The sequence below is a fragment of the Nomascus leucogenys genome, chromosome 10, assembly GCF_006542625.1.
Source record: "Nomascus leucogenys isolate Asia chromosome 10, Asia_NLE_v1, whole genome shotgun sequence".
NCBI classification, from domain to species: Eukaryota; Metazoa; Chordata; class Mammalia; order Primates; family Hylobatidae; genus Nomascus; species Nomascus leucogenys.
This window is the reverse complement of record NC_044390.1, coordinates 37,052,619-37,124,707: the sequence shown is the minus strand read 5'-3', so window position 1 is coordinate 37,124,707 and position 72,089 is coordinate 37,052,619. Positions and strand designations below refer to the sequence as shown.

Here is a 72,089-nt window from a genome sequence, read left to right as displayed (position 1 = left end):
CTCAGCACTTTGGGAGGCCAAAGCAGGTGCATCACCTGAGGTCAGGAATTTGAGACCAGCCTGACCAACATGATGAAACCCCGTCTCCACAAAAAATACAAAATTAGCCAGGCCTGGTGGTGCATGCCTGTAATCCCAGCCACTTGGGAGGCTGAGGCAGGAGAATCACTTGAACCCAAGAGGCAGAGGTTACAGTGAGCCAAGGTCGCATCATTGTACTCCAGCCTGGGCAACAAGAGCAAAACTCCATCTCAAAAAAAAAAAAAAACGACAACCAAACATATGTCTTCTCACATTTAGGAAAAAGCTTTAGTGATATTTGAAGGCCTTTTTAAAAAGTCAAAAGTTATAGAAGTGTTTTACTTTAATACCACTAGTAATTGGTTTAGTGGATTCAAGAATTGCTAAATTTCCACTATCTGGGAAGCAGCAAGTGCAGATGAAGGAACTTTTCCTCCTTTATAAAATCAATGATTAATGAAAATGGCTGTACCTCAGGTGGAATTTTTAATTGGAATCAAAATGTTCTCTACCAGAAACACATGTCCTCGGGCCCTACATCTCAAAAGAGGAAGCAGCAGCCCAAATCACCAGGCTGTAAAGGTTGGATTCACTGTGATAATTGGTGGAAATTTCCAAGAGATTTTTAAATGCCTGGTTTTGGTTAGGACTTTTGTTGCTTTTGTTAATGCTCTGATTATAAAGTTTGAGAAGTATTGAATGGAATGTCCCAACTCTAGTTGTCTCCGTAGGCCTTGTTATTTTCAGTCTTAGGTTTTGCAGAACCTATATGCTATAATTTCCCAAATTAGGAAAGGCCATCATTAGTCAAGCAATATCTAAACTGAAGACCCTAACCTTAGTGTAAAGACTGCAAAAGTCAAAAAAAAAATTTAATAAATCTGGATTTGACTCCAGTAAGACAGAGCTTGGGACTAAGTGTTTGTGCAGCTAAAGATTTCTGTCCGTAAAAATAATGGTGCCTCATAGTAACTAACAGCTGCCACAGTGCTTTATATGCACCATCTCATTTAATTATGACAACCATCTAAAGAAGATAAATTTATTTTTGTTTTATAGAGGAGAAAAATGAGGCTCAGAAAATAAGCAACGTATCCAAAGTCACTGGCCTGGCAAGTGACAAAGCTGGGTGTGGCTAAGTTCACTGTTTATGCTCTTAACCACTCGGCTGCAACCAACCTAGCTACTGCTCTCTAATTTGCTCCTGAAAGCTTAACGTGCCTAATATTATATCATTAAAATTCTTTGTGCACATATATGAAAAAACAACTCTGACTAATTTTAGCTGAAAGGTAACGTTTAATGAAGGCATATGGAGGAGCTCATGGATGGAAGACATAGTTGAGAAACTGTGTTCAATACAGACAATCTACCAGGCAATCCCAGAAGGTCTCTGCCCCAGAAACTACTCAGCCCTTCTGCAGAGCACCATGCAGGAACAAATTGGTAAATTCCAATGCTTTTATTCTTATCTTTGGACCACTCTGCTCCAGAATCAAACCCTAGAAAGTGAGTCTAGTGAACATGGATGAGTTGACCGCCTGCTGGCATTAATCCTACAGTGCTGAGTAAATAAAAACTGGTAGAAGGACCCTCTAGGTATCCTTTGGATTTCATGATGGGATATAGGCAACCCCATGTCCCAGATTTACCAATCCAACCTGACCAAACATATTGAAGGTAATGAGATTCAAAAAAAAAAAAGAACAAAACAAAACAAAAAAACTAGATTGTCATTAAAATGAGGGCAGATGTTTTGTTGGCAAAACAGAGAAAAAAATGACCTCAACAGGGACGTTCAGAAGCACTCTTGAAATGACAAAACCCTCAGTGGAATTTATAGCATAACTTTCTTTTTAATATTCCATTTCTGGGTCAATCCTTGATCCTGTTAACACTCTAATAAGCAGCAACAAAGAGAGGCATCACTGCAGAGACTGTGCAGATACTAAATCAGCTTATGTACATTCTGCCTAGGAAGACTTTGGGGACAGAGACTGGCTTGCTGTTCATCAAATTTATTTCTGAGTTCTAGCCCATGGAATGTGAGTGGAAGTGATGTGTGCCATCCTCCATGGCCCATCTTCCATGTTTCTTCTCTGTTGACCAACTTGATACGAACATGCACGGTGACCTCACAGTCCAAGTATTGAAGATGGTGAAGATGGTGGAGCCACAGGATGAAAGGATCCTGGTCCTGCTTAGAGAAGAGATATCTCCTGTTCTATCTATTTTTGACTTTACATGAGCAAAAACTAAACTTCTATTAGGTTTAAGCCATTTTACATTTTAATATAGCTACTGAAACCTCGCATCTTGACTACAGCTTTTATGTAAATAAGAAATATGGCCTGGAATCCCAGCTGTTTGGGAAGCTGAGGAAGGAGGATCACTTGAGGCCAGAAGTTAAAGGCTGCAGTGTACTATGGTCAGACCACTACACTCCAGCTTGGATGACAGAGACCTTGTCTTTAAAAGAAAAATGTGTATTTCATATTTTAAAATAAATTTTTGGCTGGGCACAGTGGTTCATGCCTGTAATCCCAGCGCTTCGGAAGGCCGAGGCAGGAAGATCTTTTGAGGCCAGGAGTTCAAGACCAACCTAGGCAACATATTGAGACCTTGTATCAAAAAAAATATTTTTTTTAATTAGCTGGTCATGGTGCGTTGTGCCTGTAGTCCCAACTACTCAAGAAACCAAGATGGGAAGATCGCTTGAGCCCAAGAATTCAAGGCTGCACTGAGCTATGATCACGTCATTGCGCTCCAGCCTGGGCAACGGCCTGAGCAACTCTGTCTCTAAAATATATACATGTATTACATATAAAGTAAATTCTTGGCTGGGCGCAGTGCCTCACGCCTGTAATCCCAGCACTTTGGGAGGCCAAGGCAGGCGAATCACGAGGTCAGGAGTCCGAGACCAGCCTGGCCAACATAGTGAAACCCCGTCTCTACTAAAAGTACAAAAACTTAGCTGGACGTGGTGGCAGGCACCTGTAATCCCAACTACTCAGGAGGCTGAGGCAAGAGAATCACTTGAACCCAGGAGGCAGAGGTTGCAGTGAGCTGAGATCACGGCACTGCACTCCAGCCCAGGTGACAGTGCGAGACTCCGTCTCAAAAAAAAAAAACAAAGTAAATTCTGAAATTTACTTTAATGGCTTTAGAGCAAACACTGTCACTGCCTACTCAGACTTATATTGCCCTAAAACCTATTCCTTTCATGTTTATAATACTTCCTTGTTGGGATTGCCTTCTTAAGACTTTTTAAATTTGAAAAGCCTATAAAGCCACTGTTTATTTGCTATTTATCAAACTTTAATTTGGGTTTTTTGTTTTGTTTTGTTTTATTTTTTGCATTCTGATGTGATTTTTTCTTTTTTGTTTTAATTTATTTGCTTGCTTGATTATTTTAGCTATAATTTTAGCTATCATTTCCCTAATTCCACAAAGAATTTGTGGTAACTGGCATTTAAAGGTTTTTTTCCTAATCTTTTAACTTAGAAAGGCAATGGGTATCATAAAGCTAAGTAAGAAAGCTAAAGTTCTTATCTATTTTCTTCAAAGAGGGTAGCTTCTTTTAGATTGCAGCACAGAATTTTTTTTTTTACTTCAGGCAACTCTAAACGTGTCAGTTTCTTTAATTAAGATTTGGCATCCCCAACCATCTCACCTGGACAAGAAAAAGCAAGGGGGAACATATTCCCTATTTAATAAATGGTTCTGGGAGAATAGGCTAGCCATATGCAGAAAATTGAAACTGGACCCCTTCCTTACACCGTATACAAAAATTAACTCGATAGATAAAAGACTTAAATGTGAAACCCAAAACTATAAAAACCCTACAAGAAAATCCAGGCAATGCCATTCAGAAGATAGGCATGGACAAAGATTTTATGACAAAAACACAAAAGCAATTGCAATATAAGCAAAAATTGACAAATGGGATCTAATTAAAATAAAGAGCTTCTGCACAGCAAAAGAAACTATCATCAGAGTGAACAGACATCCTTTAGAATGAGAGAAAATTTTTGCAATCTAGCCATCGGATAAAGGTCTGATATCCAGAGTCTACAAAGAAGTTAAACAAATTTACATTAAAAAAAACTCAACCCCATTAAAAAATGGGCAAAGGATATGAACAGACACTTCTCAAAAGAAGACATGCATGCAGCCAACAAACATGAAGAAAAGCTCAACATTACTGGTCATTAGAGAAATGTAAATCAAAATAACAATGAGATACCATCTCATACCGGTCAGAATGGTGATTATTAAAAAGTCAAGAAAAAATGATGCTGGCGAGGTTGCAGAGAAAAAGGAATGCTTTTAGATAGTTAGTGGGAATGTAAATTAGTTCAACCATTGTGGAAGACAGTGTAGCAATTCCTCAAAGATCTAGAAACAGAAATATCATTTGAACCAGCAATCCCATTATTGGGTGTATACCCAAAGGAATATAAATTGTTCTGTTATAAAAACACATGCACACGTATGTTCATTGTAGCACTATTCAAAATAGCAAAGACATGGAATCAACCCACATGCCCATCAATGATAGACTGGATAAAGAAAATGTGGTACAAATATACACCATGGAATACTATGCAGCCATAAAAAGGAATGAGATCATGTCCTTTGCAGGAACATGGATGGAACTGTAAGCTGTTATCCTCAGCAAACTAACACAGGAACAGAAAACCAAACACCACATGTTCTCGCTCACAAGTGGAAGATGAACGATGAGATCACATGGACACATGGGGGGAACAATACGCACTGAGGCCTGTTGGGGAAGTGGGGTGAGGAAGAGCATCAGGAAGAATAGCTAATGGATGCTGGGCTTAATATCTAGGTGATGGGTTGATCTGTGCAGCAAATCACCATAGCACACATTTACCTGTGTAACAAACCTGTACATCCTGTGCGTGTACCCCAGGACTTAAAATAAAAATTGATGGAATAAAAAAGATTAGGCATCCCAAAACTTAATGATATATAACTTGTCCTATTTGAAAATTAGAAACATCATTTGCTAATTAGAATCATAGATCATGACTTATATGCTGGTCATATTTATGGTTGCATTAGGAATCCTATCAACCACAAAAAAAGTATGCCCTGCACTCTGTCTTTTTTTCCTAAAAAGAAAAAATAAAGCCAATCACAAGAGGGAAAATCTAAATGACATATCACAAAGTGTTCAAGCTATGCTTCCATTAGGAAAGTGAAAGAACCCAAGAATGGGAAATATTTCTTGTCACCCCAGGTGAATTTGAAGTATTTTTCTGGTTGGCTTTTTCAGCAAGACTAACAACATTCTGTTCTATTGGCCTGTGGTCAGGGGTTTCCCCCAAGATGCCTTCCATCTCTCAGTAAAGAGCAGCAATTTGGTGGGTTATGTTTTCTTCTTAGTCACCTGATAGGATTTCCCAGGACAGAGGTGTCAAGCCAATTCTGACCTAACTTCCCATGTCCTTCCTGTGGGTCACCCTGAGAAAAAAGGAAATCGCTCTTCTCCCCCACCTGGTGCTGATGTCATTCCTCTCTTCAGCCCGGAGTCCCAATGCACTCAGGGACGCTTCTGCCTCTGCAAAAGGCAAAGGCTTCAAGTGATGGCCTTGCATGGTAGCGTTCTCTATCACAGAGTCAGGAAGCTCTTAGACTTCCTTTTATTTGAAGAACTGCAAGGAAACCACCTGCAGAGCTCCGAGGGCCTCAAGAGTTTGTTTTGCACCTTCGCTCTTCTGAGGTAATCACACCTGCTGCCACAGCTTCAATAGCTGAAGCCAAGGAGTAAAATTCGCACCAACATCTATAAATCCACATGAAGCTGAGTGCTCTGAATAACCTTACCAGATGTTTTTCTCATAGAAGAAAAAAAGTCCAAGTTATCCTCATGTGCTTGTCTTCCTCACTAGGTTTTAAGGTCCTAGAGAGTATACACTGCCTCTTAGTCTTCTTCGTCTATCTCAAAGTGCCTGGCTGAGTGCTTTGCATGAAGTATCCAATAATTATTGACCATCAGGCCTGGGGGGTGGAACCAGCAGGGCCACTTAGCCAGGGCTGCAAGCCCAAAGAGATCTCTATTCTTTAGCTGCAAGTTAGTGCCCAAGCCACATAGGGAATAGGATGATACCTCATTACGCATGCTGATGTTAGCTTTAAACTATGCCTGCCCTCTGTTTTCCTAAAAGCGGTGTTGCTGCCAATCTCAAAAGCTGCTGTTCATTGTCATTCACTGTTGCACATTAATGACAAATCATTTTCGTGAACTGACATCCATTTAAAGGGATTTTTAAAAAATGTGTTTATCTCATAACTGCTCCTGTTTATATGAGGATCCTCTCTGAGATTATAATGACATCAAATGTTATTCGTTTTCTGCACTATTCATATAAACAATGTAACTGTGCATAATACTTTCATGATGTCATGTCATCGCTAATAAATCACCTTTTTAAAACATCTCTATGATAGTATCATGGTTAACAAACAGCACAGACAAAGGAGCAAGACTGAGTTTGAATCCAGGCTCATCTTTTACCAGCTGTGTAAACTGTGTGACTCTAGGCAAGCTCCTTAAAGTCTCTGGACTCTACTTCACAGGTTTTTTGTGGGATTCAAATGAGTTATGTGTGCAGCTCTTGGAATAATACTTGGCATATAGCAAGCACAATGTGTGCTCATCATTTTTATTTCCATTTCATGGGTTTTTTCCCTTGTAACCTGATTTAGAAGTTGTATTTGCACATTTCTTCATGTTTAACGTATTTGTTCAGGTTAAATTGAAATATTTTACATATAGAAACTGAGGTTGGGTTACCTCAGAAACAGAGCTTGAGACAAGGATTTTTTTTTTTTTTTTTTTGGTGGTGATTCTAGGAAGCACCAGTAGAAAAGAGGAAAAGAGATTCAGGGAAGGGAAGGAAGTCAGTTCAGGGTGGTTCCCAAAGGGAGCTACTGTAGTCAACTGAGACTCAGCCCACTATAGACCTCTGGGTGATGGTGTAGCCCATACCCCAAAGTTATCCTGCCCAAGGGACAAAGAAGTTGGGGTATCTATCCTGCAACTATCTTTAGCACCGTCTGAGCGCTGCTCCCAGGGCATTAAACCCCTAGCTCTTCCAGTCTTCCTCATGTGCAAATAGAAAGAAGCCCTTAGGCCGAGAATAGTGAACTGTTACAGTCACAGGCAGAGGGTAAGAAGAGAGAGGGAGGCTGCTGAAAGGATGTTGGCAAGGCAGGTAGTATCTGCTATGAGAAGTTATTAATTATTCCCTCATATTTTTTCAATTTTTATTACATCCTATATTTTTCAGCGTTAGTGTCAGTAAACCAACAAGTTGCATTTGCCAGGACTTTTGTGGTAACAAGTGATGAAAATTCCAGTCACACTATTTTGATCAAAGAAAGGATCTCAGAAACAGGTACTCAAGTGTTGACAGGATTTGTCTCTCTAGCTGTCACTTCTGCTTCTCTTGGTGAGACAGCGTCAATCCTGCCTCCCACAGAGCAGCATTCACCAGCTGGAAGGGAAGTTAGCCATTAAAGCATTTAATTTGAAGCACTGCACTAATTCATCAAATACTTGCTGAGCTACATATTTATGTCATCAGGGAAATGCAAATTAAAACAACAAGATACCCCACACACCAATTATGAAATGGCAAAAATCTGGAACACTGACAACACCAAATGCTGGTTGAGACGTGGAGCAACAGGAACTCTGATTGAAGGTACAGCCACTTTGGAAGACAGTTTTGCGGTTTCTTATAAAACTAACCTTACTCTCACTATACCAGCCACCAATCACAACACTCCTCTGTATTTACCCAAAGGAGTTGAAGTCTTATGTCCACACAAAAATCTGCACACAGATGTTTATAGTAGTTTTATTCATTGTTACCAAAACTTGGAAGTAACCATGATATCCTTCAGCAGATGAATGGATTCATAACTGTGGTGTATCCATACAGTGAAATGTTATTCAGCACTAAAAAGAAGTGAGCTGTCAAGCAATAAAAAGACATGGAGGAACCTTCAATACATATCACTAGGTGAGAGAAACCAATCTGATGAGGCTACACACTGCATGATTCAACCATATGACATTCTGAAAAAGAAAGATCAGTGGTTGCCAGAGGTTGGCAAGAGGAATGAAAAGGTGGACACAGAGCATTCTTAGGACATGCAAACACTTGGTGTGGGACTCGGAATGAGAGATACACGTTCTGCCTTTGTTCAAACCCATAGAAGTTTCAACACTGAGAGTGTAAACCATGGACTTTGGGTGATGATGATGCCATTGTAGGCTCATCAGTTGTAACAAATGTACCTCTCTCATGGGAGATGTTGATTATGGGGAGAGGCTGTATATATGTAGGGGACAGGGGGCATACGGAACATCTCTGTACCCTCCTTTTAATTTTGCTGTGAACCTAAAAGTCCTCAAAAAAATAAAGCCTGTTAAAAAATACTTGTTGATGTGCAAGACATTCTTCTAGGCACTGAAGAAAGAGCAACAACTAACAAAAAAGGGACAAAACTCCTGTCCCCATGGGCCTTACATTCTAGTGGAGAAGATTAACATAAACAAACACATAACTGTGTAATACAATGTCCGGTTGTGATTATGATTTGAAAAAGGAAAGCAGGAGAATGGAATAGTGCTATTTTAGATAGGGGGGTTGGGGAAGGCTTTTCTGAGGAAAGTACATTTGAGCAGAGACCTGACTGAAGGTGGTGAGGGAGTCACGGACACGACTGGGAACCACGTCCCAGGCAAAGAAGAGCCAAATGGAAAAAGCCAAGACAGGCGCCCCTTCAGCGAGGGCTGAGTCATAGCAGGGGTCATGTGTCTGGACCTGAGGAGTAGGCAGTGGGGTTGGAAAGATAAGCAGGGGCCAGATCCTGCCCCCAGAAAGCACTTTGGGTTTTATTCTAGAGGAAATGGGGTACTCTTTACTGGGTTTTGAACATGAGAGTGACATGATCTGAGATATATTTTAATGGGATCACTGTGGCCAGCAAATGGAAATTTGGCTCTAATGGGACAAGGGCAGAAACTGAGAGGCCAATTTAGGAGGCTTCTGTACTCATCCAGGAAAATCCAACTGAGGGGCTCCAACAGCTCAAATGAATTCCCACCCAAAGAGTCAGAAAAAATATGGCAACATGCCCCCTCACAAATCATGTGTACCATATAAGCCAGCTTCTATAGACGAAGGAAAGGTAGTGGATGGACAAATAACAGGGCCCATCACATAGTTGTAATTTACAAATTACCTCACAAAAAGTGGTTATTTAAAATTTAGACACACTCTATCAGGATTATATGTCATCATTCATGTATAAATGAAACATGTCATTAGAGCTTTGAAATTTCTATTTTTAAACATAGGAATGTAACTTTGTCCCAAAATAAAAATAAAATGAAAATATTGCTTTGATGAAAGCTTTATTATCATCTAAATGCACATGCTAAAATTTAATATAACCCAGTAAATAAAAATGTATAGCAATCCTCAGAACCCAACAAAAACTGAGCTTACAGTTATTATTAGTCATACTGAAAAAGAAGCTCAAAATTAGAGTTTTTTCATTGATACCCAACCAGCATGCCAAAATTCAAAGAGTTAAAAAGCACTCCTGCAGGTAAATATACCCTTCTACAACCTTTATCAAATAAGACATAATTGTGTATATATTTGTCCATCTTATTCATCCTTCCAACTTCATTTTACACTCCAATTCTATTTGTTTGTAGAACACTAATTGTCTTTTTTTTGTTACCAGCCCTAACATATTGTAAAGATCCATTTGTAACTACTTTAATATCCACATTATCATGCATCTTTCAGTAAAGTAAAAATTGTCCAAGTTTCTCCATTCTCACAGTTTATTTATTTATTTTTTTTTTTTTTGAGACAGAGTCTCACTCTGTTGCCCAGGCTGGAGTGCAGTGGCACAATCTCGGCTCACTGCAAGCTCTGCCTCCCGGGTTCACACCATTCTCCTGCGTCAGCCTCCCGAGTAGCTGGGACCACAGGCGCCTGCCACCACGCCCGGCTAATTTTTTGTATTTTTAGTAGAGACGGGGTTTCACCGTGTTAGCCAGGATGGTCTCGATCTCCTGACCTCATGATCTGCCCACCTCGGCCTCCCAAAGTGCTGGGATTACAGGCGTGAGCCACCGCGCCCGGCCCATTCTCACACTTTTACTGCTTCTGTATGCTGACAGCCTGTCCATCTCTACCTCTAGGACAGACCTCTCTCCAGCCCACTGCGGTGTAGACGGCCTAGAGCAGGTGTTACCTTGCTTAAGACTCCTTTGTTTAGAAGAATTACAAACCAACTTAAGCTATCTTAAGAAAAAAAATTAAGAACCCAGGTTTTGCTCAGAGAATCCAGAGCAGGAAGTTCAGCCATGGTTCAAGACCTTTCCCTGTCTCTCTGGTTGTGTGCTACATAGTTGATCATCTCCACTTTCTGTGCACATTTGCCTCATTCTTTCTCCTCCTGCACCTTCCTCTGCTTCTCCTCTCTCAGCCGTGGAGTTTTTACTTGTCCTACGGTTTCAACTATCTAAATCATAAATTAGAATTTCCAGTAGGAGCTGATTGATTTATCTCCGTTGCCTGTTGTCAGCCTTAAAGAACCCACAAGCCATTTTAAGATCTTCCCTGTGATGTGTGAAGCCAGAAACTACATTTCCCAGAATCTTCTTCCTTGTGTATTTCCTGGTTAGAGTTGGGCAATTAACCAATTGCAAGAGATTTAGAAGGCGAGATCATTATTCTCTAGAGGCAGGAGCATGAACAGGTGTGAGGTTCAAAGCAGCTTCCTGGCAAGCTTTTGATAATTTTCCACCTCAGTGCTACAGACTGACAGGGTGCATAGGAGCCTTGCACACAGCTCAGTGCTGTAGGCTGACACTGTTGGTGGTGGCCTGACCACAGCTCCCTACAATGGTTGAATCAAGCTCTCAAGCTCTAAATCCCTACATTAAAACCTCGCACAACCTTGCAAGTGAAATAAAATACCTAAAGCAGCTTCTGTTTTCCTGGTCAAACCTTGACTGTTACACCTGAAAAAGCCAACAAACAAGGCTGCCAGGTGTGAGATGGCTCTCAAAGCAGCTGTCTTACAGTCACCCTAAACATAATCTAGCCACCCTAAGCCTCCTCCTCTTGTGTTTTCTCTCCATGGTGGTGACATCAACTCTATCCAGTCCCCCGAGAGGAAACCTCTCCCACATCAGCTCAGTCTCCTCAGTTCTGCCAATTTTATCTCCTAATCTGTCTAATGTTTTTAGTTTTCCGTCCATCCTTGGCAACAGCCTTATTATCTTTCCTGAACCCTGATAGCTGCCTAACCAGCTCCTGATCTCTGCTTGTAGCCCCCGAGCATCATTTTTTCAGGGATTCTTTCCAAAAGGAAAATCTGATTAGAGAAGGCCTTCCCTCAAATAAGAGTCACTCATACCGGAAAGTTATTTAACTTATTGCAGGAGACCATCCCTGGGCTTCTGCCTACCCACCCATCCTCATCTCAGCATTCTCTGACTCCCATTTTAAACTCCAGCATTGCCAACTGGATTTCAGCATCAAGATCTTGCTGAACCCACTGTCAGCTGATGGACCTGATGATTTCTACTTTTTAAGACTCAGGTTGGACATCACTTGTTCCAGGAGGCTTTTTTTTTTTAAGGTGGAGTCTCGCTCTGTCACCCAGGCTGGAGTGCAGTGGTGTGCAATGGCACAATCTTGGCTCACTACAATCTCCGCCTCTCGGGTTTAAGCAATTCTCCTGCCTCAGCCTCCTGAGTAGCTGGGATTACAGGCATGCACCATCACATAGGGCTAATTTTTGTATTTTTAGTAGAGATGGGGTTTCACCATATTGGCCAGGCTGTTATTGAACTCCTGACCTCAAGTGATCCACCTGCCTCACCTCCCAACGTGCTGGGATTACGGGCATGAGCCACTGCACCCGGCCTCAGGAAGCTTTTGATGATTCATTCAGGTTGAATGCAGTTCTCATCCCCTGTGCTCCCTTAATATATTATATATAGCTCTGTCACTGTACTGATCATATTATCTTATAATTTTATGTATGTGTTTTAAGCTAGGAAGTTTTCCAGGACAAGGAATTTTGTTTTACTCACCTTTGTAATCCCAACATTTAGCACAGAGCCTAACACATAACAGATGCAATTTATTATAAATGATTAATGAATAAAAAATATGAGATTTTTTGGGAGGCCGAGGTGGGCAGCCGAGGTCAGGAGATAGAGACCATCCTGGCTGGCACAGTGAAACCCCATCTCTACTAAAAAGACAACAAATTAGCCAGGAGTGGTGGCGGGCGCCTGTAGTCCCAGCTACTTGGGAGGCTGAGGCAGGAGAATGGCGTGAACCCAGGAGGCAGAGCTTGCAGTGAGCCGAGATTGCACCACTGCACTTCAGCCTGGGTGACAGAGCGAGACTCCGTCTCAAAAAAAAAAAAAAAAGATTAAAAAATAAAAATAAAAAGAGATTTTTAACAGAATGAAAAGACAAGCCAAAAACTGAAAGAAAATATCTGCAAAACATATATTCGATGAACAACTGGTATCCAAAATATACCCTGAACACATGAAGTTCAACAATAAGAAAATAAATGACTTGATTTTAAAATGGGCAGAAGATTACCAAAGAAGATACACAGATCACAAATAAGCATATAAAAAGATGCTGAAAATCATATATCATTAGGGAATCACAAATTAAAACAACAATGAGACAACCACTAGATACTTATTAGAATGGCAAAAATCCAGAACATTGACAACATCAAATGCTGGCCAGGATGTAGAGCAACAGGAATTCTCATTCATTGCTGATGGGAATGCAAAAATGGTACAGCCACTTTGGAAGACAATTTGATAGTTTCTCACAAAACTAAACATAGTTTTGCCATACAATGCAGCTATCACACTCCTTGGTATCTAAACAAATATGTTGAAAACTTATGACCACACAAAAACCTGCACAGGAATGTTTTATTTATAGCAGTTTTATTCATAGCTGCCAAAACTTGGAAGCAACAAAGAAGTCCTTTAATAGGTGAGGGAATAAGTAAGTTCTGGTACATCCAGACAATGGAATGTTATGTTGTGATAAAAAAGAAATGAGCTATCAAGCCACTAAAAGGCAAGGAAGAAAATTAAATGCATATTACTAAGTGAAACAAGCCAAACTGGAAGGCTACTCAGGATCGCCTGAGCCCAGGAGGTGGAGACTGCAGTGAGCCATGATCTCCAGTCTCAGCAACAGAATGAGATATTATCTCTATAATTAATTAATTATATCAGTAGTTGTCATGGAGCTCATGGGAAGGGAGAGAGTGATGAATGGGTGGACCACAGGTGATTTTTAGGACAAATTCTATTCTGTATGATACTATAATAGTGGATACATGTATCAAAACCCATAGAATGTATAACACAAAGAATGAACCCTGATGTAAATGATGAACTTTAGTTAATAACGTATCAAAATTGTCTCATCGAATGTAACAAATGTTACACTAATGCAAGATGCTAGTAATAGGGGAAAATAGGGAGGGGGATATGAGAACACTACTCTGCTCAAATTTTCTACAAACCTTAAACTGCTCAAAAAATAAAAAATAAAGCATATATAATATGATTTTACTAATGCTATCAACATGCCTTCCATAAACCTCTGGCCCCTCCAATTTCTAGTCCCTGCCCTCTCAGGATCCCACCCACTGGTAAATCTCTAGCCCATTCACTCTTGGCTGTTGCTTCTCCTTACACTTTTCACCCACCTTTGAAGCACTCCATTTCCTCCTGTTTCTTTTGGCTGAGTTAGTCCACTTGCAGTGCATTCCATGCCCTGGATGTTTCCCCATCTTGTGTCTTTCTTTCTCCCAAAGGAAACTCTTTTGGGGTGATCAGTAAAAGGATCAAAGTACACGGAACCCAAGCGGCTTATTCATTTTGGGGTGTGGACTTATCACAGATGATAAACCTACATGGTCCAGTCTAGATGAATGGGAATAATGCATCTTTATTTTCGACCATCTCGCTTGCTTATTCCATAAGTAATTTCCTGAAGGTCTTAATTTTCTGGAAGCCATGCTGCAGGCAGGAGTGGTTTAGAAAGATGATCTTTATTATATTTGGCTTAAAGCAAAAGGATTTAAAACATGACCTTTATGTTATTTTTCCAAACTAATAATGGATGTGGTATTAGGGTAATATATCTATAGGTGAGATTCAAGGGCTGATTTAGTAAATATTAATTTCTAATACTTTATCATTCTCACTGCATTATTCTCCTATAGCTGTCACAACAAATCACCACAAACCAGGTAGCTTAAAACAACATAAATTTGTTCTCTCTCAGTTCGGGAGGCTAGAAGCCTGAAACCAAGGTGTCGGTAGCACCATGCTCCTATGCTTCCTTCTAGGGAAGAATCCTACCTTACCAATTCTGGCTTCTGCCTATTCTTGGCACTCCTTGGCTTGTGGCAGCACAGCTCCACTCTCTGCTTCCATCTTCACATGCCCAACTTCCTTCCATTTATGTGTATCTGTGCCAAATTTCCCTCTTCTTATAAGGACATCAGTCATTGGATTAGAGTTTACCCTAATGAATTTGGGGAGGACCCTATTCAATCCACTGCAACCACCCTTCATGTACACATAGCTGGTTTCTCTGTCAATTACATATTACAGAGTGAGGATGTTGCCTCTCCTCTAACAAGATATTATAATAACAATTATTGTCAAATTATTTAATAAATGCTTACTATATGACAGTTACATGCATTAAATCATTTAACCTTCTGACGGTTCTATGAAATAGGTGCTATTTTTATTTCTATTTTGCAGATGAGCAGCCGAGAGAGTTTACATAGGGAAAATATCACCATTACCTAGAAAGAACAAAATAAGAGGAATAAGCAGTCCCCTTGTATTTTGGTTAATTAAAAGGGATGGATCTCAAGACAAAGGAAAATGGTTGGGTGCACGAGGGGCCAGATGCTGGAACCGGTTCTGAAGAAGTGTTCCCGGGGCCAAGAGGGCCAGGTGTGAAGACTGAACAAGCTGAGTGTTAAGAACAGCAAAGTTGGCCAGGCATGGTGGTGCATACCTGTAGTCTCAGCTACCTGGGAGGCTGAGGTGGGAGGAATATGAAGGCCCAGGAGTTCAAATCCAGCCTGGGCAACACAATGAGACCCTGTCTTAAAAAAAAAAAAATCAGCAAGCTGGGAAGTAAACTGGGGGCACATTGGGCACTTCATCATGAGGAAACCAAAATCTCCTGCCTTGGCAAGCTTCAGGAGCCATACAAGGACTGAGCCAGCCTCACCCATCACACTGTGTACGGCCACTCTTCAGCAACGACATCATGTGGCCGAAGAAAACATGACCACAGAGGATTTCTTCATTGTGCAATTACCTATAAGAAGAAGAAAAGGAAGAAAAGAGGAAGAAGAAGGAGGAGGAGGAGGAGGAGGAGGTCTAAAAAGGAAATGCTTAAATTCTTGCTGAAAGGTGAGTGAATTTTGGAGTTCAATATAACAACAAATAAATAACATCTCTCTTCTCTTCTTGGTTCTATACCCATTGAAAAATAAGACAAAGAGTGAAACAAATGGAAAAGCAAAGTATTATCCTCTTTCTGATAAAGCAAATAACAGCGAATGTAGCTCTAATTTGTGGGCAAATGGGGGTCTTAAAACTGAACCTCAGAATTTAATCTTTAACCAACTTCTGGTGCTGGACAGGATGGACACCCTCTCCAAGACCCTGGGGGAGCAGGACAAAGCCAGTGCTCCCACAGGTGGTCACTCCCAGAATGAAAAGCAGAGAGATGTGGAAGGGGCTGGGTACATGTGCCCTGTTTGTCCTCCCAAGCACAGCAGACAGAAGAGTCACTCTACCCGGGGCAAAGTAAGGAGAGGGTGGAGGGAGATCGGGAATGCTGTGCTCATAGATCTCTCCTGACAAGAATGGGGAGAAAAGTTCTACACCAGCAAGGAAGGCAAAGCCAGAGAAATACGGAAGAGGTCTCAGGATCTGCACAGTGAGTTTGTAGAGCATAAACTCCACATCAGTTTATGCGGATAACTCCAAGAAACCACCTTCAGGGAGCCTGCTTGAAGTATTTGGCATGCTGGCTCCTTACACGGTTTCACTTAACATAATATTGTTACATAAGTACTTCTACCTATCTTTTTCTTTTCTTTTCTTTTTGTTTGATTCATGCTTTTTTTTTTTTTTTTTTTTTGAATGAATCCTAAGTCAGGAGGCAGTAGGGGGTAGCAAATTAAAGCCCAGATAAAAAACTCTGGTTCAAATCCTAGCTCCATCTTCACTAATTGTGTGACAATGGGCAAGTTACTTAGCTTTTTAGGATCTTACTTTTCTCAATTAAAAGTAGGGAAGAAAATAGCACCTATCCCATAGAGTTGCTGTAAAGAATAAGTGTTGTTGGGTGACTCATGCCTGTAATCCTAGCACTTTGGGAGGCCAAGGCAGGTGGATCACTTGAGCTCAGGAGTTTGAGACCAGCCTAAGCAACAAGGCAAAACTCTGTCTCTACAAAAAATACAAAAATTAGCCAGGTGTGGTGCCTCGCACCTATAGTCCCAGCTACTTGGGGGGCTGAGGTGGGAGGATCACTTGAGCCCAGGAGGTCGAGGCTGCAGTGAGCTGAGATCGTGAAGCTGCACTCCAGCCTGGGTAATAAAGTGAGACCTTGTCTCAAAAAATAAATAAATAAAGTGTTGTTGACATTTATGAAACACTTAGAGCTCTACCAGGCATACAGTGAACTAGGATGTTGTTGATGATGATAATCATAATTATTGGCACATGCCAGGACTTGATAACTTTAATTTGTAATGTGAATCCTATTTAAAAGTATTTCCACTACAACTTAAGAAACTGTCATGAGGTGCAAAGCTCAGGGTAGACAGCAGAGAGTTGGATTTAGCCATGGTTGATTGGAGTTTTTCCAGGAGAATACGATGAAGGAAGACAAGAACAAATGACAGACCATGGAATTGAGGCTCGATAATGAGAGAAGTAAAGACATAAAGTGGAGAGGAACAGTGAAAAGTTGCTAGGAATGATGGTTTTTTTTTTCCAATTCCATTGGAATTTAATGATAGCTAGAGTGGGTTATAGAAAGGGCAAGCTGAAAAGTCATAGAGTAGGAGTCATGTCATTAAGATAATGTGGGAAATGGGGGCTGTTGCTATTACAATGCAAGTTCTAGGATCCTCCCGATGGGAAGAATGGGCTAAAGTAAGATAAAGGGCAAAATCTGAGTAGAAGGGAGATCAGGAACAGAGAGACCAGCATGTTTGAAGCAGCGTATGTACACATATTGAAGTGTATGATACGAGGTGGTGTTGGAGAGTGTGACAGTGAACATAGGTAAAATCTTTCTAGAATGAGGAGGAGCACCTGAGGGATCAGTACATGATGACCATGGGGATTAGTGGATAATGTAGTCTGATGATAGGATATTTAAAGCAAGAAGACACTAAAGAGTTTTAAGAAGAAGAGAGGGAGAATGGGGTGTGCTTTGATGAAACACAAGAATGGTACTTAAATGACCTCCACCTACATGCCCGAGGTGCAAAAGAAAAGGGAAAGAAAACAGATGCATCTAGAGAAATCTGCAAAGGAACCAGGTCTCCAAGGGACAGTCAGGTCAGTTACAGTAAGAAAGCAAAGTTCAGAGAAAGTGTTAAAGATACAAGGGATCTTGCTGGTGACTGACAGTGAGTTCAGGGGACACATTGAAAGGGTTTCAGAAGCTGGAGATAGGTGGAAGATGAGGTGAGGGAAAAGGAAGTGCAGTGCCATCACAGAAATGAAAGCCTCGGGACAGAGGGGTCACCTGGATGTCCTGGGCTTCTTGGGCCCTCCGTCCTAAACAAGCATAAAGAGCATCATGGGATTATCCTTGGTAGTCTCAAAGCTGAGAGTGATGGGGAGGCTGTGAACATTGAAGATCCTACCAGGGACACAAAGTTTCGGGTACCTTCTTCAATCCTGCCCGTGGTTACCAGGAGGTTGAGGGAGTGATGGTCTTATTTCCCAGAGGACTAGGAGCTCTGGGCTCCTTCAGGAAATCCTGGAGAAGAGGATGTCCAAGTCTGCATGAATACCAATAGATGAGGCCATCGGAAGAGGGGCTCCTAAGAAAGAGAAACCACACACAGAAAGAAAGAAGTGAATACGACCCATGCTCACACACCAACATGCCTACAGCCTGTAGGAAATACGAGAGCTAGGAGGGAATTTAGGAGTCTCTGAATTGAAAGTATTCATTTCAGTGAGGAGGAAACTGAAGTTCAGAGACGTAGAGTAAACTTATTGTAAGAGGAACCTATGTAATATGTCTTAGAAAGCTCTCCTTCAAAATCATTATCCAAAAAGAAAAGAATGGGCCACTTAAAGGAGTATTGATTTATTAATCCGGAAATTTGCTTATGGAAAATAGGCAAAACTTGCTTCGAAATGCTTATCACAATCCACCTAAAATTTCTGTTGGCAGCATCATTATCTGTAGCTGCTTCAGTGGTGACACTAATAAATCCACACTACAGAATAGTAGTAAAGGATTTATTTTTCTTTTACATTTTATATTATGGTCACCAATTGTGAGCTCTGAAGTAAAATGTCCTGTTACATGACAAATTTAAAACAATACATTTTAGAATTTACCTTGACAACACTCTCAGAGAAGATTATTTTTAAAACTATTGATAAATTAAAAATCTAAGTGAATTATATGTCTAAAAGCTTTCTTTTAAGTGATACTTGAGGGGAAAAAAAGATCATCCCAACATTTTTAGACACTGAACTTTACAAGTGTAGAAATGGTCACAGAAAGCCTATATTATTCTGAAATATATTTTGTTTCAGCTATGTTTGTGAAAATTGACCAACTATTTGACAAATCTAGATTTTCTTAAAGGCACTCAACTAAGTGCTATTATCTCCTGGGACTTGTCTTGGCCATTTTGATTATCATAACTCTCCAATATAGGCTTTAAGATTTCCAAATTCATACTCTAAAGCCCAAAATTATTCCCACTATAATTTAGAGTAGCCTTTGAAGTAACTTATAGAAAGCATCAATTGATTCCATATCTAGGGGCCTTCGGAGTTGTTTATAACTTATATATATCTACATATATATTTATTTATAAAATTTTATTTTTAATATAATTTACAACCAGATTTCTCTTACAAAAAAGATTCAATCTATTTTAAAAGTGTGATAATCAATTATATCATATAATTTGTGCCACAGTTCATACCTATCTATTGATTTAGAAACCACATTCAAGATAATCCTCTCTACCAAGAATTGGCCCCCAGTGTAGCAGCAAAGCACCATTAACTATCATTTCCACCGACAGCTGAGGTTGTGGTTTTGCATTCAGCACTTTTTTCCTTGTGTGGAGTATAGAACAAAAGATGTTACTAATGTAATAATGTGAGTCATCATCCGAATCTGTGGTTACTACTACCATGAAAAGTTTTCTTTCTCAGTAGGAAAGTGTCATTGGTCATTCCCAAGATGTTACAGATGAACAGAAAAAAAGTGAATATTGTTGGCACTTACATTTTATCTAGGAAATAAAACTGAGTTCCTCACTTGTGGGTAAAGGCAAGTCACTGTGGTGACACACAGTGTTTTTTCAGTAGATGAGGTGAGCAGGAAGCAGCAATCTGAGATGTCTCTTCAGTGCATTTCACACTTCTGACATTCACTTTGTTTCAATAAATACAAATAGCAAACATAAAAATTATTATCTATATACTTATTAAAATCTCTTCTAATCTCCTCCAAACATATATATCATATCAGCATTTTGCTTCCTTAAATGTTTTTCTTATTCTTTGAAGAGAAATCCACTAGTTGTTGTTTTTCTTCTTCATCAGTGATACACTTTTCTAGCTCTGCTTCATCTCAAGATAATCATTTGTATGAATTGGTGATTTCCCAGCTGTTTTCTAGGTAACAAAGACATTTGATTTGACTAAGTGCCTACAAGGCCAATGTATTCTTGGAAGAAACAGTCTTCTAAAAACTCATGTTAAACAAAGTTAAAGAGTTGTTTTAATGTGGAACTTCTCCAACCTGTAACATTCCAATGGGCATTATAATTCCCCACACAGAAAATATAGTTTGCACCATTTTCTTAAACTTGTTAAATAAGAAAACACTTTTGTAAGTTTAAAACGGGAAAACTAATAATATGTTGAGGAAATACTATATATTCCATGCAACAGAGTGAGAAAAGCTGATTTCAGTCACACATTTGTTTCTTTCTTAAGGGCAAAGTACACCATTACTTTGTGGTTAGTGCTTGCTGTTATATCCGAGGCATCTATATTATTATGATGAGCATATATTCATGGTTTGGTGCCAATTTCAATTATGTGGTCCCACTGTCCCTCTGAGCATGTTAGAACTTTTCAGAGTTTGTTGCCCAATTTTTCATTCAGAAAATGTATTCACTGGATAAATAATGTATTCATATGGATAAATAATTTGGTAAATTAAAAGAACATAATCTTCCACAGTTAAGAAGTTGTTTCTGCCATTTGTTAAAAGTAACCAGATAACTAAGACGCTTACCTGAGAGAAAATAAGGCACAACAGGTGACTCAGAGAATTGTAAAATCTTCTCGATTATGGCTTTAACTTGTTTCATGATAATTATGTGATGTTACTAAAAATATTTAACATTCCCAAGCCTGTTTCCACATCCACATAAATTACAAAACCAAAATTAATCATCTTTTTACTCTCTACTCCTTTGTCATTGGAAGGATCCTTCAGGTCTGTGCAAAAATGTCCCCTCATCGGTGAGCTTTTTCCTGAACAGCCCTTTTTTTTTTTTTTTTTTTTTTTTTTTTTTTCTGGAGACAGAGTCTCCTCTGCCGCCCAGGCTGTAGTGCAGTTGCGTGATCTTGGCTCACTGCAAGCTCCGCCTCCTGGGTTCAAGTGATTCTCCTGCCTCAGCCTCCCAAGTAGCTGGGACTACAGGTGCTCACCACCACACCCGGCTAATTTTTTTGTATTTTTAGTAGAGATGGGGTTTCACAGTGTTAGCCAAGATGGTCTCGATCTCCTGACCTCGTAATCCGCCCACTTCAGCCTCCCAAAGTGCTGGGATTACAGGAATGAGCCACCGTGCCCAGCCCTGATCAGCCTTTTTTTAAGAGCAAACCAGTACCTGCCCTGCCCCAGTCCCTGAAACCACCCCACTCCTGCTTGTTTGTTCTTGTTATTCTGACATCCTTTATGTTTACTTATTTGTTTATTTCTGTGTCCCCCTATCGAGAATGGTATGTTCACCTGTTTAACGTTTAGGACAGAGCCTGACACTTAACAAGTAAAACAAATAAATCTTTGTTGGCTAAATCAGTAAAATATGCAATGCAGTAAAATTTGAGGAAACACTTGGAAAGCTATATCAGAATAAAACAGCAGAACCGTAAATAGTTTCCACAAAATCAGGTACATAGAGAAAGCTCAGTATGTATTTATAGGCAATCTTTGATCACACTGGGAAATTAACCAAAAGGGAATATTCACTGTGGGCTACAGTGGCCATGCAAGACTTAGTAGAGCAGAGGAGATCATGAAGAAAATATATAATTGATCTTGAAATAAAAGAGTAAAGAAGACATAGCAGATGGACCATCTGGCACACAGAAGGACATGAAAGCAGAAATAAGCTTGTCTCGTCTTGGGGGCTTTTTAAAAAAATAGACTGATCTTGAAGGAGGCATACATGTCAAAGGGTAATGAGAATTGGATTTTTAAACTTATTCAGTCATTTATTTGACAAACTCTTGTTGAACACCTACTCTATGCTGAATTTTGGGTTAGGATTGATGAGAGTAAAAGGCCAGATAAGGACTCCCTGAATGTCAGGCTATCAAGTGAGAAAACGCTCATGCTGCCTCATGGGATTATTTTAAGGATTAAGAAAACAGTGCACCCAAAGTGCCCCATAGGCCACTTTGCTCTGTGATCTTATAATCTGTATCATTACCCAGTTGGTGATTGGTCTGGTGAAAACAACATGTTAGGCCATGCATTTAACCAAATGGCCACAGCCAATATATTTCTGAGGATCATGCAATGTGTCAGAATTTAGAAAGCACAGCTGTGGGGAAAGCAGAATAGCAATAAAATAGATTAAGCACCATCAACAAACAGAGCTATTTTATGTTTTAAGAACAGAAATTTCTAAAAATAAGTTATAAACTCAACCTTTCCAGGAATGGAGCCAGACTCTTAAAAAGATATCTATTCTGAAACTAATAAAACATACTTCTACTACCTCCTTTAGAAGTTGTTGAGTGGAAAATTACAAGTGGTTAAAAGAAATAAATAGCTGTCTAAAGAGCTAACATCTATTCAGAGATATGGAGAAAAGGCAAACGTATGCCATGTTCCTCAAAGCAGTCTTCTGCCACAGATTAATAGCGAGAATCGTCCTCAAAACATCTCTTAATATGAAAATTGCTACTTTTATCCTCAAAGAACTGATAATGCCTCTTTTCATTCTGACAAACTTGACAAAACTTCTGCTGCGTGTAATAAATCATGCTTAATTCATCCACTAGACTCTTTTGAGCCCCTATTGTGTTCTAAGCTGTCCTTTAAATGTTAGCAATGCAAAGATCAACAAGATATAATCCCTGCTTTCAAGGAGTCTTTGATTTGGTGGAAGCATCAGACAAGGGAGTTAAAGGTTTTCAATACAGTGTGACAAGTGGCATTCTACAAGTATTAACAGGTATCATGGCAGCAAGAAGAATCCAGAGAAGGAATCTCATTTGACTAGGGATGGGAGTGAGAATATGAGAGGTGGCAAAAATGAATAGATGGGTAGGGTCACAGACAATATGCACGAGATCTCTCTTCTCATGAAGCTTACATTTTAGTAGAGTCAAAGAAAGGAAGATAATAAACAAGGAAATCAACAAAGAAACAAGATAATTTCAAAGCATGAGGATAATATGAAGGAAATAACCAACGTGATTTGGAATTCCTAGGAGTGGATGGAGATCCTTCCTCAGCTGGGTCGGGAACGTCATGTCAAAGGAAGAGACACTTGAGCTGACATGTAAATGAAAGGAACTGACTGTGGGAAGGCCTGGGGAAGGGTATTCCAGGGAGAGGAGCTAGCAACTACAAATGCCCGAGACAGAGCTGAACTTGCACTTTTCAGAAGCAGAAAGGTCAGCTAAGAGACAACACAGGCCAGGATACAAGGTCAGAGAGAAAAGCTAGGCAATTAATGTAGGTCTTTCTTGGCCAGATAATAAGGTTTATTCTCAGTGCAAGGGAAGCCATTAAAAGGCATCAAACAGGAAGGGATATGCTTTGATTTACACATCTTAAGTTCTGTCTAGAAGCTCAATGAAGCTGGATTCAAGGGCATGGTATGAGTGGAAACAATGAGACCAGTTAGAAGGACTCTTCCAGTGTCCAGGTGAGACATGGCAGTGACCTGGGCCAGGGTATACTAATGGGGATAGGAGAAGCAGAAGGATTTGAGATATATTGGGGAGGTAGAACTATAAGAATGTGCTGATGAATTTGGTTCAGGATATGAGGGAAAAGAAGAAATACAAAATCCTTGTGATTGCAAAAATGGCCCTAGCAATTGAGTAGGTGACAATTCATCATATAATAATAACAACTTATGCGTATAAAGTTTTTATTATATAGCAGTCATGGCTCTAACCACTTTACATATATTACCTCATTTAAACCTCACAACAACCCTACAAGATAGGTACTATTCTCATCCCTATTGTACAGAAAAGGGAAGAGAGGGATGGACAGATTAACCTCACTTTTGTTGAATTACAGCCTCTATGTGAACCCCGGCTTTATCGGCTTCAGAGTCTGTGTGCTTAACCATGATATCTTTATGTTTTGTATTACCAGGTTGTGGAATACTAGAGAATGAACTGATTTTAGAAGGAGAAACAAATTTTCTGGTTTTGACATATTGTTTTTGAGATGCCTTACATGGAAGTATCGAGCACATAATTGAATGTGTGAGCATGGAATTCAGGAACTAGGTCAACCCTGGAGACATTAGCACACTGATAGTATTTAAAGCCATGGGGTTCAATTAGCTGTATCGAGAGCAATAGAGTACATGGAGATTACAAGAAGCCACAGCCTAGCCCTGAGTCCTCCAATCTGTAGTGTTCTGATAGAGAAGAAACTCACTTGCAAGATCAAGAAGCAGCATCTAAGTGAGGCAGAAAGAATCCCAGAGGAGTGTGTGGATTTTCAGAACTGAGTGATTAACATGTTGGCTTGATTCTCAGCCAGTCTCTGGCCTCATGGTGGCAAGATGGCTGCAGTAATTCCAACCAATACTCTTCCAAGCTTATAGTTCATAGAAAAAAGAAAGACTCTTTTTCCAGAACTCATTTATAAATCCTGGAATCCACTCTGATTGGGCCTTGTTGGGTCATAGGCTCATTCCTGAATCTTCACCAATCATGGTGACTAGAGGACCCTAGAATAGGCTCCCAACCACAACATATGGATGAAAAGCTGGGACTCGACCATCCTCTATGCATTGTACCTTGCAGGAAATTATTACCAAATTTTGAAAATGACTAAAAAGTACCAAAGGGACCTAATTTCTGTGAAGAGAATGCTTTCTCACCAGTTCCGAAAAAAGTCTCAAAAGGTCATCTTATTATGCAAAAGTTAATGACACTTGTGGCTGTCCATGTCTAACCCCCAAATACACCTTCTCAGTCTAAGCCACTCTAAGTCTAATCTAGAAGTACCAAATCATAAATGATATGGGTAAATGGAAAATAGAAAACATTAGAGCCTTATTTGAACGAACCACTTTGAAAATAGTTCTGTTTAAGGGATATGTGACCACATGGTTGGGAGCCATTTTACCTACCACTGTCATAGAGGGTGAGATTAGGAAACAGCCACGGTTGGAATTTTTAGCATCCTTGGCAATGGTGTTCTCTTGATTCTTTCCCCTTATCTTTGAACACAGAGTCCACTCATTTACTCATTCAAGAGAAGTTTATTGAGCACATACTTGTGTAAGACACTGTTTAGAAACTAGACATACAACAGTGAACAAAACATATGAAAGTCCCTCCCCTCATGAAATTTAAATTCTAGTAGAAGAAGGCAGACAATATTAAATGGAAATAATATGTAAGTAGTTTATATAGTATGTTAGAATGTGATACATGTTTTGGAGAGGGAAAAATGAGATGTGAAATGTCATGGTAAAAGGTTTGCAATTTTAAAGAGGATAGCCACATCTCTCAGATACTTTTTTCTATCTTTATTTGTGAAGAATTTATTTATACCAAGTACCTCTATTTATGAAGCATTTTTTCGTAGGAAGTTAAAAACATAAAACCAGTGATACACCAAGGTATTTAATGGAGGGGGAAGAGTGGGCTCCCGAAGACACCAGGGCAACATCTCTCATCCTTAAAGGCTGCTGGGAGTTAATGGATTGAAGTTAATTCATGGGAAAGTAGAGCAAGTATTTCTCATCCCAAATCAGTAGGATGATCTGCCCTCTTGTTTTGCAGGAGTGGGAAGCAGAGGGAGTTTGGAGAAGCTTTGAGCAGGTGCTGAATAGGCAAGTGAGGGGCTTGCCTTAACCCTACGGGATTCTCAGTCTCCACATCGACCTTCCACAACAGGTGCAAATGCTTACCTTCATGGTGGGTTTCTCCCTCTGCCTTGGATACCCAAAGCAGCAAGAGCTGGTGTGGAGCGCTCCCCGGTCTAGGCTGGGGGATGCAAGGAGAAGCCATCCTCACAGCAATCTCTTCCTGAGAGATGCTAAGGCGGTGGAGAGACTGCACAATGTGCCTTTCCAGGGGGTGTTTCTCTCTATTGATTATTTGAAATGTTAAACTTGATTACATTTTACTTTAATTGTACCATTCGAAATTAGATTCAGGTAAGATTTCAAACTTATCAAATAAATGGCCCATAGGACATTTGGGGGAATGTCTCAAAAAAGAAAAATGTAAATAGAATCTACATATAAAAGTGATCAATTTAACAAGCTTTAAGGGGAATGCAAAGTAAAACAATATGATATAATTTGCAGCCATCAGACCGGCAAAAATATTCAAATATTGATGATATCCAGTTTTAGCAAGAAAGAATGTGGGGAAAAATTAGCAATGAAATAGTTATGAAAGTACTTTGGTAGTATTTGGCATATGTTCTGATCCCACAATCCTGCTTCTAGAAAGCATTTCTGTAAAAATAAGAGCACAGATTAGGACACACATTTACAGCCTGTGCTATATGAACAAAACTGAAATTAACTGGGACTACTGAATAAGTAAAATACATTATATTTGCAAAATATATAATTCATAGCTAATATGACATTTTTATTTTTATATAAAAGTATTTTTTTATAACTGCCCATATGCATATACATGCATGCATACCCAGACAGGTGTATACACATATTTACATACCTGGAAGGATGTTCCTGATGTGTTAAATGGAAAGAGCTAGTTGAAGGGTAGAATAAATGATATGATAACATTTTTGTTTCTAAAAAAGGGAAAGATACTCTATATGAATATATATTTATATTGTTGCTGGAAAAATTTAAAAATTGTGGAAAAATCCCCACAAACTGCCATCATTGGCTCACTTGGGAAAGTAGAGGTGGAAAGGCAGTGAGCTATGATTAGTTTATATACCCTGGTGTTATTTCAGTTTTACAACAAACATATATTACTTTTTGTAATATAGGAAACTATAGGTTTGTAACTAAGAAAATATATATAAATTTCAAGAGGACAGATTTCAGATTAATAGGAATAATTTTCTAATAGGCAGGATTATTTGGAGTTAGCAAGGGCTCTTCAAGAGGTCACTAGTCTTTCTTAATTGTAAGTGGTCAAGCGTAAGTTAGATGGGGACAGCGTTAGGAAGGAGATTCTGGTATAAGATGCAAAGTTGGACAATGTGGCCTCATTGGTCTTTTTAAATTATGACATGCCGGGCTTCTATAAAGTCCACATTTCAAGGCATTTCTGCGTTTGGCCAAATGAGATGCTAGACTCTCATTTCAATGCATTTTTGCGTCTTTATTTACTTCAACTTAGTAAGAAATGTTGAAATCTAGAGTCATCCTAAACTATTTATTTAGCTCTGATCCCCCCTCCAGCAGCAAACAAAATTACAACACAGTGTTGTAAGTGCTGCTCTGAAGATGTGCTTTGCAAGGTGCATCTAAGCCAGCCTAGAAGTGGAGGGATCAAGGAAGGGTTGCTGGAAGAGGTGACACCTGAGCTGAGTCTTAAAGGATGTTATCTCAAGGCTCACCTCCTCTGCAAAGTGCAGACCTCCACCTCGCTGCACTTTGCACATGTCTCCATGATCGCTCGCATTGCACTAATCGTCTTTGATATGCGTCCTCCTTCCTAGTTTCTAAATTGCTAGGGAGAAACTATGAGTTTTATTTATCATTACCCCTCAGCCATGACTGCATGACTAGCAGAACATTCAATAAATATTTATAGAATCGATTGGTTTTCATTTTAGTTTATAACTCACAGCCATAGTGAAGGACATCCATTCTTATGAATTCTCATGATGAATAGTAATTCACAGCACAGTTCCGCATCTGCTTTTGAGTTTATTGTTGTTGTTGTTGTTTGTTGTTGTTTTGAGACAGAGTCTCATTGTCGCCCAGGTTTGAGTGCCATGGCACGATCTTGGCTCACCGCAACCTCCACCTCCCAGGTTCAAGTGATTCTCCTGCCTCAGTCCCAAGTAGCTGGGATTGTAGACATGCGCCACCAAGCTCGGTTAAGTTTCGTATTTTTAGTGGAGACAGGGTTTCACTGTGTTGGCCAGGCTGGTCTCAAACTCCTGACCTCAGGTGATCGGCCCACCTCGGCCTCCCAAAGTGCTGGGATTACAGGCATGAGCCAATACACCCAGCCTGTTTTTGAGATTTTCTGCTGCTACTCCAGCTCAGCCTGACTGAGCTTTCACTTTTTGTTCCTACCCCTGTGTGTGCATCTGAACAATCCACAAGCCTCACGAACTCCTGTAGCTTCCCTCCCTTCGAGCTGTATCCACCATGACCTCTTGACCAGGGCTGAGGGAGAAGGACGTGGGTCGTGCCACTATCCTAGCACCCTCTGTCAAGAGCCACAGTCATCAGAACCATGGAGTGACTGACTGGGTAAGTGTGCTTTCGTCCCTCCATCTCCGGAAAAAATGACGGGAGCTCTGAAACCATTTTGAAACCTGAACATCCTGGCTTGACTTTTTCTAAACTGGTATCTGTGGGCAGGTTAAAATGATCTGGTTCTAATTTCATATATTTCTAAGTTTGAGGCAGAATGAGGCAGTGGAAATTCATTATAATGCAGTGTTTCCCAATGTGTGAGACGCGTTCTGCCTGGGGTTTGTGAAATGATTCTATATGTACGCATATAAATGTGTTTTGGTTAGGAATGTATTTGTGTAAGTTATCTATTCTTAAAGTCATATATTTATTTACGCTTTAGTTGGGCCAAATAAAATAATGTGTTAATTTAAAGTCATTGTTACACAAATAAGCGTATAAGTGCACTTGGAGAATTAAAGTCAGGAAGCACTGATATATTCCATTCCTCAGGGTTCAGGGCCTGCTCTAGGTGCTGGGGACCCTAGAGAGAATAAAACAGACAAAAGCCCAGCCCTCTAGAGCCAATATTCTGATGTAGTAGAGACCGTCAATAAACAAACAAAGCATGCCAGCAGGAGAGGAGTGGTTTAGAGAAAAGCGAGCAGGGGTTGGTGGGGGGCTGGGGTGTCACTGTTTGTGCAGGTGACCCACTGATGATGCCACAGAGACCTGAAGGAAATGGGGGCTGGCCTGGTCTCTCAACCCTGCTGAGGATTCTTTGCAACTCTCCATGCTACCCACTGGTACTCAAGCTCCTTCTGCTCTACCCTGAGCTAGGCCTGATATAATGGTTGACAGACAAAAGTATCTTTTAAAAAAATTTATTATGTTTCTGTCTTTTCTCTGTGTCCTCACATGGCAGAGAGAAGCAGCAAGAGACGGCCAGACAAAACATCTTAATGGGATACTTAGTCTCTTTGTTTCATCCAAGAGGGATCTACCAAAAGGGATAACCTCCTACAAATGCTAAATGGGTTTAGGGTTTTTTTTTTTTTTTTTTTTTTTTTTGAGACAGAGTCTCGCTGTCCCCCAGGCTGGAGTGCAGTGGCGCGATCTCGGCTCACTGCAGGCTCCGACCCCTGGGGTTCACACCATTCTCCTGCCTCAGCCTCCTGAGTAGCTGGGACTACAGGCGCCCGCCACCTCGCCCGGCTAATTTTTTGTATTTTTAGTAGAGATGGGGTTTCACTGTGTTAGCCAGGATGGTCTCGATCTCCTGACCTCGTGATCCACCCGCCTTGGCCTCCCAAAGTGCTGCGATTACAGGCGTGAGCCACCGCGCCTGGCCGGGTTTAGGGTGTGCATATACAGCAGCTCATGTGGGTTCAGGGATGTGCAGCCATTTCCTAACGTGTCATCATCCCTGGTTCTGATAAAATCCAGAGTGGGGCCTGTAAATCAGAGGGCTTCATCCCTGAGCCCACAGCAGCACCACCAAGACACGGTGTCCCCACTGTGCACAAGAATACAGCTTCTCTCTTGCTGCCCTTTCAATATTCCAGTCCTTACTCAAGCACATGAAAACTGTGCTTTTGCCCCTGGCGTTTGAGAAGTTTGTGAATAAGCACCAGCACTTGGATATTGATTTTTCACACAATAGTGACTTTTAAATTCCTTTATTGCTCCTGACTGAGTTTAGCAACCTCTTGACTGTTCTGGAAAACCAGAGAACTTGGGAAACAATCGAACAAACAAATATGAAATTCAATCACCCAGCAACACTGGGGAGGCAAATGAAATTTTACTCCTAAGAATCTAAAGCCCCCATAATAAATACTTCTTTGCTGACTGGCAAATGAATGTTTCTCAGCCCTTCTCATGTCTGGAGACACCAAATAATGGGACAGCTTAAGAATGGTTTGTGACCAAGACTGGGGGCTACTTTGGCCTTCGTGGAAGTCCAGCACACTTCAACTGAGCTGCCAGTGGTGCCGAATCCTGGAAAATGCTGGCAGCCCTAAAAGTGGATCAAGGAAAGGCTATCGGTGCATCATCTCCCCCAGTCCTTGGCAAAGCCAGGGAGCAGGTTCCTGATCCCCCAGATTCCAGCTCTTCCCAGTGTTTCTCAGGAAAGAAGACTGCCCTGCTGCTGATGGCCAAGGAGCCTGCCCAGAAAGCTCTGGGTAAAAAGCAAGATGAAGAGAGTCCTCCAGTCTCCCCTCACCAATGCCCTGCAGCTCACCACACCTTTCCTGTCCTGTATACTTGTCTAGGAATGACATCCCCAAAAGAGATCAGACATGGGACCACAGTGTGTTGATGGGGAAAGGCAGAAAGGGATCACTTTGGAATATGAAATCAATCAAGGGAGGGTAGTTCCTAGGGGACAGCCTAATGAGTCCATGACTGAAACGAAGAACTACGTGGTGGGAAAGCAATGAAGAGAAAAGCTTCCAGAGACACAATCCATGAAGACCTTGGTGAAGTCCCACCTATTAATACAAAAGGTGCCAAGTCCCAGAATTGTCAGTGTGCAGCAGGGGCACAATGAAAGCCTTGTGGGAATGAATTGGCTGGTGGCCCAGGATGTGCCATCAGAAACTATTCCTGTTTTCCATGCTGTATGTCAATAGCACTGAGTGGAGTCCCTTTAATGCAAAACAATGGTTAGGCCATATTACTCATTTAACTGAAGGGCTAAGTATGTAGATGGGGTTTTTAGACATTATGAAAAGTTGACTGTGGTGGAATTTGAACTGCATTTAGACTTTTATTTGGCTTCTATGAACTTTCCTAGTTGTACGGCACCCTGAAGGTGTGTTATCAAGATTCAGCATCATTTGATCTTGGTTACTTGTGGTCTTAGTGGCTTGGGTTTCCTGTCAAAGGCATTCCTGGTAAATCATTCCAAGCAATTAGTTACTTTGTGTATCTTATTTGCTGTTATCTTGTAGTTACCCCTTGCACTCCATGAAATTCTAGCATGCTGTCATGAAAAGGACACCCAGGAGAAAGAAGCACAATTTATTTAATTAAAATCAAAATGTGTTAAGTACTAAGTTCGCACTGGGCATAATTAACAATTTTCAAACACTTAAATAGACAATCATATACATAACATCTATTTAAGTCTCAGTAACATTATATTGCATTCCAGAAATCTGTCATTCCCCCTCCACCCCGCACATCTCCCTCCACACACAAATATTACATGAGTTAATTCAGGTTATATACTTTAAATTAAGTTGACACAATGTACTTGTGAATAACAAAACATGTTCAGAATGGAAACATTATTTGAAAACACAGAAAATGTGCAAATTAGTGACAACTTATATCCAAAACTTTATTATACTAAATCTTTCTTGTCTATTCTGAATCACCTAACATGCTGTCAGTATTATGTTAAAAAGTTTTTAAAAGACATAGATGGTTATAAACATATTTCTAGCAGTTCTTATTGTATTTCAAAATAACTGTAAAATCAATGTACTTGGCTTTGGTTTACTGACTGTTTTCCAATAATTTTTTAATCCAGGAAAGAAGAATATCCAGTTCACTGATGGCTTTGTAGATTCCTTTGTTTCCAATCTGCAGATAAAGTACAGATACAAGAGAATAAATTTTTCATATTTTAAAAAACAAAGTTTTTTAATATAAGGATTTAGAATTCTTACCCTATAAAATATTCTTTTCATCCTGGTAATGGATTTCATCTCTCTAGCTGATGAAGCACAGGAAATCTAAGAAATCAACAGTAATTACAGATAATATTGTTGAAGAGGCATTAATGATACTCTTTCATTCATTCAACAAATATTTATAGAGCAGGTATTATGTGCTGAGCACTAGATATGCACTGGCAAAATAAATAATGCATGATCTTTTTCCTCACAGAGCTTAAAGTTTCATGGGAAAGCAGATAACAAATAAAACAAAAATAAAAATTTACAAATTACAATTAAAGCTGTGTTAGCAACTCTGGAAGCTCTATGACAGGGATATATAGGAACCACCTACCTTCAACTGGGTGGTCAAGGAGGGCTCTTTTGAAAAATGACATTTGTATTAGCCCATTTTCACACTGCTATAAAGAACTACCCGAGACTGGGTAATTTATAAAGAAAAGAGGTTTAATTGACTCACAGTTCTGCATGGCTAGGGAGGCCTCAGGAAACTTACAATCACGGCAGAAGGTGAAGGGAAACCAAGGCACATCTTACATGGCAGCAGGAGAGCAAGCAGAGGGGGAAGTGCCACACTTTTAAACCATCAGATTTCGTGAGAATTCATTTACTGTCATGAGAACAGCACAGGAGAAACCTCCCCCATGATCCAATCGCCTCCCATCAGGTCCCTCCCTCCACATTTGGGGAATCACAATTCAAGATGAGATTTGGGTGGGGACACACAGCCAAACCATATCAACATTTAAGTTGAGATATCAAAAATGGGAAGGCACAGGCTATATGAGAAACTGAGGAAAGGAGAGAGGAAGGTGGGGAGGAGATACAAGAGAGTAACTCAGACAGAGGAAAATATGCTCCTCCAAGGCAAGAGAAAGCTCAGTGCTTTCCAGAAACTGAAAGAAAGAAAGAAAGAAAGCATGGCTGGAGCAATTAAGCAAGAGAAATGTGGGAAGCATGAAAGACATGAGAATGACAAGAAAAAAAATTTACCTTTTAAAAAATCACTCTGCCTGTCATGTACAAAGCACAGAACAATGTTCAGTGTAGACTACAAGGAGAAGGCACCCAGGACATTAATATTACTTTCTAAATGAGGAGAAGCAGCAGGCTAGTATCTTGAGCAGCTGGCTTGTAGGCTGGCTGGCCAGGGGAAACTACCAGTCCGCTTTGAGCAAGTGAATTCTCAAACCCTATCTGAGCACAGGAATCACCTGGGCATCAAACAGGAGAAAGTTAATATCGTACTCTATTCTCCCACAAATTTCTATAGGACTAATAAAAGAAAAGAAAGGAACGAAAACGTGAAAATGCCTAATTTATCTACTTAGTTTTTACTCATAAAACTTTTAGCACTGGAATAGACCAAGGAGATTGAATAGGCCGATTGTTTGCACTTTGCAGAAAGGGAGACCAAGGCCCAGGTAGTTAAGTCACTCACCTAACGTCCCACAGGAAGTCCTATGCTCGTGACAAAATACTGTCACTATCTAACAGTTAAAGGTAAGAGTTAAAACTCGTGAAACGGAAGTGGGTAAATGATAACATTTAGTCTCTAAATGTCCTCTCGACAAAAGAATGTCATATCAATAAAGATAACACTTCGTTCAAACACATGAAATGAAAGTGGCTAAATGATAACATCTATAAAAAGAATGAAACATGGCTGAGGTCAACCAACAGGTCTCTTCAGGGGTGTTCATGGTGGTGACGGTTTTATGGCTCTGCTCAAATGGGGATGCTACCTTCAGGTCAGACCCTGCATAGGAGGGAAGAGACTCTTCCTGTGAAAGGGACTTTCATGATTAGGCACAGCAGAGTGCTGTGATCAAGGGGCTGCAGACACAGACTGCTCAGCTTAAGGTACAGGATTCATGAAACACAGGGTTAGACCTCACTGTGATAGGAGCCCTGACTTCAGAATGCTCTCTAGGTGTATTTCATGTTACATTTGCACCAAACTATACAACATGGGATTCTTTCTCTGGGATGAGTGGAATGTTCTAATCTGTCATTAGTGTGTCTGTGAATGCTCAGTAAAACTTCATCCTAATATTTAATGCATAGAATCCTTTTTAAAAGTAGTTCCTCCCGTTTCTAAAATCCTCATGTTTCTAAAATCATGTGTTAGGATTTAAAGATTTTTTTTTTTTTTTTTTTTTTTTTTTTGAGGCAGAGTCTTGCTCTGTCTCCCAGGCTGGAGTGCAGTGGCGCAATCTTGGCTCACTGCAAACTCCGCCCCCCGGGTTCATGCCATTCCTCTGCCTCAGTCTCCTGAGTAGCTGGGAATACGGGCGCCTGCCACCACACCCGGCTGATTTTTTGTATTTTTAGTAGAGACGGGGTTTCACCGTGTTAGCCAGGACAGTCTCGATCCCCTGACCTCGTTATCTGCCCGCCTCGGCCTCCCAAAGTGCTGGGATTACAGGCGTGAGCCACCGCGACTGGCCAGGATTTAAAGATTTAACATTGAAGGTGAGAGACCAAAGAACCAACCACATTCTGGACACTACAGAAGTTAAGTAAAACTAAGGCATTCCTGTCAACTGTGTCTTCTGCCCAGGGAACGTGGATGTGCCATGCATCCCACAGCAGGTGGGAAGCGCCAGAGAGGTTTTGTCCCTCACTCACACCAAAGGCACATGCTACTCTAGGAAGAGTAACGAGAGTCAAAAAGGAGGAAAACACTGTTCAATTAAAAAAAAACAAAAAACCTAACAGTGCCAGTGTTGCCACTACACTCTGGTTGAAGGGATACTTCCTGGTGCCTTGAGCACTGTTTACTATGAGTGACCCCTAGTAAAGATCTGACCTACAGAGTTCTCATTTTCTTTATACTGTTGTAAATGTGTCCACAGGTCCAGCAGGATAGCAGATTTTACTGCCATAATTCAGATTGCTTTGCTTGGAAAGAGGAATTTATTAAAAGAATGATTTTCTTTTCTTTATATTTTTGAGTCTAGTTGCAGTGGCTGAAATTAGAATGTGTGATAAAAGGGTCAGCAGTTTTATCATAAGAATGGCTGAACGATTTGCCAAACTCAACAGAAGCTGATATGATCTAGACCAGAGGCAATTTATTGGCAGGGCTAGAATAACTAGAAATCAGCTCAGAGAAAAATTTGAGATAATCATGTCATAGGAAACATTCATTCTTTATTAAGTCAACATATATTTATCACATACTTACTGTATGCTAAGCATACAGCAATGCCCCTGCCACATAGCACTGATTTACAGTTGCCAATGAATGATTTACAGATGAACAATGCAGGATAACGTTAGGTGCACTGAACCCCCCCACCAATGAAGTTAAAAACCTGCATAAAACATTAGACTCCCCCCAAATTAAACTACTAATAGCCTACAGTTGACTGGAAGCCTTATTGATAACATGATTAATCAATTAACACATATTTTGTGAGATAGATAAATAGATGGATAGATAGACTGTATTTTTATAATGAAATAAGCTGTAGAAAAGACAATTAACTAAGAAAATCATAAGGAAGAGAAAATATATTTACTAGTCATTAAGTGGAAGTGGATCATCATAAATGCCTTCATCCTTGCCATCTTCATGTTCAGCAAACTAAGGAGGAGGCAGAGGAGGAGTTGGTCTTGCTATCTCAGGGATGGCAGAAGCAAAAGAGGTGGAGGAAGTGCAAGGGGAGGCAGGAGAGGCAGGCACTTGGTGTAACTTTAAAGAAATACATAGTAATTTCTGTCTGACTTTTTCATTCCTCTAAAAATATTTCTATACAGTACTAACCCTTCTTCCACCATTTGCTTTAGTTTCAGTCTTTGTATCATAGAAAAGTTCATGTCATAAAAGAAGTTAAAACCACTCTTGAATAATTGGAACCCTTCTGCCAATTGTCTAATGTCAATTTGTTTTCTGGCATTGCTTCTTCTATGTCTTCTTCTTCATCGTCTGGCACTAGCTCAGAAACACTCATCTCCATCAAGTCACCTTCTGCTAATTCCTATGGTGCAGTGTCTACTAGCTCTTGAATTTCTCCAAGATCCATACCTTGAGATCTTCAACCCGCCCCTGCCCCCACCATCTTTTTTGCCATCTCCACAATCTACTTTGTGATTTCTTTGATTAGTTCTGTTGTAAATTCTATGAAGTTATGTACAACATCTCAACACAATTTTCTCCAGCAGGAATTTATTGTTTCAGGCTTGATGACTTTCATGTTTTTTCTATAACAATGATAGCATCTTCAATAGTGTAATCTAAACTTTGATGATGTTCCCTCCATTGGTGTTCTCTTCTATAATGTTGACAATCCTTTTTGTAGAATACCACATGTAATGTTCCTAAAAGGTCCTTATGACCCCTTGATCTAGAGGCTGAATTAGAGATGTTGTATATGTGGGCAAGTAGATTACTTCAGTGCCTTCTCTGTTGAATTCATGGGGTTCTGTGTGGCCAGGAGCATTGCCCAATATCCAAAAAAAACTTTAAAAGGCAGTTGCTTACTGGCAAGGTACTTCCTGACTTCAGGAACAAAGCACCGATGGAACCAATCCATAAAAAAATGTTCTCATTGTCTGGGCCTTCATGTTCTACAATGGAAAGACTGGCAGCTGGTGTTTATCTCTTCCCTTCAAGGCTCAGAGGTTAGCAGCTTTATAAATAAGGGCAGTCCTGATCATAAACCTGACTGCATTTGCACAAAACAGTAAAGTTAGCCTATTCCTTCCTGCCTTAAAATCCTGGTGGTCACTTCTTTACTGATAAATGACTATAGCATTGTTTTCCAGAATAGGGCACTTCCATCTACATCAAAAACCTGTTCAGGCAGATATCCTTCCTTCCCAGTGATTGTTTTAATGGCATCTGGGAACTTGTCTGCTGCCTCTTGGTTGGTAGAAATTGTTTCTCTTGTTATCTTGACAGCTTTTTAAGCCAAATGTCTTTCTAAAATTTTCAAACCATCCTTTGAGGGCATTAAATTCTACAGCTGTAGATCCTTCATCTTTCTTTTGCTTTAAATTGTCATATAATGACTTCACTTTTTCTTGAATCGTATCAGGGTCTATAGATGTGCCTTTCTTTTAGCAGTCCTACAACCACATGAAAGCCGCATTTTCAATAGGAGATTTTTAAAAAGTTGTTTCTGGAAAAGTGCAAGGTTTTCACACCTGCTGGTGTAGCTGTAGCGGGGGGATTCAGAAATTTCCTTTTCTTTTTTCACAGTGGTCTTTATCCTGGATTTGTCAGGCAACCTCAGCTGCAGACCTCACTCTGTGGTACATATCAAGCAATTCAACTTTTTCTTGTAACGTCATGACTTTTCTCTACTTCTTGGGAGCACTTCCAGCATCACCAGTGGCACTTTGTGTGGCACCCATGGTATTATTCCAGATTTATGATATTGCACAAAACACAGTGAAAAATACACAACAGACCACTTTTTACTGCGATGGGCAATTTACTGTAGCGACAAACTGCTCACATGAAGATAATTAACATTACACAGCATTTTAAGTGGATATTCACAGCACTTGAGCTCACTACAATAGCAACAGGAGGTGGCTACAGAATTATTATAGTAGTACAGCATTACCACAAGTAACTTTGTGCAGCTAATTATCTTCATGTGAGCAGTTTGTCTCCACAGTAAATTGCACACATTGGTAATGTGCAATTTACATGCAATTTGCACACATTGATTGGTAGAAGCAGTTTCTACCAACCAAAAGGCAGCAGACAAGTTCCCAGTCGCCAGATGCTTTAATATTGTATCTTTACCTTTGTTTACAAACCAAATGGCTCCATGTATGGTCTGTAAGTGTTTGTGTGTATGGGTTTTGATACATTTTAACTCTTTATAATAGATTTGTGGATACTTCGTGGTAGCAAATGATAAAATAGACTAGTAAATACATATATTTTATGCATTAATGACATATATTTTTCTTAATTTTTTCCATATTTCTAGGCTACACATTTCATCTGCAAGTTTGTCAAATTGTTACAAATCTCCAAAAAATTGTCTAATGTATTTATTGGAAAAAAGAAACCACACGTAAGTTGACTTATGCAGTTCAAACCTATTTATTGAAAAAAAAAAACACACATATGAGTTGACCTATGCAGTTCAAACCTATATTTAATGTATAAAAGTACCCCGCATGAAAATCACCCCAGGGTACACTTGATGCCTCACAGTCTGCCAAGAGACAGAGTGGTGCACAATTACAATTCTATATGACAAATACTGTGATTAAAGCAAAAACATGACTGCTCCAGGAGACAGAGGAGAGGCAACCCCTGAAGGCTTCCAGAAGAAAAAAAGTGACTTGTGTCTTGAAAGATGAGTGGAAAAAGCAGGAAGAAGAGATGACTAGGCAGGGAAGCAAGGTGTTCAAAGGCTGGAGAGCGCAGAGACAATTTAAACACCCTTCAGGTCTCAGCTGAAAACCTCAGATTAAATCCAAGTTATGGCCCCCAACCTCCACCTCTGCTGCAGCACATCCTCCTATGTGCTCTCTTTGCAGCACCAATCACAACTTGAGACTAGCCAAGATGGGCAGAAAGCATTTTCTTTCTTTCTTTTTTTCTTGAGATGGAGTTTCACTCTTGTTGCCCAGGCTGGAGTGCAGTGGCGCAATCTCAGCTCACTGTAACCTCCATCTCCTGGGTTCAAGCAATACTCCTGCCTCAGCCTCCCAAGTAGCTGGGATTACAGGCACCCACCACCACGCCTGGCTAATTTTGTATTTTAGTAAAGACGGAGGTTCACCATGTTGGCCAGGCTGGTCTCAAACTCCTGACCTCAAGTGATCCACCCACCTCTGCCTCCCAAAGTCCTGGGATTACAGCCACCATGCCCAGCCAGCATTTTCAATGAGCTCTATGAAGACAGAAATATTGTCTGCCAATTTTCATTGAGTCCCCTGCATCTGGAATAGTGTTCAGCAAATACTAAATAATAAACGTTTGCTGAATAAATCAATCAACAAATAAAATGCAAGCATCGACTTACCACCTCAGGGTCCACAAGCCTACTTGTTTCTTAAAAATTTGAAGCGTGGCCTAGACATTAGTGACCCTCATAACTTTGTCTAAAACAATCAGATAAACAAGCAGTACAATCCTTAGTTTTTTCCAATTTCCTTATGTGTTCAAAAAATCATACAAATTTGTATTGCGTATGATGGCTAAAGCAAAAATGGAAAACCTCTACTGATTGTTGGGGTAATCAGACCCAACACCGGGTCGTGGGGGCAATGAAGTCCAGTGGAGTCGAAGGAATGAGAAAAGACAGTTTGAGAGAGAAAGTGAGTCCGGGGGGGCCAACACGAGTATAGAGGCTGCAAAGGCCCTGAGCTCTGGAAGCCCAGACTATTTATTGGTGATCAAACAAAGAAACAGGCGGTGAGAATGTGGGGTTGAAAGGGAGCGTTGCATTAAGCACATGATTTACAGCTGGGACGGTTTAGCATATGCTCTGCTACTTGAGATAATGGAGAGCAGGTTCTTTTAACTCAAGATACAATCGATCCTGGGAGAGCAAGGAGCTAGCAAGTCTAGACACATTCCAGAGGCCACGAGGGGTTTTATGCCATGATCCCTGGATGCTATCCAAGCCCCGACAGGTTTTATGCCCTAGGCTTAGATTATGGTACGTCAGGGTAGCCTTCCACCCTTTTGCACAGAGCTTGGTGTTCCAAAGACCACGAGGGGTTTTAGACTCTGGACCCCGGACATGTTCGAAGACTCTTTCACATTATGTCAGACATGCAAGCCCCTGCCTCAGCTTCTCGCAACACTCAGCTTTTCTCCCAACACCAATAATTTGAGGAAAGGAGATAGTGGGTTATCAGTGGACAGCTACATGTATCACGGTTCCTCAGAGAATTAACTGCCCAGGCTGCATTCTCACAGAGAATGGCCTCAAATCCTCTCTCGACAAAAAGGATTTTATTAGATTATACTCTATCATGTTATAAATATACAGCCAGAGGGTAAGTGAAAAACCATACATAAGACCTTCATTTTTATAGACCTCAATATACAACTTCAGACTGGATCATAACCACTCTTCTTGTTGTTTTTTGTTTTTTTAGTTGACCTTAATGGCTAAGATGGTTTCTACTCTGACCACAGCCTTGGTTTCTTGAAAGCTTTTCTTCTCCAAAATACAAATGATAGATAAGAGTGACAGATAAGAGATTCGACTAAAGACTAAACTTAAGAGATTCGACTAAAGATTAAACTTAATTTTATTGTTTTACTGCAGATACAGACTCTTAAGCAAATCTTATTCACTGACTTTTTGCACAGTTGTTCACATGGGGTCCTACAGATATTATCTGAAATGCTTTTAAAGCCATAGTTGAGAAAATTATGCCAGTGTAATGTTCAAAAAATAGATTAAATAAATAAATACCAGTTTGGCAAAAAAAAGCACAAGCACTAGGACACCAACACAAAACTATTGACACCAGAAAGATTTATAGGAAACTTTGAAAGAAAATAACAAAATTGGCATAATTTGAAGAAAGCAGGATTATATTTACAAGCAAGTTTTCATCAAAGGAGAAAAGAGTGACTAAATTATTAGCCAAGTGTCTCTCTGCGAAACCAAATTCATAATCAGACATTTAATTTTAATAAAAAGACAAATATCCAACAACTCAGTAGATATTGAACAGAAAAGTTTACAAAGCATCATTATCCAATTTCTATATTCTCTATAACTACAAAGATCATCTGATATAGATAAGCTAGCTTACCGAGAATAATCTTAAACGCTTGTAAGACATTTCTTCATGTTCCAACCATAGAAAAAAATTAGAAAGAGTTTTTTAATACTTTAAATACAAATAGATACTATAGTAGGATAACGTTAGTGCAGGTTTTTACATTTTTCAGTGTTATTATCATTCATCAGAATTAGTTCACACAATTTAGCATGTGAATTAAATTCCTAACTCAGCAATAGAGCTGCACCCCATAATTTTTTATTGAGACATAATAGATGTAAATATGTTCAGGGTACATGTGACATTTTGATGCATTCATATAATGTGTTATGATTAAATCAGAGTAACTTCCTCCCACTGTATTTTTGAGCCTCTCTTCATCTTGCCACACCCCTACCTCTCCCAGCCTCTGCTCACACTCAGTCTATTCACTGTCTTCATGAGATCCACTTTATTAGCTCCCACAAATGGGTGAGAACAGGAAATAGTTGTCTTTCTATGCCTGGCTTACTTCACTTAACATGAAAACCTCTGTTCCATCCATGTTGCTGCAAATGACAGAATTTCATTTTTTTCATTATACCACATTTTCTTTATCCATTCATCCATTGATGAGCACTTAGATTGATTTCATATGTTTGCTACTGTGGATAGTGCTGAATAAACATTTGAGTGCAGGTTATCTCTTCAAGAAATTGATTTCCTTTCTTTAGGATATATATCCAGCAGTGAGATTGCTGGATCACATGGTAGTTATACTTTCAGTTTTTTGAGGAGCTTCCATACTGTTTTCCATAGCGATTATACCCACTATATAGTTTACATTCCCACCAACAGTGTGCCAGGGTTCCCCTTTCTCTACCTCCTTCCCAGCATCACTACTGCCTTTTAAGTTACAGCCATTCTAACGGGGTTGAGATGGTATCTCATTGTGGTTTTGATTTGCATTTCTCTGATTAGTGATATTGAGTATTTTGATAGGCCTGTTGGCCATTCGTATGTCTATTCAGATCTTTTTCCCATTTTTAAATCAGATTATTTGCTTTTTGCTATTGAGTTCTTTGAGTTCCTCAAATATTCTGATTAGTCCCTTGTCAGATGGATAGTTGCAAATATTTTTTCCCATTCTGTATGTTGCCTTCTTACTTTGTCGATTGTTTCCTTTGCTATGCAGAAGATTTTTAGCTTTACGTAATCCCATTTGTCTATTTTTTTCTTTGGTTGTCTGTACTTTTGAGGACTTACTCAAAAAAAAAATCTCTGCCCAGACCAATGTCCTGAAGTATTTCCCCAAGTTTTCTTCCAATAGTTTCATAGTGCTAGGTCTTATATTGGGCTCCAATCCATTTTGATTTTATTTTTCTATACTGTGAGAGATAGGAGTTTAGTTTCATTTTTCTGCATATGGTTATCCAGTTTTCCCTGCATCATTTATTGAAGAGACTGTTCTTTCCCCCAATGCATATTCTTGGCACCTTTGTCAAAATATGAGTTGGCTGTTAATATATGGATTTATTTCTGGGTTATCTATTCTTTTCTATTGGTCTATGTTTTTTGTTTTTAATGCCAGTACCATGTTCTTCTGGTTACTATAGCTTTATAGTATGTTTTGAAGTCAGGTAGTGTGATGCTTCCAGCTTTGTTCTTTTTGCTCAGTATTGCTTTGGCTTTTGGGGGCGTCTTTTGTGGTTCTGTGGTTCCATGTAAATTTTAGCATGTTTTTCTGTTTCTCTGAAGAATGCTAGAAGTATCTTGATAGAAATTGCATTTAATCTGTAGATAGCTTTGGGTAGTATTGATATTTTAACAGTGTTATTTATTTCAATGAAGGAACATGGAATATCCATGTTTTCTGTGTGTGTCCTCTTCAATTTCATTGTTTTATACACAATTTCATCAATGTTTTATAGTTTTTCTTATAGAGATCCTTCACTTCCTTGGTTAAATTTATTCCTAGGTATCTTATATTTTTGTAGCTATTGTAAATGGGATTGCTTTTTTATTTCTTTTTTATATTGTTCTCTGTTTGCATGCATAAATGCTATTGATTTTTGTAAATTGATTTTGTATCCTGCAACTTTACAGAATTTTTTTATCAGTTCTAACAGTTTAGGTAGAGTCTTTAGGATATTTTGAATATAAGACCATGTCATCTGTGAAAAAGCATAATTTAACTTCTTCCTTTTCAAATTCAATGCCCTTTATTTCCTTCTCTTGACTATTTGCTGTGGCTAGGACTTCCAGTATTATGTTGAATAAAAGTGGTGAAAGTGGTCAAACTTGTCCTGTTCCAGATGATAGAGGAAAGGCTTTCAATTTTTCCCCATTCAGTATGATGTTAGCTCCTCATATATGGCCTTTATTGTTCTGAGGTATGTCCCTTCTATATCTAGTCTGTTAAGGGTTTTTATCATAAAGGGATGTAAATTTTATTGAATACTTTTTCAATATCTATTGAAATGATCATATGGGTTTTTTTCTTGGTTCTTTTCATGTATCACATTTATTGATTTGCACATGTTGAGCCATCCTTGCATCCCTGGGATGCATCCCACCTGATCTGGTGAATGATCTTTTAAATGTGTTGTTGAATTTGGTTTGCTAATATTTTTGTGAGGATTTTTGTGTTTGTTTTCATTAGAAACATGGGCCTGTAGTTTTCTCTTTTTTGTTGTGTCCTTGTCTGATTTATATCAAGGTACAACTGGACCCACAGAATGAGTTTGGAAATATGCTCTTCTCTTCAATTTTTTAAGAGTTTGGGTAGAATTGGAATTAATTCTTTTTAAAATGTTTGGTAGAACTCAGACTGAATCCATTAGGTCCTGAGTTTTCTTTAATACAAGACTTTTGTTACAGCTTCAATCTTGTTACTCATTATTGGTTTGTTCAGGTTTTCTTTCTTCATGGTTTAATCTTGATAGGTTGCATGTTGTCTAGTAATTTATCCATTTCTTCTAAGTTTTCCAATTTGTTAACATATAATTGCCCATAATATTCTGTAATTCTGTAATAGTTATTTGTATTTCTGTGGTATCAGTTGTTATGTCTCTTTTTTCATCTCTGATTTTATTTTGTGTTTTCTCTTTTTTTCTTAGCTAAATGTCCACTGTTTATCTTTTCAAAAAAAACAGTTTTTTATTTTATTGCACTTTCCTATTGTTTTTGTAGGCTCAATTTCATTTGTTTCTGTTCTGACATTTATTAGTTATTTCCTTTTACTAAATTTGGTTTGTTCTTACTTTCCCACTTCCTTCAGATACATTATTAGGTTGTTTATTTGAAGTCTTTCTACTTTTTTGAGGTAGGCATTTACTGCTATAAACTTCCCTCTTAGGACTGCTTTTGCTGTATCCCATAGGTTTTCGTATATTGTGTTTCCACTTTTATTTATTTAAAGACATTTTTAAATTTCCATCTTAATATATTTATTGACCCATCGATTGCTCAGGAGCATATTATTTAATTTCCGTATGTTTTCGTAGTTTCCAAGATTCCTCTTGTTGTTTATTTCTGTTTTATTCCATTGTGGTCAGAAAAGATACTTGACATAATTATGACTTCTTGAATGTGCTGACACTTGTTTGGTAGCCTAAAATATGGTCTTTCTGGAGAATGTTCCATGTACTGATGAAAAGAATGTGTATTCTGTAGCAGTTGGGTGAATTATTCTGTGAGTGTCACATAGATCCATTTGGTCTAATGTGTAGTTTAACTTTTTCTGTCTAAATGATCTGTCCATTACTAAGAGTGGAGTGTTGAAGTCCTCTGCTATTATTGTATTGCAGTCTAGCTCTCCCTTTAGATCTATTAATGCTTGCTTTATATACTTGGGTGCTCTTATGTTGCATGCATAGATATTTATAATTGTTATATCCTCTAGCTGAATTAACCTCTTTATCATTATATAGTGACTTTCTATCCTCTTTTTACGGACTTTGGCTTGTAGTCTATCTGATAAAAGGATAGCTAGTCCTGCTCATTTTTTGGTTTCCATTTGCATGGAATATCTTTTATCCATTCCTTAACTTTCAGTCTATGTGAGCCTTTATAGGTGAAGCAAGTTTCTTATAGGTGGCATATTGTTCGGTCTTGTTTCTTTATCCATTCAGCCACTTTGCCATTTAATTAGAAAATTTAGTCCACTTACATGCAATGTTATCACTGATAGGTAAAAACTTACTACTGACATTTTGTTACTTGCTTTCTGGGGTTTTTGTTTTGTTTTGTTTTTTTAACTCCTCTCTTCCTTTCTACTGTCTTCTTCTGTGGTTATTTTCTTTGGCAGTGTGTTTTATTTTGTTGCTTTTAATTTTTAGTGCATTTATTATAGTTTTTGCTTTGTGGTTACCACGAGGCTTACAAAAAACCTCTTATAAATATAACGAGTTATTTCAAACAGATGACAACTAATATTTGATCAAAATAAAAAGGGACTAGACACAAACCAAGGAAATACTTTTAAAAACTATACTTTAACTCCATCCCCCAACACACACACATTTTGACTTTTTGTTGAGGCAGGTATAGGTATCCTACCCAGGAACTCAAGATGATGGGGAAGCTGATTGTCCACCTCAATCCCACGTTTTCCAGCGTAGTAATTGTGAGTTGGGAGAAAATTTTCCCTATGCTTGGTGCCTGGCAGATTGGGGGAGGGGCATTGTGGATGTAAAATTCCAGTTCTATTACTATCTGCCCAAAATTTTTTCACTTCTCTGAGGCCTCAGGAACTGTCTTATCCTCATATATTACCATTCTGTGATATTGCTACTGATAATCACAGTGCTGGGTATTTGTTTTTGGTTTTCAGGATGCAGAAGAAGGGATCGTGAAGCCAGCTTGCTTTTTCTCCATTATTTTTCATGCCTCACAATTTTGACAGAGAAATTATATATCATTAACCAAGAAATGAATTTGTCAGCAAAACAATTCAATAACATAATTAGGAAATACCTTTACCAAAAGTAAAACCAATTATTCATAATTTATTTATCTTTTTTTCTGGAGACAGAATCTCCCTCTGTTGCTGAGGCTGGAAAGCAGTGGTGCAATCTTGGCACACTGCAATCTCAGCCTCCTGGGTTCAAGTAATTCTTGTGCCTCAGCCTCCTGAGTAGCTGGGATTATAGGCATGCACCCCACATCCAGATAATTTTTTATTTTTATTTTTAGTAGAGACAGAGTTTCACTATGTTGGTCAGGCTGCTCTCAAACTTCTGGCCTCAAGTGATCTGCCCACCTCGGCCTCCCAAAGTGCTGGGATTACAGGCATGAGCCATCACGCTCAGCCTATTTATCTTTAAATTAAACTACTGCTGGCTAGGCGTGGTAGCTCACGCCTGTAATCCCAGCACTTTGGGAGGCTAAGGTGGAAGGATCACAAGGCCAGAAGATCGAGACCATCCTGGCCAACATGGTGAAACCCCCATCTCTACTAAAATACAAAAAATTATCCAGGCATGGTGGCAGGCACTTGTAGTCCCAACTACACAGGAGGCTGAGGCAGGGGAATCGCTTGAACCCAGGAGGTGGAGTTTGCAGTGAGCCAAGATTGCACCACTGCATTCCAGCCTGACAACACAGCAAGACTCCGTCTCATAAAAAAAAAATAAGCTACTACTATAAATTATACACATTATACAAGATAATACTAATATTAAGCACTAAAAAAGTATTTGATTACTTAAGAGAACCACTCCTTTGTAAATTGTTGAGAAAATGTAATTGGAATAAAAATTAATGCTCTGTGCATGAAAAGCAATAAGGGAAGCACTAACAATTTTGCAAAACTACTACATGCTAGGTACTTAATTCTCCCAACAACCTTAAGATGAGGCTACTGTTATTGAAGACATAGGTTTTAGACTTTGCAGTTGACGAAAGAATAAGACAGGATTGGTCTCACTCTTGCTTTATCAGTTCAACCAATTGCAATTTTTACAATTTTAAATTACAGGGATGAATAATTGGTAATATTTTACAAGTTGATAAGATAGTTGCAATTGATGATACAAGTTACTTATTAAACAGCCTACAAAAAATGGAAACACAATATTCTGTTTGCCGATTTTTGCCAGACTTGAAAATTAATTACATGCAACCAACATGAAGAAATGTGTCTCTCTAAATACCAATTACTGTTCAGGCTCTCAAAATGTTAATTAAAGTAGACGATGAAATCTTAAAAACTAACAGAAATTATTTTCATTTCTATTTTGATCACTAGCAATTAGGTAAATTATTTTATGAATCCAATAAGGTGACTGCTAAATTCTCTTTCAAGTCTGAGAGTATTTGAGTCTATAAGAATCTCTAAAATGTCTTCTTACATACACAATTTTCCAAATATTATGGCTAGAAGGGAGTATAAACATAAAGAAGTTTACATGATACATAACTTATTTTTTGAACAATTATACTATCTGAATTACCCAAATCAAACTAATTGGAAAATACATTTTATTAGGTGCTGCAAAATGCTTAGAATGTTACCAGAAACAATGAAAGGATGTCCAAATACAGTGGTAATGGGAATTCCAGTCCTTGGAGTCTATCATGATAATTTGTCATGGTGTTTTATCTTAAGAGTGGCTCAAGGAAACGGACTTGCAAGGAAGTCCAAAAGGCAGGTACCTTAGAAAAATCAGATAAGTTTCACAAAAATAAGAAATAATTTCAGTTCATGGATAATGGAACAGAGAAAATGACAACAAAATTAATAATTCATTGGTCATTATGAGAGAAAATCAAAAAACCAACCCCTTATGTTGAAAGCTAGCAAATAAAGAAAGATAATTAAGTATTTAACCTCGCTTTCTTATATGATAAGTTCCTCAGAACATCCAAATAGAAGTAGATTCTATTTATTGAATTATCCCAGCTTATGAGTAAAGAAGATAGAATAGAATTTAAAAATTATTATTTTGTGGTGCCTTATGAATTAACGGATCTAGACAATAATTGTCGGTGGTTGTTATCATTGTAAAAATAAAGATCATATATCATGTGACCCAATGAAAGTAGACAGTGCTACCTATAAACTGTTCTAGCTAAAACATCAAGCTAAATCTGATCAAGTCTATATAATTGTTAATTTATGGTAAATAAAGAGGAGAATATATTAAATGACATTATGAAAATGCAGTCAGAAAATACAGGCTATGAGAAACTCTGTAAGACAAATGGCCAAATGTCCTGAACAAATAAATTTCAAAAAGGAGGAAGAGGAGAAGGAAAAGAAGAAAGGAAGGTGAAATCATAGGCAATATGGTATAGTTTACAGGAATGTGGTGCTTCAATGAGGGGCAAAATCAGCACTAGACTAAGCAGTACTTTGGCCCTGCCTAACAAAGCTTAAAAAACAAGATCTGAAAAGATCAGACTGGTTGCAAGTAATTTAACTGTGTCCCAGAAGAAAACTCAAGAATATTTATAGGAATATAAAAATGTCTAAGATCCAACAAGGTAAAATTCATAATATTTGACATTTGATCAAAATTACCAGCCATGCAAAGATGCTGTAAAATATGACCCATAACGGGGGAAAAATCAATCAATTCAAACCAACCCAGAGTGGAAACAAATGTTACAATTAATCGATAAGGATATTTTAAAAGTTTCTATAACTCTATTCCATATGTTCTAGAAGTTAAGTAGAGCAATGGAAAATATTAAAAAGACTCAATTCAAACTTCTAGAGATAAAAACTACAATGTATGAGGTGAAAAATATTCTGAATGGGACTAACAGATAGGCACTACAAAAGAAACGATTAGAGATCTTGAAGATATAGCAATAGAAAGTATTCACAATGAAACACAGAAAAAAACTGGGAAAAAAACAACCTGCAGAATCAGTGAGCTGTGGGACAACTACAAATGGGCTAATATATGTGTAATTAGCATTCTGAGGGGAGAAGAGACAGGAGATACAGAAAAAATTTTTTGAATAAATAATAGCTGAACAATTTCAAATTTGATGAAAACCACATACTCACAAATACAAGATTCCCAATCAACTACAAGCACAAGGAACAGGAAGAAAACTACACCAATTCACATCATAATCAAATTGCTTAAAACAAGTAATAATGAGAAAAATGAAAGGCATGAATACGTTATGAGTAAACGGATGGAAAAAGATATAGCACACTAACATTAATCAAAAGAAAGCTGGAGTGATTCTATTAGCATCAAAAAAGAAGTGGATTTCAGGACAAAGAACACTATTAGGGACAATAAGTGTAATTTTATAATGATAAATGTGTCAATTCATCAAAAGAATATAACAACCATAATCATTTATGTACCTAACAACAGAACTTCAAAATACATGAAGCAAAATCTGATAGAACTTCAAGAAGAAACAGAAGTTCACAATTAATGTCAGAGATACCAATAATTGATAAAATAAATAGAAAAAAGCGAAAAAGCAAAAACCTGTCACAACTAAAACTAATTGAAATGTATAAAATACTCAGCCCAACAATGGCAGAATACATATTCTTTTCAAATATACATAGAACATTTACCAAAATAGACCAAATTCTGGGTTATGAAACATGGATCAGCAAATATAAAGGGATTCAAGTCATACAAAGTGTGGTCTCTGGCCAAAATGATATCAAATTAGCAATCAAAATTAGAAAAGTATCTAGAAAAATTCCCACATACAGAAACTAAATAACACTCTTCTAAGTAATCCATATATAAAAGAAAAATCAACAGGGAAATTAGCAAGTAATTTAAAGCAAATAAATGTGAAAGCACAACATAGCAAAGATTGTGAAATTTAAAGAAGTACTTAGAGGGAAATTTATAGTTCTAAACTCCTATAATAAAAAGTTAGAAAATTCCAAATTAATAATCTCAGCTTCCACCTAAAGAAAAAAAAATTTCAAGTTAATGACCCAAGTTTCTATCTTAAGAAACTAGAAGGAGCAGACTAAATATAAATCTAATAGAAGAAAATGAATAATAATGTTCAGAAGAAAAATCACTGAAATAAAAAACAGAAAAGTAATAAAGAAAAATCAATGAAACTAAAAACTAGTTCTTTGAGAAAAAAATAAAATTGATGAATTTTTAGCCAGACACGTGAGAAAGAAAAAAATAAAGACAAAAATTACCAATATCAGGAATAAGAGAAGTGACATCATCCTGTACTATGCAGATATTAAAAGCATATTAAGGAAATATCATGAAAAATTATCTGGCTATAAATTTGGTGAATTCGATGAGATGAATAAAATCATTGAAAGACACAAACTACCAAGGTTCCTTCAAAAAGAAATAGATAATCTGAATAAATAACCTTGCATCTACTAAAAAATAGAATACATAGTTTAAAATCTTCCCACAAAGAAAACTCTAAGCAAAAATGGCTTCACTGGTAAATCTTGCCAAACATTTAAGAAAAAAAAATAAGTCTATACTAACACTTTCCGAAAATTTAAAAAATAAACCCTTTTCAACTTTATGAGGCCAGGATTATGCTAGTATCAAAGTGACACAGATATTACAAGAAAACTGTAGACTAACATCTCACATATGTAGATGCAAAATTTTTAAGCAAAGTTTTAGCAAATTAAATCTAGTGACGTATGAAAGAAATAATATATTATTGCCAAGTAGAGTCCATCCCAGAAATGCAAGATTGGTTTAACTTTGAAAATCATGTAATTCATTGTTTCAATTGTGCAAAAATAAAAAATCATACAATCCTGTCAATGTGTTAAAAAGGCATTGATCTAAATGTGATATTTAAAATTAGGAAACTTCTAAATGTAAAATTTTTCATGACCTTTGTGTTAAATAAAGATTTCTTCAATATGACACCAAAACATGGTCCACTAAAGAAAAAACTATTATGTTGTACTTCATAAAATGTAAAATCTCTCCAAAAGACACTAAGATAATGAGAAGCTGTCATAGATATCTGATAAAATATTTACAAATTATATCTCTGATAAAGGACTTGTATCAAGAATATATTGTAAAACACACTCACATACTCAAAACTCAACAATAAGAAACCAATCGACCCAATTTTAAAAAGGAGGGCACACTATTTGAACAGCCATTTTATCAAAGAAGCTATTGTGTGGTAAATAATCAAAAGATGCTCAACATCATTAGTTATTGTGGAAATGCAGATTGAAAACACAATGCCATACCACTACTCTTCAGCTACACTGGCTAACATTTTAAACACTGATCTTATCAAGTGAGAGCAAAAAAAAAAATGAGCACTTTGAACTCTCATACATTACTGCTAGAAATGTAGAATGATAAAAAAACCACTGTGGGAAACAGTTTGGCAGTTTCTTACAAAGTTAAACATATAACTAATCTGTGATCAAAACTTTCCACTCCTAGGTATTTATCCAAGAGAAATAAAAATATTTCTCCAGAGACTTATGCATGAATATTCATAGCAGCTGGGAGAGGAGGAAGCAAATGCCCATCAATAGGTGAATAAAGAAATTGTGGCATATCATTACAATGGGAGGCTACTTGACAATGAAAAAGAAACACATTATGGATACTTGCAAAAATATGAACGAATCTCAAAATAATTATGGGTGAATCGCTAGGTGAAAAGAGCCAGACCAAAAAAAAAAGAGTATAACACATATAATAGTACAATTTACATTAAAGTGATGGATATGTTTATTATCTTCATTGTGGTGTTGGTTTCACAAGTGTATACATATGTTAAAACCTTCAAATTATACACTTTAGATTTGCTCAGTTAATTGTACATCAATTAGAAGTCTAGACACTGGCTCACACCTGTAATCCCAGCACTTTGAGAGACCAAGGCAGATGTATTACTTTAGGTCAGGAGTTCGAGACCAGCTTCGCCAACATGGTAAAACCTCATCTTTACTAAAAATACAAAAATTAGCCAAGTGTGGTGGTACCCGCCTGTAGTCCCAGCTACTTGGAAGGCTGAGGCACGAGAAACATTTGAACCCGGGAGGTGGAGGTCTCAGTGAGCCAAGGTGGTGCCACTGCACTCCAGCCTGGGTGACAGAGTGAGACTCTGTCTCAAAAAAAAAAAAATTATATGTCAATTATACCTCAATAAATCTATAAATAGATACATCAGTACATTTTAAACATACACAAAATATATACAAAGAGCTACGTGCTATGGTTGTAATTACACTTTTGCATGGGACTCCTCAAACTTTTAGCAGGTCTGTTAACCCTCCTGCAAGCTTTCTACTGTGTTCTCAGTAAATGGCACCAGCACCCACACAACCGGCCCCCAAGTAGAAATCTTGGGGTCATCTTGGGCTCTCCTCTCTCCCTCAGGCTCTCCTCACTCTTGCCTATGACATTGGTGTGCCACCACTTCGGCACATTATTGCAAGTCTCATCTCACGGTTTCCTCTGTCTTGAGCCCCACCTCTACATACATCCCTATACAGTCACCAGAGAGTTCTTTCTAAAACATCATGTATTTGATCATGCCATGCCTTTCAATGGCTTTCCCTTATCCTCAGGATAAAATCCAAACTCCTTAGCCAGTCTCACCAGGCCCTCCTTTACCTGACCCTACTAATATCCCCTGGCTAAAATCTGACCAGCCTACCTTCTCTTAACGGTCCACAAGCCCCTTTACACCCATACTCAATTACTTGCAGCTTCCTGAATGTGGCATGTTGTTTCATACCACCAAACCTTTATTCAGGCTTCTTCCCCTGCCATTCCCCTGGAAATTAAGCTCAAGCATCATCTCCTTTAATAACAGTCTTTTGAGTTTCCCCCCACATGTACCCCTATCCCTGCGGCAGATAGAATTAACTACTTCTTCCTTTGGGTTTCACAGTGACTTCTTCAAACAGAAAACTTTAAGCACTCACATATTTTGCATTTTATGATTCATGGAATTTTTTGTTTACTTTTCCCATCCAAAAAGAGTTTAGAGAGCCTGGACCAAATCACACTTGCCTTTTTTGCCCCAGCACCTAACACAGTGGCCAGCAAATATAGAATTAGGCCAAACTGCTGTAAGACAGTTTGCCAAAAGTCAATTCACTACCTGCGATGGTTAATATTGAGTGTCAACTTGATTGGATTGAAATGATGCAAAGTATTGTTCCTGGGTGTGTCTGTGAGGGTGTTGCCAAAGGAGATTAACATCTGAGTCAGTGGACTGGAAAAGACAGATCCACCCTCAATCTGGGTGGGCACCATCTAATCAGTTGCCAGTGCGGCCAGAATAAAAGCAGGCAGAAGAACGTGAAAAGACTAGACTGGGTTAGCCTTCCAGCCTACATCTTTCTCCCATACTGGATGCTTTCTGCCCTCAAACATCAGACTCCAAGTTCTTCAGCTTTGGGACTCGGACTGGCTTCCTTGCTCCTCAGCTTGCAAATGGCCTATTATGAGACCTTACGTTGTGATTGTGTGAGTCAGTACTCCTATAATAAACTCCCCTTTATATATACATCTACCCTATTAGTTCTGTCCTTCTAGAGAACCCTGACTAATACACTACCCAACCAATTTACAAAATGTACTTCTTTTAACCCATTAGTTTTAGTTATTTCAATTTTTATTTTGTCTTTATAATACCATTGCAGGGTAAGTTCAGTTTTCCTCTGTCTGAATTCCCTTCTTATTCACGAGAAGAATGTATTCATAAGAAGAAATCATTCATTGACTAGTTATAAGCAGAATCATCCTGTACCATTGAGCAAGGCATGCCTCACACATGAATACCCCACTTAAGAGTGCTGTATTCATTGTACCTTGCTCCTGCAAGGCTATATCCCTTTTTCTGCTTTGTGCAAAGGTACTCTATAAGCTAAGAGTGGCCCTGGTCATAAATAATATATTATTAAAGAATTCTTAAATATTTATGGCAGGACTGCTAGCTGTAGGCCAAAATTTATTTTCTCTTCTTCCGAGCCGTAAGCTAAACTACATTTCCCATGATTCCTTGCAGTTACTTGTGGCCATGTGATGAGTTGTTGCAATGGAATGTGAGCAGAGTGAATGTGTGATTTGGGGAACAAGACCTCTAAGAAGCTGACACGTCTTCTGACTAGTCTCATCCCTCTTCCACTGACCCAAAGCAGAAAGCTTAGGAGATGAGAGAGCTGCAATATGGAACGAGTCTGGACCCTTGATTCATAATGTGGAGAAATGCGTCACCATCTAAAAAACCTAGACTTTTACGTTGGTGAGAAATAAAGTTTTAAAATGTGAAGCCACCAAAATTGGAGGAGTACTTCTTACAATTAGCAGTTAGCATCCCTCTAACACCAAAATCGGTACATATACTCAAATGTGCTCTGGACTATGGAGAATTTTTTTTTCTTTTTTGAGACAGAGTCTTGCTCTGTCTTCCAGGTTGGAGTACAGTGGTGCGATCTTGGCTCACTGCAACTTCCACCTCCTGGGTTCAAGAGATTCTCCTGTCTCAGCCTCCCAAGTAGCTGGGACTACAGGCACGTGCCACTGCGCCCGGCTAATTTTTGTATTTTTTCTTGAGATGGGGTTTTGCCATGTTGGTCAGGTTGGTCTCAAACTCCTGACCTCAGGTGATCCACCCATCTCGGCCTCCCAAAGTGCTGGGATTAAAAGCGTAAGCTACCGTACCTGGCCAATTTCTTATATATTCTCCCTTGTATACAAATATATTAATCTTAAATATAGTCATAAGAATTCTGCATGCTCAAAAACATTCCGATCTTAGGATTTTTATGCCCTCAAGTCTCCCCTCTCCCTGCTACTTGGTCTTTATTTCCAAAAGTAGGAATTAGGAACAGAAACAAACACAACAGTCCTCAACACGAAAGCTGCTTTCTCATGAAGACAAAACAAAGCCAGTCAACTAAAACTAAATAAATAAAAGAAAAACCTAACTCAACAGCTTGGTCATTGACAGATTCATCATTTGGCAATTGTTCTGGAGCAGGCACATGGACAGTTTTTTAAGTATATTAAAGGAAAAGAGGAATGGGGTGGGAGGAAAAAGAAAGGAATGAAGGAAGGAAAAGGAAGGAAAGCACGTGGTCTCAGCCATTTGACGAATATCCATCAAGTGCAAATCCATACCCTCAAAATGTGGCAATTACTTATTTCATCACCTTTATCAAATAGTAATGAGTGACACAATGTTGCCTATGAACAGGAATAAAAAAGAATAAATGGAAAGGAGGTGGATAGGACCAGTTGCTCACCATGAGCATTTTATTTTTATGTCTGAATTTTGAACTATCTAAAACCTAGAAATGTTCAATAGTGGGCTGGTGATATGAATGTCAAAAGAGTTATACTGTTATCTGCGGCCAGTAATCACAAAGTTCCATGCAAATGAACTGCAAGTGAAATAGATATTGATCATCTCTAGCTGACAGCATGTGATCCAGTATCTAATTCCGGGTTATACCAGAGTTCATCTTTAAGTTTTTCTTTCTGGTGATACAAAACAACACCCACCAAGGATAACTCAAATATAATCCAGGTTATATTCCAAGGTAATAAGATTTGGTAATATAGTACATAAGTATTCCATCATTGGAATTGCAATATTTCCCCAACCCAAATACTCCTATTAAACCTACCAGGGAAGGCTACTTTAAATTTAAAGGAATAATTTAGTACTTGGCTCTTGATATGTGAAAATTTTCACCTAATTCAGCATGTAATCAGCAAATCAAACCACAGTCATATCCTATCTGGTAAAGTATAACTATCTGAAAAAAAGTTACCAACACAAATTAAAATGTCTTTGCAACTTTAGCAGAGTAAGCATCTTTTAATAACTCTGGTATCCATTAAAAATTGTCAACAGAAATAAAACAGGTACACTGGTAAGAGCATGTGAAAATCCCATGCCCAAAGAGCTGTAGTAATCCTTACTATTACCTTTAATGTATTAAGATACAAAATACATAATTATTGGATTCTTCAAATGATTTAAAGCAATTGATATCATATGTTTTGCTTTTTTAAAATTATTCCCAAGGTTTGGGGCGGGGAGAACTTTCAGAAGAACACAAACCAATGTTTTATTGTTGGCATAATTTCAAATATTAAGTGCACACATTAAGCAAGTAGGCTGTGTGCCAAAATTCTGTGTAAATCAGCTGTTCAGAACACAGACAGCATTTAACTCTGCAGCAGCACTACCAATGCAGCATTCATTGCTCAATCAACCCCTCAAAATCCTATTTAGCCTATAGCATCATACTAACCTAAGCATTATCCCAGAGTACCACGTCCAGGAAACAGAATGGGCCATTTCCTCCTGTCTCCCCATCATGGAAGAAGCCTTGGATCAGTTTTAAAATATGTCAAGGTTCTGCAGAAAACTTTCTAAAGCTCAGAGCCTGCAGAACGGAAGGCCCCCTCTTACAGTCCCCCCTTTCAAGAAGGGATTTGACCACCTGTGACTTGATCACTACTGCTCTGAACCCCCAGGGCTTTGTTTTACTTATTTTTCCCACAACAACCTCAATAGTATGGACGGCAGGGGAAATACAGCTAGTATAATTAGTTTCAATAGGTTGACCATGTATACATTGATTACATTTAGTGTCCATTTTTATTAAGAAAATATCATATTTAAATTAATGTTGTTTACTTCATGTTTTATAACTTCTGTCTGCTAAGCCCTCTCCCAACCACTAATTCAGAGCTTCATAGAGTAGATGCTCAGTTAATTTGTATTAAACAGACAGATACCAGCTTCTGTTGCCAAAAATATAAAATTACGTTTGGCTGAAAGATTAGACACCAGGCCAGTTACATTTTTCCCTAAATCAATGTCTGCAGTCTTTCTAACGCTCAGGCCAATCCTGACGCTTTATGTTTCACAGGGGAGCTTGCTTTACCCCAGGGCATAAACTTCACAGCTTGTAAGACAACTGATGCTCACACTGATGGGCTTGAGGTGGGAGGAGGGAAGGGAAAGCTCGGAGTTACGTGCTCCCTGGCGAGATTGATGAGATGATGTGTTCGTATTTGGCCACAGGAGGGAGCCAGACCCTTTGGTAAGCAGCAACAACCAACCAGAGCGGCGCCGCACTGTCCCACCCACTTTAGGAAAACTTCCCCAGAAACAAACCAAGAAAAACCAGAGTTCCTAGACAGATCTAGGTTTCCTAAGCTTTTCATCTAGAATATTGTTCGTTTTAGGTTATAACTGTCGCTATATGTTGTCTAGCTATTTGGGTCAACAAAACCAAATTAGTAGTGAAAACCTGACATGGATTTGGGGGTTCCGGGGAACCAGACACTCTATACTGTGTCAGGCAAGGATTTAACAATGCAACTTAAACTTAAGAGACTATTTATAGTTACAGATGTACTTTCTTCATAAGGTAGTCTTATAGGTTAAGCATAGAACAAAATTCCAGGCACCGGAACTGGCCCAGAGAATTCTCCCTGTGTTTTGCAAAGAGGTATCAGTTTGTAATTTCTTTTTATCAGTGTTGTGATTTTAATAAAATATGAGAGTTTATGAAAAACCATGCAGTCCAAACCTAAGTAAGGATATAACAAACACAAACTAACCAAAGAAATAGAGAACTTAACTTTGTCGGGGTTTTTTTTTTTTTTTTTTTTTTTTTTGCTTGTTTTTTTCTTTTGAACCTAGTTGATCTACTCACACTCATAAAATGCCTCATGTACTCTGGGCTGAAATTTGGGTTAAGGAGCACTTTAGTTGACCACAAGAAAAAGACATCTTAACTCTTAAAAAATAAACACTCCCCTCTAATGGCCTAGTGTTTAAGTCTCAGTGACCATGATGCCCAGGACGGAGAGCTCCTTTCCAACTGGCTTCCCAAGGATTGCAATAAGGCTCCCCACCCAACCTTTGTACCATCTGCAAGCTACAACTGCAGGAGTCCGGAGAAGGCATGCTTGGACCCCAACTAAGGGCACAGAAAAGCTTCAATATTCCCCACAGAGGCAACTCAACTAACATCACACAGATTCTGGCTCAGTGTTTTTGTTTTGTTTTGTTTTGTTTTGTTTTCTGCACTGGTCTTTATTACTGTGGAAGTTTTCATAGAAATGTGATCACTTTTACCTTCTTAATTAATTCTGCACTGCTTGCTATGACAGTGACCATACTGAGGCATCAAATAATTTAGGTACCAAAGAAGGCATCTCTATCCCTTTTTAAGGTTTTTACTGAGATTATGCCTTAAAAGGGGCACAACTATTTTTTAAAAAAGATAAGTAAATAAGAAAAAGGGCATCAGTTAGTTATTATTATTATGGGAAAGAAGGAAGGAAGGAGAGAAAGAAAGAAAAGGAAGTAAAGAAAGAATGAAGGAAGGAAAAGAAAGAAAGGGAGGGAGGGTGGAGGAAGAGAAAGGGGAGGGGGAGGGAGGGAGAGGGAAAGAAGGGAGGGAGGGAGGGAGGAAGGGAAGAAGGGAGAGAGGGAGGGAGGGAGGAAAGGAGAGAGGGAGACTTAGAATAGTGTTTGGCACAAAGTTGGTACTCAAGAAATATTAAATGGATGAATGAATTACTTGGGAACACATAATGAGAGAATGATTTTAAAGTATTTATTTGAAAACCATTTCATGTTACTTTAGCTCTCTTCAGTGTGTTTTATGAGCCATTCTTTAAGAAATAATAAATAGCAGCATTCTGAGTAATGTACAGTTATTTGATGCTGTTTCCCTGGTGATGACCTCTCCATTTGGAATACAAGCCAACAATTACAAAGTTCGCTTTACTCACCCTTTGGTGTGTAGACAGATTCTTACATGCTGGCTTCTAAATAGGTTTCTAGGATCAAATGCACAGTATTTGTTGTGTATACTTACACAGTGGCTCAATTTCTGCCTAAGGCTATGAAAGTCCTCCACAAAGCGTATTTTATTGCAACCTTGCAATTGCAGTTGACCAAAAACGTCTTCCATGAAGAAAGACAGAAGCTGTTCTTGAAATTGGCAGTTTTTCTAAAAACAAGATACAAGAAGTTGCATATGGTAAATTATGAATCTTTTTTTAATGTCCCCCTGATCATTACTTAATTACTCTGTGAAAAAAATTTAAATGCAGGGGGAAATAAACATCAAATAAGTGGAAATGTAAAAAAGAAGAAGACTTTCTGACTTACCATAAATTGCTTTTTTGTTTTCTTTTTTAATAATCGTATATTTTTTATGCGGTCTTCCTACAATAAAACAAAGAGAAATAAGTTGTATCCAAGATTGTAAATGTCCTTGAGGTCATGATTTTAAACAGAGCCTAATACTTACTGGAATCGTTGCTTTGAGCCATGCTGCTTTGATATAGAGAGCGTCAACAGCTTGGGACAGTGTTCCCCTTGGGTAACAACTTTTGGTGAAGGAAGATTGCCTGTGCTTGGCAATGGCAAGAGACAGAGTGACTAATAGCAACCCACACCTCAAAATGAAATTCACCAGCATTTCCCTTCACCCCACTCAGCGTGTGTCACTCACAGCGGCCCAAGAGATACTAGTGCTGGTTAGATGAGAGGATAACCTACTTAATGTAGCCCTCAAAGCCACCAGTCCAATGAGGTGCTGTGAAAGATAATTTACAGTTTATATAGAGGAAGATCACTTTGGTTGTTCTATTTTTTTAAGAGCTTGCTTCATAATCAAAAAACACTGATCACACCATCAACTGACATTATTTAAAAGCTCAGCCTTACTGGTAAGATTGGGTTCTCATTTCCAAAAAAAATCAGATTTTCAGTTGCCTATCACAGCAGCTTGCATTATTTTAAAAGGCATGCCAATAAAAACAGGATGATTTCCAGGGGGCTGTGTCATAATTTTTTAAACCCCATGTGAAAAATCTCCTTTTCTACCTAGAATCCAAGAAAAATTTAACAAGGGGGTGGAAATGGGCAGCCCCAGGAAATCTGCTCAAGATTCAAATGGATTTTGTGTTTATTGCTTGCCACATCCTTCACCCAGCTTCCCCCAGATGCCATTATTCTTCAGATAGCAGCAAGAACATTGCGGAAACAGTAACTCCCCTTAACATATTCAAGATATGTTTGGAACTGGACCTGGGACTAAGGTCCACAGTGTAATAAGTTCTCTGTCATCTCTGTCCACATTTACCACTCAGACTTTCCTTATAACTCCCAACTTCCAGGAGAGTGCAAATTCCTTGAAGAAAGAGACTGTATATTTTCATCTTTGAATCCAGCATCTACCATGGCATGTCATCTAAAGAAGTGCATCCATTATTAATTAAGTAAATACTTTTGTCACATCATGAGATGCTACCGTAACTGCTTTATTTTTTAAATTTCTTCCATTCACACATTTTTATTAAAGACCTGCCTATACAAAAACCAGTGCTAGGTATGAGGGAACCACCAAGGTGGATTCTCCATGAACTCCCATCCTCAGTTCTGTCCCAGGTCTTCCTAGACAGAAAATATGGCTCATTCTGGGTAGCAGCCCCAATATAAGAAGAGGGCAGCCCAGAGTCATATTCTGAGAAGCAGAGATAGGTCACTAAAGCCTAGAATGACTAGAGTTAATGTGTATCAGGGATAAGTCAACACTAGTAATCTGGTTGTGAGTCAAGAGAGTCATCAAAACTAGTCAGTCAATAACAAGCATTAGAACCCAAGACTAAATTCCAAATGAAAGCAAGCAGGGCTGTCAAAAAAAAAAAAAAAGCAAGAAGAAAAAGGGAAAATAAGAAAAATGCTTGGACTGATGTCTGCTCTTTCAAAACATGAGTGGATCTCTTGGAAGAATCCAAGCCTTATTTCCCTGGGAGCAAGACCACTGGTAATGGCACACCCTATCAATTGAGATGAGAAATATTCACAAAAAAACTATAGCAGAAGTCAGCTGACTGGGAGTGCCGAGTGAAGTTCACTGAAATTTTATGAAATTCAGAAAAAGAAAGAAGTCGTTTCAGTTGGGAGTGGCTGAAAGGGTGTTTGAACTAGGACATGAAATACACAAAGGGATTTATTTATTTATTTATTTAAGCAGAGGAATGCCTAGTACTATAAGTTCCTTTGGAAAGAAACAGTGTGAACATGGAGGGATCAAAAGCTCAAATGCCCTTAGAGGACAAGGATTAATACAAACACACTGGGTGGGTAGATACCGGACAATTGCGGCTAATATGCTGATATTGTCACCAGTCTTAAAGTGTGCCTAATCGCATAGCCTGTTAATACACTGTGCTATAAACACAGAGTGCAATAAAAGGAAGACACAAAATGCCTCCCAGAGCCATATACTGCCTTGAGCAGCCAGTTTCAGATCCCTGGTGTGTACCAAGAAAACTTGTGGCTAATATTGATAACTCAAGTGGCTAATATTGATAAATTAAGTTGATGTGGGTTCTGGCTATTTTTTAACTTCTGGTAGTTACATTTCCATAAATACCTTACATCCCTCAAATCATCATCACACAAGCAAAATCCACATTTATTCCTAGAATGCCTCTGCTTTGGTTTACAGCCAACTCAAGAAAACTGTGGCCATTTCTTTATGAATGACCGTATCACCCACTGGATCACAGTCATCCTCCATCTTGGACAGCAAACCTGCCTCGTTAAGGTCCTTTGATAAGCAGGAAAATCTGACCTCAAAGGGTAAATAGTGCCCACTAAAAAGGATGTTCAAAACATGGGTCCTGAACACAGTTCCAAAGAGGAGCCCCCAAAGTGTCCTAAATAACAGAAGAGCCGTTAGAATAAATGCATAATGCTGTAGGAGCACCAATTGAAAAGATAATTCTCTGCTTCACTGAATGTATATTTATTATATCACTTTCATGAGTATCTTTTTTTTTTTTTTTTTTTTGAGACAGTCTCGCTCTGTCGCCAGGCTGGAGTGCAGTGGCACCATCTCGGCTCACTGCAGTCTCTGCCTTCCAGGTTCAAGTGATTCTCCTGCCTCAGCCTCCAGAGTGGCTGGGACTACAGGCGTGCGTCCCCATGCCCAGCTAATTTTTTGCATTTTAATAGAGACGGGTTTCACCATGTTGGCCAGGCTGGTCTCGATCTCCTGACCTCGTGATCCACCCGCCTTGGCCTCCCAAAGTGCTGGGATTACAGGCATGAGCCACCGCGCCCAGCCACTTTCATAAGTAACTTATACAGAAAGTATAAGAGTTGCTATTAATTACAAAGAGATTGGGTTTCAAAACTCTAATTCACTCTGATTCTGTATGGCCTTGGGGAAGTTATTAGTCCTCTCTAGGCTTCCGATTTTGTCATCATTAAAATGGAACAATAATCATACCTAACTACAGAGGGTTGTCATGAGCAAAAATACAGTAATCTAAATAGAATGTCTAGCACAAAGACAGCTGTAGAGGCACTCTGGAAGTGGCAGCTACTGATTTATTATTTATGAAATAATAAATAATAAATGCATGTGTAATACTCTGAATAATGTTAAAGTTTATCATGAGCCTTCAGGAGCTTTCAGAAATGGTTGAAGAAAGTGAGAAAAGTGAAGGAAATGCAACAATCTGACAATATGTCCAAAAAATACATAGGCATGAGGAATTGAGTTAATCCCACACACATCCAGAGGTTGGACCATTAAGTGGATATTTTAGGGAGGTCACTCTTGTATAATGTACAGGAGAATATTCAAACAATTGATCTGCCCAAAAATATAATTGACTGCCCCAATTTCCAAATGCCAGCATGGCGGTCATTTTCCTTAAAGTTTATGTCCTCTCCCACCCAAAGAATGCTAGCTGCCCTCTCTGATGGCCCAGCATAGCCCATGAGCAAACTCAGCTCACCAACTCCTGTGCAGAATCTTAGCTTGCTTCGAGTCTTCAGTGACACCGCTTTTTATCTGCTTTCCTCCTATGGGGAAAAAACAACAACTAATTGTTGTTACTAACCTATTTGGTTGACACTGAAACACACATTTTTTTTTTTTTTTACATTTTAATGTCTCTTAGATGACAGTGTGCATTGTAATCCACAGTTATCCCTGCCTGTGCAGTCCTGAACTTGGTCACAACCACTAATGATGATATCACTTCACTTGAACTGTGTGCATGGTTGTTACAACAGGTGTTTAATTGCTACTTAAAAGGTCTTCAGAAAGATTATGATTCGGCATTAAAACAAATGTTAATATGTTCATAGAAAGACACAAAACAGCAGTGGAGCACAAATTTGATGTTAGAAAAGTAAATATTTGTTTTTGGAGAAATGACCAAAATTACATATTTACTTGAAAACCAAAAATCAAGTGCTAAATCTTAAGAAAGAATTGCCTCATAGTTTAATCAGTAGCACTTTTTCCTTTATTCGTGATAAACAAAGTAGTGGTGCAATTTCCAGTGTACAACATCTTACATTGGTTGAAATATTTTATTTAATGATCTCAGTGATTGGCATAATTTCTTAGGATCCTAAATCCTAAAATCGATGCAGCTGTGCATAAAAGTACGTGTATCTATTTTTATATAATCATACTATAAAAACTGAAATTCAATGTATTTTTTCCAGAATAGAGCCAGAGGATGTAGATAAGAAACAGTGATAGATAGATTAATATGTTTGATGCAATGATACCGTGGTTTTGTCTCTCCAGAAAGGACAGGCCCCACTACATTGGACAATGGTAAGCCTGGTAACCAACAGGATGGTAAACCTATTTACCATCATGATGAGAAGAGGTTAGAGAAGGAATGAGGAGTGTTGTAAATGGACTGGAGAGGAAGGAAAGGAGACGTGGAAGCTGGACAAGCGGAAGGGTATGTGGAGGAGAAGCACACGAACATTCCCTGACAGCTTCTGCCTGAGTGTCCTGGCCCTCAGTTAGCTGACTTGTACTCCGCAGGTTTGCATGTGTCATCATTAACATAGCCATTCATCAAATACTTATTGAGTATTCCAGGCTGTACTAGGGCCACAGATGCATTAATAAACAAAACACACAAAATTCTTAATTTCATAAAATGTTCTAGTGGGGTGGGGGAACAGGCAGACAATAAATAAACATAATAGATGTAAGTTATATGCCTTAAGTATGTTATAGCCAGTTGGAAAATAATCGTTGTTTTGAAAAAATAGACTAGAGTAAGAGAGGTAGAGGTGCTGAGGTAGGAGATGATTGTAAATAGATGGTCATACAAGGCCTCAATGCAAAGGGAACATTTAAGTAACATCATGAATAGAGTAAGGGTAGTGAGCAATGGAGTTACCTGTTTAAGCCACATGCAATTCTCACTGCAATAGGCTAAGGGAAACAGCATGCTTAGCAGGTTCGCTGTAGCTAGAAAGGTTGTGTGGGTTGTTCTAGAACAACGGAGGAGGATGGGGAGGATGTCAGGCCAGGGAAGAAACAGATGAAGATCATGCAGAGCCTTTTAGGCTATTGGTAGGACTTTAGCTCCTACTCGTGTTATGTGGGAATTTTGAGAAGAGGAGTTCTATCATTTGACTTATATTCTTTAAAAAAGAAAATAGGACTCAAACGTCCATTAATGAATGGATGCAGAAACCAGTTGTGGTAGATATATGTATATAGATAGATATATATATATAGATATATTCACACATATATATATGAAGATTATTCAACCGTTTTTTAAATGAAGTACTGATACAGGCTATAACATGGATAAATCCTGAAAACAGTATACTAAGTGAAGAACACTAGCCTCAACAAGTCACGTATTGTGTGATTCCACTTATATGAAATATCCAGAATAAATGAGTACACAGATAACAGAAAGATGGTTGCCCAGGGCTGGGAGGAGTGCAGAATGGGGAGTAACTGCTTAATGGTATGTGGTTTTCTTTGAGGGTAATGAAAATATTTTGGAACTAGATAAAGGTGATAGTTGCACAACATTATGAACGTACTAAATACCAATGAATTGTTCACTTTTAAATGGTTAATTTTATATTATGTGAATTTCACCTCAACTGTTAAAAAAGGAGGAGGAGAGAAGGAAGGGAAGGAGGGAGGGAAGAAGGAAGGAAAGAGAGAGCAAGAAAGCAAGCAAGCAAGCAAGCAACCAAAGAAAAGAAAAGCCCCACCACAGACGCAGCAGTAGAGAGAGAAGCCACATCTGAGTCATATCTCCACCAAGTCTTATCGGGTACTTCCCTTCTTCTATAATCCAGAATACTTTTTCACCTATGTTGTCAATGTAAGCTTTTTAGTAGCTCTAGAAAAACATGCTTAAGAAGCAGAGACTCATACCTCATCCAGCTTTTAAAACATATTTAGATCCAATTAAATGCCTTTTTAAGAGGTGAAATCATGACCTAATCACTTGTTTGTTGAACCAGAAATTAGTGGAATTAAGAGACACCTTGAATATCATGAGTGACAACTTAATATTCCACAGGTAGTTGGGGGGAGACAATTTTTGTTTCCTAAAATACAGGCATAACCAAAGATTTCCTATTACATTTGAGAATGTTGTTAGTTCTTAAAGCAGCTGGCATTGCTCCATTTTAGAGGAAGAAACTGAGCTGCAGGGAAGTCTCATCACACGCCCAGTAGCACACAGCTCAAAAGTGGCAGAGGATTCCAATCCATGTTCGTGGAACTCCAAAGCCCACATGTTTCCCACTGTCTGTGCAGCCTCCCACCACATTAGAGTAGTTCCCAAGGAATGTCTGAGGCTGTGGCAGGCCCTATAGAAAATAAGAGATGGGACAGTAACCTAAAAGAAAGGAAGAAATGGGAATAGGAAATACCCAAGGAATAGTAAAACTTAAATGTTTATGGTATTTTAAAGCTCTTGCATATATATTATAACAATATCTAACTTTATATAGTACTTCCCAAAGCCACCTCTTTACTTGATCTTCCAATACTGCTATAAGAAGTAGAGGGGATCTTGTTTTCTCCAGTTTACAGGTGGGAAAGCTGATACTGACAGAGGTTATGTGACCTGCCTGAAGGCACAAAGCCAGGAAGTAGCAAACCTGGGCCTTGACCCATGTCTTTGAACAACAAACCCAGTGGTATTCCCATAGTACCATCTTGCCTCTGGATTAATAAATGAGCATTACACATGTATCATTCCAAAATATCCTTGTAGGCAGTGTGAGAATAAACCTACCTTTGAGGAAAATTTTGTATGCTCCAATAGCTGTTATTGCAATATAGCAATACTCTTCATAGCTTTATAGGTTTGGGGTTATTTTAGCATTTTCAGATTTGACAAACTGGCATTATACATATTGGCTACTCATTCTCTGACAATGAAAAGTACATCATCTACATAATCTGCAAAGAATATGGTACCCTAACTATATTTCAAAAATAAGTCAGAAGCAGATTGCCCATCATCGCCCCCACCAAAGGTGATGGAAAATAGCTTCTCTGCTGTTTTCATCTTCACTCTTAGTCCAGCAAAAGAAAAAGGAGAAAAGAACGCACAGTGCACAAATCCTCTCAAGTTTTATCAAAGCACAGGTGACATCAAAATGACCTTTCCATTTCATTTTCCAAGTACATCAACAAGAAGTTTCACAGTAATAACATAAGAATTGAGGTGATGTTTAGAAGTCACAATTGTGAGAGCTCTAGAAATAGATGTATCTTTTCTGTCAAAACACATTAATTGTTGCTTCAGCTCTTCGACCTGTGTCCCTGAGGCAGTCAACATGAGCATATGAATAGACTCTGCTTGGGCTGAGCAATGAATTTGAGCCTGAACTTTCAGTGCACCAGGAACGCTATTTCTCCCTTAAGGATCCCCCTCCAACCCAGAGCAAAAGCCAATATCCTTTCTGCGGCCTAAGGACCTATCGTATCTTGCCTATGCTCCTTACCCCTAACCCTCCTTGCCCCCCAGCCTCTATTCCTATCCCTCCCCCTGGCTCACCTAGTCCAGCACAATAGGCTCCTCACTCTTTCTCAAACCCATGGAGCAGGCCTGTGTCTCAGAGCCTTTGCCCTTGCTGTTCCGTCTGTCTGAAATGCTTTTCTGTATAGCTAGCCCTTTCAACTCTTGCAAGTCTTTGCTGAAATATCACCTTCCCAGCAAGGTTTTTCCTGGATGCCTATTATAGGCCAAAGGAGGCGTGGGGGTCATGTGTTGTCCTCCATGCCCTCAAATTCTTATGTTGAGGTCCTAACCCTTGGCATCTCAGAAGGTGACTGTGACTAGATTTGAAGATAGGATCTTTAAAGAGGTGACAAAGTTAAAAATGAGGTGACTAGGTTGTGCCCTAATGCAGTATGATGGGAGTCCTTATAAGAAGAGATGAGGGCACAGGTAGAGAGGGAAGACCAACTGAAGACAAAAGGAGGGGCCATCTACAAGCCAAGGAGAGCGGACTCAGCAGGAACCAACCCTGCCAACACTGTGATGTCAGACTTCTAGCCTCCAGAACTGTGAGAGGACAGCTTTTTGTTATTTAAGCCACCCAGTATGTGGGGCTTTGTGGTGACAGCCCTAGCAAACTAATACAGTGCCCTAATTAGGGTTCACCCCACTTCCACTCCCTCTATCTCTTTTTTCTGTTTTATTTTTTCCAAAGCCCTTATCATTATCTAACATATGATATATTTCATTTGTGCATTTTGTTTGCTATTTATCTCCCTTTGCTAAAATCTAAGCTCTATCAGAGCAAGGATTTTTGCCTGCTTGTTCATTGCTGTTACCCCAATTCCAAACAGTGACTGGTCCATGGTATGTGCCCAGTAAATACCATCGGGTTACTGGAGACACCTCCCTACCATCACCACAGAATGCCCTGTGGGACGAAACAGACTATAGGGCTGTTGGGGCCATGAGGAGGAGGAAGAAGAAATGTGGGGACATTTGGCATAAAATGATGAGCTCTGCTTTCAGAATACTTCGCTGGAAGCTTCTTCTTGATCCTCTTCTGAGATTGGGCAGCCACAAGCAGCTCTTTATCTCCTAATTTTGCCTTAGTCATCTACAGAGCCCACAGTGGGCATCCCCTCCCCTGCCTTCATCATTGTTTCCTGTCTCTCCTCTGCATTTCAAACCAAAGCAGAGGGTAGGAGGGCAGATGAGCTGAGCGTCTGGGCTAGATAGGAGCCTCTAGTGCAGCCCTGCGTTGGCTGATGCCGATGACTTTTTTTTTCTCTCTCTCTGTATCTTTTCTCTCATCACTTCCTACACACCATCTGTTCCCTTTACTGCAGTTACATATGTCTGTGTTTCTTTGTATTACAGGCCTAGGTGCTCTCTGATGGTGGGAATCCACTAATAAGAGGTGTCCAGTTCTTCTAGCAAACTTGTCAGTGCTCATGTCTTCCATGGGTTGTGCCCTGAATCAATGCATTTATTAATTCTTTCAAAATGCAAAATAAAAATTATGTGTTGAGCCTCTACCAGGTGCCAAGAGATATCTTGTCTATGCCTTACCCCCATCCCTCGCCCCCCCCAACAAATTCTTACCCTCATGGAGCTTAGATTCATACAGAAAATGGGCTCAGCCCAGGTTCCCCAGAAAATAGAGCATAAGGATCAGTTTGTGTGCTGAAGCTCTATTAGGGAAGAGTGAGAGTGATGGAAAAAAGAAATTAGGTCAACCAGGATGGGGAGCAAGTTCATGGCAATGCATAAGTGATCTAGCCAGTGCTTTATGAAGAGAGACAGCTAGCCTTTTGGCCATGTAGGACATCTCCACAAAGGCTATGCAGAAGCATGCCTTGGATCAGACCAGGGCAAGGAGAGAGGGGAATGAAAGTTAGATGCCAGCTTCCTCGCCTGCTCTAGGAGGAGTTAACTTCTTCAACCTCTGGATGGTACCTGGTCTCTTTAGCAGCCAAGGGGAAAGTAAATTCCACAACCTGTTCCGTGGCACTTTATCTGAGTCCAGAGTGGAAGAAAGAGCCAGAGATGATCACCGCAGTGGCAATAGTGGAGCAAGACAGACCAAGAGAATCTGAGATGGTTCCCATGATGATACAGAGATTTATTGTCTATTGTAATAAAAAAAACTTACTGTTATCAAAAATGGCTAACAGCAATGTAGGTTCATCAATATAACAAACATATCACTCTGGTGGGAGATGTTGATCACGGGGGAGTCTATGCATCCATGGGGCAGAGGGTATTTATGGGAAATCTCTGTACCTTCTGTTAAGTTTTGCTGTAAACCTAACACTGCCCTATTTTTAAAATGGCTAACAAGATAAAATGCTACGATAGTCACGATTTTATTTTATTGTTCTGCAATAACAACTGTGGTTGATATGGAAATTTAATGCAATTTTTGTTAACTCTGGGTCACACCCGGTGCTGAATACATCTGCCATCTGCCACTCATAACAGATCTTAATAGTTGCCCACAAAACCAATGTCTTTTAATCTTGGTCACGGAATTTTGTTTGGGTGTCAGTGTGTCTAGTGCCAGGAGATGAACTGTGGATGATCTAAGCCCGAAGTCAGCAAACGATGACCCAAATCTGGCCTGAAGCTGGTTTTTGTAAGGCTTATGAGCTAAGAAGTATATTTACACTTTTAAGGGGCTGAGAAGAAGGAGAAGGAGGAAGGAAGATAAGGCAGGAGGAGAAGGAGTAGGAAGAGAAGAAGGGGTAGGGGAAAAGAAGAGGAGAAGGAGGAAGACGAGAAAGACAAGGAGGGGAAGAAGAAGAAATATAAAACAGAGACCATATATGGCCCACAAAGCCTAAAATATTTACTATTTTTCCCTTTACAAAAAAATTTTGTCCATTCCTAATCTAAGCCAATGATTAGAATGAACATATGAGATATATCTGACCAAACAGATTATGAGAGGATTTCTGCCTATAGGGCAGGTCCATTTGGAGGGAGGGCAAATCAGCATCTCCCTGGGCTCCCCGCCTAGGGAGAGGGAGAGGAGCTTGGTGGCGGTGCACCTTATTTTTCACTTCTGAACATCATTAAAATTCAATTTAAACAATTATTCTTCCAGCCAAGATGGAAGCGATTTAATTTCTCCATGAGGCTAGGTGTACTTCTCATTTTAAGGACAAGGAATTTTCCATTCAAAGGTTCTGGGGCGGTGAAGAGCACATCTCATGCACTCTGTAGACAAGCCCCATTAGAACAACCTTCTGAAGATGAAAGCCTAGAGAGTTTGGCAAAACCAGGGGAAGAAAGCTCAAGATGATTCTACCATGGCTTTAAACCACAAGGCTCCTAGCAGCCTTCACACGTCAGCAATTATCAACAAAAGCAATCCAACTAGGCTGTAGTTGGTTCTCCTACAGTTTGAGTGTTCCCTTTGAGGGAACACCTCTTGTCTGGCTGTGTCAGAAACAACTTAATTGCTGTGTATTTAGTTTTTTGAATGGATTTTATTCCATACCATCAGTGGCACCAGCGTTCCTATCATTCTTGTGAGCACCTGGTGGTGGAAAGTTTTCGTGAGTATTAGCTGCCTAAACTCACCAAAGAGAAAGTGAAAGTACACAGCGTTGATGGAATTGTCTTCTCAGCCTGTAGCAGGTTAGGGGCTGAGGCCCAGTATGAGCCCAAATCCTGTTAGTCCACTAAGCTCCCTTTGCATAAGTCCCATCAAGAACTGAGTTTCCAGGGACTAGAAATAGAAAACTGAAGAGAATTAATGTTACCAGCTACTGGCCATTTCCCACTGCGTTGCCCACACAAGCTGCGCTCCAGGCACACGGACCTGTGGCCCTCGCCTGAGCACTGTGTCCACTTTCACATCCCCAACTCTTTGCTCATCTGAGTCCTTGGGTCCAGAAAGCCATTCAATCCTTTGTGCATCCATCTCAAGCATTTACTGAGCACCTATAAAGCGCCAGCCATTTTCAGGTTATAGGGGCTTAAATGTAGGCAACAGTTTCTGTCCTTAAAAATTCTCAAGATAGACACATGATGAGGGATTAAACTACAGTGTGGTAAATCTAAGAGAGGTGTAAATTATACCTTGAGAGCCCTGAAGATGCAGCAATTAACTTTGGCTGGATTGCAAAGGGGAAGAAAAAAGGGAAATTTCACAGTGTTGTCATTTGAACCCATTTAAATCGTTCTTGTCCTCCAAAAGATCAGCTTAAATGCAACCTTCGGTGCCTTCCCAGTGATGATTGTCATCTTGTTGGTGTCTCACCTGTAGCACATGTCAGTCCACTTGTGCCCTAGGCTGTTGCATGCCTGTCTTCCTCGCAAGACAACTGCAGACTCCTTCAGGGCAGCATCCAAATAAAATCTGACCTTGTGTTTTCAAAACCCATCTCGCAGGATCTTGTATCCCTATGATCTAAAAAATCGTTTAGGAACCAAATTGAGTTGAAATTTCTAAGGATTTCACTGAGACAAGCAGCAATGTAAGAGTTCTAAAATTCCTGGGCAGTGACTGTGCTTAAAAATAGCATCTGCAGCAATGGCAAGATGAAAATGTCACAGATGGAAGAACAGCTCACAAAAGCACCTCACAGCATGTGAATTTCAAAAAGAAACAGTGCCTACTGGTAAGGACTCAGCTGGTCAATTTCTAGGTGCTATAGAGATTAAGCTGCACACACATGGCTAACATAAGATTCAACATGCAGAGAATGAACCCAGATGGTTAAGTCCCATAGAAACAATGAAGGGACTGTGACTAATAGAAACACGTTGGGTCACCCTGAATATTTTCAGTAGCTGTAACAAGAAAGGAGGAGGAAGATGGGCCACACACAAAAGAATCAGCCAAAATGCAAGGTTAAGAGGAGTCAGAATTATTCCAGTGAAAGAATCTCTCATCCTGTAGCTTGCATAGTAGCCCAAATTAAACAAAGATTCCTATGAATGCCCCTGGATGCTGCAGAGAGGGAAGAGCTGACACAGAAAGGAACAAGGGCAGTCCTGGGACTGAGGGGTAGAAGGGAATTCTAGGTTCCTGTAGGGGATAGTGCACATTGGCCTCTACTTCTTTGTGGAGAAAACTGTTGGAGAAACAGGAAAACAAAATATTGAACAGCATTTAAATTTTAGAAATCAAAATACTATTGTTTCCAAGTTCGTTTTGTTACAGAATCAAAAATTTACACATGACTCATACATACCCAAAATTGGTTTTATTTATTGTCCATAAATGATTTCACCGAAATTCCTAGACTCCATCCTGCTGCTGGGTGGGGATTGAGGAGGGGTGGGAAATGGAAGGGGGAAGAAGAGTAAATAGGGCAGAGTCCCAGTAGAAAATGGATGATATGTTCAAACTGGGGAATGGATAAGAGTTTAATAATAGATTGATTTTTTAAGGCATTGTGTTAATGTGTTTGTGCTGCTATAACAAAATACCACAGACTAGATAATTTATAAAGAGCAGACATTTATTTCTCACAGTTCTGGAGGCTGGGAAGTCCAAGATCAGGGTGCCAGCAGGTTTGGTGTCTGGTCAGAGCTGGCTCTCTCTGCTTCCAAGATGGTGCCTTGTTGTTCATTCTCCAGAGGAGACGAATGCTGTGTCCTCACAGGGTGAAGGTGGAATGGAAAAAAGGGGGCCTAACAC

The 72,089-nt window shown here is 39.2% G+C and overlaps 1 protein-coding gene across 1 annotated transcript; it reads right to left on the bottom strand.

Moving 5' to 3' along the window:
• Positions 1 to 31,268: 31,268 nt before the first annotated feature.
• Positions 31,269 to 59,140, bottom strand: IL26 (interleukin 26). The gene is made up of 5 exons (XM_003259775.4): positions 58,918 to 59,140; positions 58,776 to 58,832; positions 58,480 to 58,614; positions 31,938 to 32,003; positions 31,269 to 31,851 (listed from the first exon to the last, which is right to left on the bottom strand). Exons 1-5 carry the CDS (start codon positions 59,086 to 59,088, stop codon positions 31,765 to 31,767), a joined length of 516 nt encoding a protein of 171 aa, XP_003259823.1. The 5' UTR covers positions 59,089 to 59,140; the 3' UTR covers positions 31,269 to 31,764.
• Positions 59,141 to 72,089: the final 12,949 nt, after the last annotated feature.

What these genes read in the sequence shown, in the direction of transcription:
- IL26 (XM_003259775.4), bottom strand. Translation starts at nt 59,088, where the DNA reads ATGCTGGTGAATTTCATTTTGAGGTGTGGGTTGCTATTAGTCACTCTG. An exon ending in GGCAGAAATTGAGCCACTGT is followed by an intron (nt 32,004 to 58,479) that starts GTAAGTATACAC and finishes TTGATTTCTTAG; the next exon opens with ATTTCCTGTGCTTCATCAGC. An exon ending in TGAAAAGAATATTTTATAGG is followed by an intron (nt 31,852 to 31,937) that starts GTAAGAATTCTA and finishes CTTTATCTGCAG; the next exon opens with ATTGGAAACAAAGGAATCTA.